This window comes from Pavona decussata, unplaced genomic scaffold, assembly GCF_977016875.1.
Source record: "Pavona decussata unplaced genomic scaffold, jaPavDecu1.1 SCAFFOLD_27, whole genome shotgun sequence".
NCBI lineage: Eukaryota > Metazoa > Cnidaria > Anthozoa > Scleractinia > Agariciidae > Pavona > Pavona decussata.
In genome coordinates, this window is record NW_028145450.1 from 1,437,712 (window position 1) to 1,507,806 (window position 70,095).

Here is a 70,095-nt window from a genome sequence, read left to right on the forward strand (position 1 = left end):
GGCATTCATGAAAAACGGGTTTTAGTTAGATTAGATTAGTTGTAGTTAGGTTTTGAATTTTGTTTAGGAGAGTTAGGTTATTTCTAATTTTTGTACTCCTGATGGATTTTACCGTGTTTAAATAAAGAACTGTTCTTCTAGTGAGCTCACCAAAAAGAGAATTAATTAAGAAAACAGCATAGATTGACGAACTGAAGTTAAAAAAAGCACTGTCTGCTCAGAAGCCAGGTCTGTCATTCTCCTTAGGGGCACAGTGAACAGACCTGGTAGAGAGTTCAAGGAACGCCAAACAACGAAAACCACATGAAGGAAATACGGAAACATCAAAGCGAGGGAGAAAATTTTGAATAAATGCAGGGTGAATCTCGGTACCACACGTTTCAAACTGCGGCACCACAGCTGACCTTCTCTTTAATGGTTGTTTCTTTTTGCATAAAAGAGCCCCTAGATTTCACCAGAGTGCACCAAATTGAATTCAAATTTTCAAAATTTCCTGGGGAGGCCCCCCAGACCCCCCCCCCTAATGGGAGGGGGCGACCCCCTCCCATAACTACCCCTTCCCGTCGGCTACGCCGACGGCAGAAGGCACTTCACGCGTTCTTTAGCCGGCTCAATTTCTCTGCTAACCGGCAGACAAATTTCTTAGCTACAACCCTGAGCGCTTAAAAGCAGCCTTCGAGCTCCTTGCATGGATCAGTAGCACTCGCTGATATTTGCTAGCAGATCACGGCTACAGTTACCACAAGTACACAAACATGGAAAAATAATTTGATCGAAGGTATGTGAGTACTTGGCTATAGTTTTGACAGATGATAATAAGGAACGTGAATATGCAAAATGCAAAAAAGGTGAGAACTTTACCATTTACCAACATGCACTCTATTCTCCAAGCGTTTCGTTAAATCTTTCTCTAGTCGTCGCTGCTTCTCCTGTTCCTTGCGATCTTTTTTAGCCTTTCTTCGTGTTCTATAGGCTCGTCCGCGTACGATTCGAGTATATCATCATCTTCACACGTATTACTTGTTTCGTGGACGCCATATATTGCCTCGTCTTCGTAGCCTGTTCCAGGCTCCTAGAGAGATGCGCGAAGGAGTGTGCAAGATCTCTCTAGGAGCCTAGAACAGGCTACGACTTCCATGCATTCAAATTGTCCTGCCTGCTTTCTTCAGTGGTTTGCTCACTTTTCGTGTCAAATAAGTTTCTGCCGTGAAATATACTTATTTGAAGCTAATTTTTTCCCTCCTACCAGTGAATCTGACGATTTTCTTTCTGCCGCGAACGGACTTTACTGAAGGTCAAGTGAGTGCACAGACACGAGAGTTCCTGAGTCTACGTCACAGACCATGTCACGTGGCCCTATTGTGACCCTGTCGGCATTCTTATCAACTGGGCGGATTGACCGCAATAAAATAGGATTTCAAAGATTTGTAAAATTTATAAAAAAAATTGCATTTAATGCAAATTGAAATTTTGTTTTTGCAGAAGTTCCTCGGGTTATGTTTAAATTCAGATAAGAAAATATAAAAAAAAAAATCGGTTACGGGCACTTTAAAGTGGAATAAATTTCTCACACACCTTATCAGATTCCTCCAACATGTTGTCACCATGCCAGCCAGAGATGGGAACAAAGGCAACAGCTTTAGGATTGTATCCAACTTTTTTCACATAGGCCGTCACTTCTTTCTTAATTTCATTAAACCGAGCCTCGCTGTAGGGTGGTTCTGTGGAGTCCATCTTGTTAACACCAACAATCAGTTGCTTGACCCCCAAGGTGTAAGCCAACAGAGCATGCTCACGAGTTTGTCCATTCTTAGAAATACCAGCTTCAAACTCGCCAGTTCCAGCAGCGACAATCAAAACAGCACAGTCAGCCTACCAGTGATTACAAATACATTAAAAGATGTAGGTTTTTTAGACAAATTCGTCAATATCCTGATAACTGACAAACAAATCTATCATTCTGAAAAGATCCTGGACAATTTATAACAAATCATTTACAGCGGTTACCAATGACACGCGACCTATCGCCTTCAAAAGACTCCGATAAAGTTGCGTTTTGGTGGACGTCAATCATAGAAAAGTCGTTGAAATTATTTTGAATTCTGAGACCATTTCAAGGCAACAGAACCAAGAAATTGACAGTTTTATCCACTGACGGACGGTAAACTTTATGAAAGTTGATTTCCAAGCCATATTATCTAAAAAAAAAAATGGGCATTGTTTAGACGAAGCTGTATTTTTTTATGAAACATTCGAGATCGCTACACCTGATAATAAATCAGCGATGCGTGCAAGTGAGTAAATTATCACGTGCAGTGAAAATTGAAATTTTTAATTCAAAAAAACCTTTTATTTGCGCTTGATCTGGCTCAAGAATCAATTTAAATAAAGTTTACCTTCTCTTAGCGAGGTAAAATTCTTAGTTTCTTGCCGGGTTACCTTGGAATCTTGTCAGAATTCAAAATAATTTCAACGGCTTTTGTTTGATTGACGTCCACCAAAACGCAACTTTATGCGACTCTTTTGAATGCCGTAGGTCGCGTAACCGCTGTAACCCATCGATCACCGTGCTCGCCAAAACCGGCAGCAATTTCACACCAATTGCGTTTGGTTCCTGCCTCCCCTAGACTGGATTTTTGTCCCCTATTATACCCATTGTCTTCAGAAAGGACTAACCAATCAAAATCCACTTTCAGCTCATATATTTATAGCCTTTTGGAGTGGGCTTAACTCTGCACGCACCGTGCCGGCCAAAACCGGCCATGATTTCGGGCATACTCACGCTGGCTTTAGGATTGAGTCCTACCCCTCCCTAGAAGAGATTTTTTGTCCCCTTTTGTTCTCCTTGTCTTTAGAAAGGACTGACCAATCAGAATCCACTTACTGCGCATATATTTTTAGGTCTTTGGGGGACCTAGCCAAAAGAGCTTTCTGTCTATTCTTGGTTTTCACTGTCACGCCATTGAAAAAAAAAATCGAAACCATTCCATGAATGAAGTCAAGAAATTTGACATGGTATAGAGGATAAATAAATAAGGCATCTGTCCAAGTTTCAGGTCTGTGCGGCATTCCGTACTGGAATTATTTGACAAAATGTTCCACATAAATTTATAGAGCTTAGTATGGAGACGCCATGTGTGTGTCCCTCTGAGGGGCACAAACATGGCGGCCAGAAATAGGAAAAAACATCTGGAGTTCACTTTTGCCAGAAAAGAGGTTTGTTTGCCCTTGTGAATTTTCGAAACGTTTAGATTAATATTTCTCCTCAAAATTAAATTGTTTAGAATGCTGAAAATCACCCGAAGAGTCATTTTTAAGATACGGAAAAGCTCTGTCACGGCCGTCCACCTGATGTCACGCACGAGGGAAACTCGGAAATTGAAACAGTTCTATTCAAAAAAAGGAAGCACGACATCAAGCTAAGAAATTGTGAACAGACATATTTTTAGGTAATCTTTCCTTGAATGAAGGTTAAAATTTTGTAGGCCTCCCAGTTTTGAATTCTAGAATTTGGTGACGTCACGTGAAAACCAAGAATAGCAAGTGGAGTCAGATTTCAATTTTTGTTGCTTCGTGGACTGCACGGCTAATTTTTTAGTCACCGGTTTTTGGGTTTTCCAAAGGAAAACACACCTTTTTGAAATGGTAAATCGAAAGAAGAACTACCAAGGAATATTCAACAGTTTCGACGGCAGAAATAGGAGAAATAACGGCAAAGAAATTGTGCTTTGAGTACAAATTGTTGTTTTATCCAAGCAACGAGTGAGCGGACAGCTCAAACCATTATTCAGGCCATCGACTTTCTGCGAAAATTCTTGGGGAATTCAACAGCCCAAAAATTACAGGTTTGATTGTGAATTCGCAGTGAAATACTATTCTAATTGACTGATTCTTTGTATTCTGAACAGTTTTTGCGAAATTTTTGAAAAAACGTGCCTTCGGGTCGATAAATTCGCTTCAAAATGGACTTGTAGTTCCTTCAAATTGCTTGTGCGTCTCTTGTCTTGCATTTAGAATTATACGCGTTTCTTTATTAGGCATACACAAAGACTTTTCTGAATAAATTTTTCATTAAGGAAAGCTTTTTGTGTGTTTTTCTTTTTTATTTTCATTGACAAAACATGACAACTGGGTAATCTTGCGTAAACGAACACATGCTCTCGAGACAGATCAAATTTCACCCATGTGGCATGTGTATCAAATTTCATCGAAATTTCGAAAAATTTTTACCTTGTTTTTTTTGCTCTCATATCATTGTTCAGGCCAAGGACTTTTTTGGTAACTTACGCGTACTTCTGGAAATTCAATCACAAAAATTTTAAAGGTTTGATTGTGAATTTATACTGAAAAACTATTCCAGTTGATCGATTCTTCGTATTCCAAACAGTTTTTGCGAAATTTTTGAAAAATGTGCTCTGCATGAGTCAATTAATTCACTTAAAAATGGACTTGCAGTTCCTTCAAATCGCTTGTACATCTCTCATCTTGAATTAAAAAGTGTACTAAACAAAGACTTAACTGAACAATTTTTTTCATCAAGGAAAGCTTTTGGTCTGTTTTTATTTTCATTGATGAAACATGACAACGTTATCTTGCGTAAGCAAACACCTCCTTGCGAGCAGATCAAATTTGCCTATGTGATGCAAGGATTAAATTTCCTCAAAATTTTGGAAATTTTTACTTTCAAGTTTGTTTTTTGGAAAATTGGCGACTAGTGTATTTTATTCAATAAGCAACTTTTTTACTTTAGACCAGAGGGGTGTTGGTTTTTTACCCTGTAAGTTGTGTATATCCAGCGCACATGGGGTTGTTTATTACCACTTTCCAAAATTGATGAAACTTCTGGCAAGTGTTGGTGATTAAAGGGTTAAGAGAGTGATGCTTTGAAAAGCCATGTGAAAATGGGATCCCCAAGGGTTAACTATTTTCAGAAGATGTAAAATTATGATTTTTTTGAGATGGCGCTCTCAACCATACCACAATCTACCTAAAATGCTTACACCAACTAGCTTTAATGTAGAGGAAATCTCTTCCAAGGAATTTAATATTTTACAGTTAAAAATCTCTGTCACTTTCACACACCTCTGAGAGGTAAAGGGGTTTTGACCTCCAATTGCTTCGATAAATCTTTATCACACGGCAGCCATGCCGAGTCTCGGGAGAATAAAAAGCTTTGTTTTTACAAAGCAAGCCTTGCACTGAATTCGCGTCTAGCCAAGGCTTGCTGGCGAAAACAAAGCTTTTTATTCCCCTGAGAGTCAACATGGCCGCCAAGTGATAAAGGTCTTTTGTCTTCAGAAAGACTGACCAATCAGAATCCTTTGTCTGTGTATATCCTCAAAGATCTTAATGAGGCCTAGAAAAAAAGGCTTTTTGTGCTTTGCACAAAATGGCAGCAGTGTTTCTTACAAGCAAATTTTCAAGACACCAATTTTTCAGACAGAAAAACAAACTTTTGGCCTATTTGTACGGCACGCAGGGTTGTGTGTTATCAATCTGCCGATTTTTTGAATTACTGAAAAACACAGTCATTTTTTGCTCCCAAATCTGAATAGCTACAAGAAAGGAGGCTTACCTGCGATGTTCCAGTGATCATGTTCTTGATAAAGTCACGATGACCAGGTGCATCAATGACTGTGATGTAGAACTTTGTAGTTTCAAATTTCCACAGAGCAATGTCAATGGTGATTCCTCGTTCACGCTCAGCCTTAAGTTTGTCCAAAACCCATGCATATTTGAAGGAACCCTTTCCCATCTGTCAACAAGATTAAGCAAAAAAGCCTTTATGTGTAACTGTGCTGAAAATAGTTGTGAATCCTGGACTGGCCAGATGCCGACTTGTTTTACTCTACACAGTCAGCTGGTTTTTCTTTTAAGAATGATGCCTACTTCTGTTACTGCGCATACATTCTGGGCATCTTGAGATACTCGGGTTTCGTATGGGTGGTGCCTACTAATACAGGAATATTTTTGCGCCATTTAAAACTATACGGAGAAAGCAGAACTTAGCAAATGCTTTTGGTATCTTATAAGAAAATTGGGGGTAACCATGCATTTTTCAGAGATAATTAAGCTTCAATTTAGGAAAAAATCCCATACATTTCTTTATATTTTGGCACTTTTTGGAGATGTTATTGGTAAATTATCTCTGAAAAATGAATGGTTACCACCAATTTTCTTTTTGGATTCCAATAGCCCTTGCTAAGATCTGCTTTTCCCGCATAGTCATAAACCGGACAAAAATACTTCGGTATTAGTAGGCACCATCCTTAAGTTGTGCAAAATGTACTGTGTCGGCAAGAAAACAGTATTCTTAAGGTTGTGGAGAAAAAAAACCTTTTTACCATAATGGTCACTAAGAGTCATCTTTAAATCATCTAGGCTACGTTTTTACATAATTTGTACTCTTTTGTAGACCACAAGTAGTCCCTCAGTTTTCCTAGGGATCGATACTTCAGTCAACAGTTATCTCTGGATTTGTCCGTAACCTTTACTTTTCGCTTTCCTCCACATGTCACATCTTGCGCAAAGCAATTTTTGGGTGTATTCACATGATTTGCTTGCCTTACTATCCCTTCTTCCGTTTTTCAGTTTTGGCATCTGTTGAGGTTTGCAGTTTTTCCCTTTTTTTTTTTGGACATTTGGGTTTTGGGGCCAAAACACAAGCAGTTTTTTGGGGGTATTTGATGCGGTTTTCAGTTTTCCCTATTTAGTTTCCACTTTCCCTTCAGCAATGAGAGCACTTCAACTGCGTGCGTGTACTAAGACTCTGCAGCCAAAGGAATTCTTGAATAACCTACTGCAGATGTTGTTGGTCATATTATTAGGGAGTTTAAGATTCTACTACAATGATTGTAAGGAGAACTTCATAAAACAATAAAATTTAATAAGGAAAAAAAAAGGCCCTGCATGTGCATTTCTTTCCTTTTTTTCCTTTTTCGTTGGTATAATTCTTCAATGTGCTTTGTGTGTCATTGTTCTCCATGTCATGTTTCAGATCTCTCAATCTTAAGTGAATCTAGATACAAATTTTTTGTCCATACTCTGTGGGTTGGGGGTAAATTTTGACTTCACTTGACTCAGGGAATGAACAGGGTTGGGGAGGAGTGGGAAAACCATGAACTGCCCATATTTGACCACTTCACTTTGACCATTTCAATTTACAAAACCCTGCTCACATTAGACTCCCACTGAATACTTTAACATGTTATTTCTACCTTACAAAATAGCGGTCAAGGCAGTGTAAAGTCTGTACAACAAGGAAAACGAAACACAGAAAAAAAGTCTACCTCTGCAGCTTCCTTCTCGAACTTCTCGATGGTTCGTTTGTCGATTCCACCGCATTTGTAGATCAAATGTCCGGTAGTGGTGGACTTGCCAGAATCTACGTGGCCGATAACGACAATGTTGATGTGAACTTTTTCCTTTGGCATTTTGTGCGCGGTGAGATTGTTCTCGACGAGATGTTACTGTAAAATATGAAAGAATGAATCGCACTTCAACAATATTATACAAGATATGATTTAGTTACTAATAAATTTGCGAAAAGAAGTTCTTAACATGAATATTAGGCAAAGCAAACGCTTTCTTCGACATCCTTTAGGATTAAGCGAACTTTTTTTTTCCCTATTCCAGCGTCACGTGCTAGCGAACTTGTCGTCCGCCTCACGATAAAGCGACTTTCAAATTATTTTCCCCCCTCAATTGACCACGGTAAGAGGACAAAACTTTTGTCTAACAAATGCTTTCTTCTTTCACTGGGCAATTTGGTACTGAGCAGACTACAACGAAACAGAAATACCAAAAGTAAGACATCGTGCATCGAGAAGAAATGACCGCCATGATACAAAGAGAAAGACAACTTTTCAACGTTTAAAAAGACAACATACTCTCTAAAATAAGATTTCTGGACAATCAACAAGTGTTGCTAACACATCTGGTAAAAAAACTATGTCCCGATGGCATCGTCTTAAGAACGATTTCGGCAGATAAAACGAAAGAAAAGTCACAGCTTCATACATACCTTCGCCTCACTGAGAGTACACGAATAAAAGAGGCCGGTTCTCATGCGTAGTACACGCTATATAATTACTAGAGGGGGATCATGCCATTGACGTCATTGCACCACAAGAAGGGACCATTGTGCAATCCAGGTTGATGAGTCACACACAGTTGCTTATTTCCGTTATTTTTTTGGTGTTTTTTTCCTTTTTTTTTTTTTTGGTGAAAGCGGAAAAGAAAAAGTTTGAAAATACTTTTGGCTACAAAAGATACTGAGGTAAAGAACTTTAACACGAGGAAATAAAGCAGTACAGAGCCTCCACTGGCTTCAATTATTTCAGCTGGCCATGTGTCTTTCAGTAGAATATAGTATTCAATGACAAACTAGACTTTTAATTCACTTTTTATTGGTTGTTACTTGAAAGGATACTCCAAAACAAAGTTGGAAACCTTGTTATTTTTACACAACAGAAATGTTACTTCAAACGGTATTTAAAAGAAGTTTAAAAAAACAAATTAGTGTACACCTCGAACCCGGGTCGTTTGGTTCATATCTCCTATCACATCCACCAGACCAACGAGGACCATCTAACGTAGATTTTGATTTTTAACTTGATTCAGAGTTAGCCATGACAACAAATGAAAGCTAACTGTTGTTAAAATAGGTGATGAAACCGGTAAAGGGATCTGAGGGATGTTCTCTGTCTAAATGGAGCTCTATTGCCTCAGTTCTCTGCCGCCTTCGTCATGTTCTATTCCATATCAAGGGTGCTTACCATTTGCAGGAAAAATCCGGTTGGTGTAACCGTTGTATAATCAGTAAGGGATTTTCGAATCCGACCGATAAACAGAATGAGATTGCGCTTGCCATTTATCTATCAGACGGTTTCGTCCCGCTCTAGCCGGAAAAGGCCTGGAAACGGAGGATTAATTCAAATGTTAAGGAATTTTCCACCGTTCCGTCGCGGAAAAGAGAGTACCTCTGAGGGGTATACTCCACAATTTCTGAACGGAATTTCCGAAAAATTACCTTTCCATTTTTACCAACGTGCAGTCCAATTTCATTGGAACCGAAATGATTGACCATTTGTTCACTTCAAACCGAAATTCCCGGAAGTTTTGGCAAAATGCTAAGCACCCCAGACCTCAGTATCACGATTAAGAATACTAGTGCATGGATAGTGGAAACACCATAAGGTGTCTAATCAAGGAACAACTCTTTTACACTGAATACCGTGAAAAATGTAAAATATAAAAGAGACCGACTTCACAGCAAGGCAATAATTGAAAGAAGGCTATCAAGATGCTTCCTATATGCACTCCCAGTGCTTCCAACTATAATTATTTTTTCTTGTATCCCATCATACTTGATGCCAGTGTCTGAGTATCGATCCATTTAACTAAAAAATCACTGTAAGTCTAGGCGGACGCGGAACTTCATGTAAGCTGTCGGCGGGCCCGTGGATCCTCCATTGCAATTGCCATTTCAACCTAGCTCGCTTGCGGTAGTGAAAAAGTTGACACATATGACTGAATCCAAACTCGCACCTTTGGCCAAAATGGGCGGGGCCGTAGGACGACGTCCTTTATTTTAATTAAATTTTTTTTTTTTTCACACGGGACAACGTGCAGTCCAATATGGAACCGAAATTATTGGAATTACGATGATATGCGCTTCCCTTAGTGAGATTTTAGGGCAACGATAAAATAGTTGAAACTGAACCTAATTATCTGAAACTTTTCTTGGAAGTTTTGAGCCGGTTTACATCGTAACTCTGTGCGGCGATCCTGACCTTGAACTGACTCATGTCTCGGTTTACGGTACTGGCTAAATTATGTTTTCATACTTCGAATTATCATGGAGATAGCATTTTTTTTTTCTCAAATGACCAAAGGAACGCTAATCATTATCTCTTGATTATCTCCTGATTATGAAAATCCGTGATAAGGGTGGGAAAGAAAGTGGTGTATCCTAGATAGCCCTCGTTTACAACTGTTACTGCACCGCTAGTTAAATCGAAATCACGGCTTCGTTCAGCAGCGCCCGGGTGTTCCAGGAATTCTTCGCTCTGGTCACTTGTTGGATTTGAGTAATTCCATGTTCAAATCCTAGGCCACGCTATGCCATGAAATAGCGTGGCTTTTTTTTCTTTCTTTTCTTTGTGTAACAAGTCTTTGTTTTACCCAATGCATGTTTCTTTACTGTGAATGAAGCCTACGATATGCCGACATCCACTGACTTGAATACATACATTTCTTCATCATGGCCGCCTTTGACAGAGACAGCCGCACAGTGCATTGTTGTCGCTGTTTCATTTTTCTTTCTTACAATACTAAAACAATTGTCCTTAATGAGCGTGTAATGACAGGCAGCTGTCACGGTCAATAAGGAGACGCCAGTTATAATGACTTGTACCCGAAATGCACTGCACGAAAAATTGGATTTTCTTTTTTTTTTTTATTCGTATCAAAGATGAGGTCAAATATAATAACATTTTTGACAACACATTTGATGTGCATCAAAAATACGTCAAATATGTGAGGCCTTTGCATATGCCTTTGACTCGAATCAAAAGTGAGTTCAAATGTATTAACAACTTTGACCCTACCTTTGACGGGCGTCAAATTGAAATCAAACAACTTTGACTCCGCCTATGACGCGCATCAAAGGTGGATCAAATATGTGGTATCTTTACAAATATCTTTGATTCGAATCAAATTTGACTCCACCTTTGACGCACGTGAATCAAATGGGGCCTTTGTCGCCTGTGATTCGAATCAAAGGTAATCAAAGGTGGCCTTTGACATTCTTTGACCAGACATTTGATGTGCGCAAAGGCGTTTTTTCGTGCAGTGATGTTTCTGCCAGTTGCGTGTTCAGATCATGCGCAATTTCCTGTCAATTTCCATGAACCTTAGCTAGTTTAATAGCCTTAGTTCCCACGAGTCTCCTGTAGCTCATGATCAGTGGTAGAGCATCCGAACTAGTAATCGGAAAGTCTAAGGTTCAACTCCTGATGGGAGCACTCGGATCGATTTCGTTTCTCCGAGTATGCCTGTGCCATTCACGAAATAATACATTATCTTTTGAATTTGAGGTTGAGGAAGGGGATGCAGGCAGAGACCACTATCTATTTTGTGGTTTGGTGGGTCCTGTTCTAGTTAAGTAGTTTTGGCCACTTCTGTAACATGAAAAATAATTGAGAGTGAACTGTAAAAATGCTAGATTCTTGTAATACAGGGGCTTCCAACAGTTCATTTCTCTGGATATATCTGTTCGGAAGACCTAAACCACCTCACAAATTCGAATTTCGTTTTGATGAAAATTTAAAGTTTTCTTCAGCAAACTGTCAAAGTTATGTCGGTTCAAAATTTCGTAACCGGCACTGGAAATGAAATTCCTTTCGTTTTCGAAGGGGCAATATAAATTAGGAAACTTAAGCAACGACAACGGCGGTCACGGAAACGAAACATCACTTGAAAATATTACCTTAGCTTCATTTCAATGCATTTGCGCTAAAGCAAACTACACAGGAATCAAACTGCATGGTAGGTCGGGGGTGTTCGAGAATGAAAAAATCACCCGGTCGTGTGCTCACGTCAGGCTCCATGCACAAAACCTTGAATTTGGTTATTTCACGTTATCGTTTTGCCGAGGACGGCAAAGAAAATTTAAAACGCACGTGCAGGGCGATTGTTTTTCCTCATTAAACCGTATTGTTTTGCGGTTTTGTTGTTCATGTTACCGCTGCCGTCGTCGTTGCTAATAAGGTCTCTCACCCCCAGTAGTAATATTAATTCAGTTTCCTTAAATTTTCTGCAACTTCAATTTCCAACGATTAAAGCACCCCAACAGTTCAATCTGTATTAGCTGTCACAAATATGCTGTGAAGATAGGAGCTAGTTGGCTGATGCAGCCATTAACTGGCTTAAATTTTGAGCATTCGGTAGTATTTTTCTGAATAGGTTCTTCAATTGTAATAAACTCCTCGGGGGAAAAAGAGAAGTTGAGGTCGTTTTTAGGGGCGTAAAGGGACTACCCGGTAAGCCGTAGTGGTACATTTTTCTTATTTGTTTTTTACTGTGAAAAGGTAAGTAAGTCATCCATGATTAATTGCGGTTGTACCATCATCAACTATACAGCTGTTTCGACAAAGGTTGTCGAAAAAAAGCACAAAAGCCTACGCGACAATGCCAAAAGGTAATCCGGGAAATACCCCGGCAATAAATTTCAAGAAAAGCTCAGAATCCATAATGCTTCGACCGTACAGCGAAGACTTGAGATGGCGGGCAATATGGATTCTGGGCTTTTCTTGAAATTTATTGGGTATTTCACAGACTACCGTTCGGCATTGTCGCGTACGCTTTGACGCTTTTTTGGACAACCTTTGTGGAAGCAGCTGTATATAGGCAAGGGAACCACAAAACAAAAGGACGGCACAAAACAAAAGCCTTAATGAGCAGAAAACACTGATCGCTCTAAACGTGCGTGCGTTTTAAATTTTGATATATTTCTTTGCCGTCATCTGCAAAACAACTTGAACGTGAAATAACCAAATTAAGGTTTGTGGAGAACGTGAACACACGACGGTGAATCTTAACTTGAACAACTTGGTTCCTGGGCCAGTATAGTTCGCCGTTTCTGTAGCCGAGTCGAATGAGTTGAAATATGGCGAAGAAGTACAAATGAAGTAAAGTAAATTTTCAAGTGACGTTTTCGTTGTCGTCGCCGTCAGCTGTCGTTGCTTAAGTTCCCTTAAGTTCGCGGCAATGCGGACATACATTAATTCCCTTTGGTTTAGCTAGAGCCCATACAGTAGTCAACTCAGTGGGTGTGGCAGCAAGTAATCTCGGTCTGATCAGGAGTACTCCACGCAATTTTTGGTGGAGGCGTGCCGCTTGGTTCTCCAAACTCTAACCCTATTTCAGACCAAAATATGCAATTTTTCGGTACCTCTTTCGAACTGTCCTTTAAAATTCATACCCATTTTCAGACCTAGGCCCGGTTGTTCAAAAAGCGGAGCGGATAACTCTATCCAGTGGATAAATCGCTCTCCTGCGGATAAATTATGTACTCCAACCAATTTATTCGCTGGATAGCAACTTATCCGCTGGATACTGAGTATATCACACACTAAAAATTAAAGTGTTTTATTACAAATGTGGAAATGTAAAATTACACTTCTTTTTAGTGTAAACTGTTACACTAAAATTACAATGTAATGTTACACCAGTTCTTTGGTAATTTTACAGCGCGTTTCAGTGTAAAAAAATATCTATTTTTTTGGGAATAATAATACACAGTGTTAAGTGTATTTTTACACTTTTTTAGATTGTAACACAATACACAAATCTGAAGTTTACTATTACACCAATAGCAGGGTAAATTTACAGTTCTGTGAGGGTAGTTTTATTATCGCAAAGTGTAAAATAACACAGATTCTGACATAATCATTTGAACATGTTATGTCAGTCTTAAAACTGTTAAATAGAACACCAAACCACTGAAGTCTGGTTTACACAAGGGGGAAAATAGCTAGAAGTTTACATTAAACTTTTTTGTTGCAAAACTAACAAGAATAAGAGTAAGCTAAAAACTAAGCAAAAAAACGGGTACACTTGCAGCCTGGCTCAATTTGTTAGATTCTCTTGTTTTCAACATGCGAAAAAAGCCACGTTTCGTAGGGTTTTTTCCTTCCGAGCTTCTTTACGTTTTCCCTCGTCCTCTGACTCGCTTTCACCCGTTGAGCTCAAAGATTCTGGATAGCCAGTGCCATCAGAATCGTCATGTCCAGTGTTGTCATTCTCTGCCTCATCAGTTTCTTCAAGAAGTTCAGGATGGTTTCGGTAAATACGAGATTCAAAACTTGAGAAGAGTTTGTAGGTCTGTAATAACCTGGCCTACCACATGTGACAAGAAAATTTGCATCATGCGAATGAGTTCTTCTGATGTGAGCCACTAGTTTTTTAAAGCTTCTAAAAAGCAAGTGGCTACACTCTGGTTTGTAGCAGGGGTAGACTTCAGCAGCATCCATGTCTAAAGTCCCATGAACTTCAGAAATTTACAACGAAAGCTGGCAACGGGACTCCAATTTTGCAACGCTGTTTAAGTTACGAAAATATTTCTGTAGTCCCAAACAAAGAACAATCAATCAATTTATCATGCAAATGATATCACGTATTTGCGGTTACCTGCACGGGACTCTTTGTTTCATTGTAGTTCTCTTACTTTGCGTTATTGAGTGGGTTGTGTGTACCCAAGAAGGCCTGGAAAGTGCCCAAATCTTGACACATGTTTTATAATTCAAATTTATCAGAATTTCTACAAAGATTTGTTTCAGTGATGGAGATGAAATTCAGGAGCTGCAAAGCAGTGTGCCAAAAAAAAAAAAAAAAACAAAACAAAACAAAACCTCAACTTGATAAGAAAGCCATGAAAACTGTTTGGTTGGTCTTAGGTTAAGTTACCAAAACATTTCCGGCTGTGGTCACAAACAGAGAACAATGAATCCACCGCGTATTTGCGGCTACCTGCACCGTAAATTATGTGCATTCAGTGACCCTTTTGTTTCTTTTTACTTCCCACCCTTTGGTTTACAACAATCGGACCACGTTCCTTCTTATAGTATATGGATGAGCTTGTTTTGCGCTTTGATGTACATTTTTTCTTTTCATAGGAGCGGTCCACGAGTGTTGCGGTTACCGGGTGACGGAAACTAAACTGATAGTGCGAAATTTTTTATCCAATCATTAAGCTTTATTGCAGATAATGAAACTTGACAAATTCTTCGACAATCCTGCGGGATGCCTCTTTCCGTTCGCCTAGTCTTTGAGGGAGGTTGTAAAGTTAAAGCTCCGGGATTATTTTCATCTTTTCGAGTCAGCTACTGAGAATGGAAACAGAAAATGTAGAGGTATGGACTACTCAGGCTGTAAGCCAGTGGCCAACAAGTTTGTGCGAGCCCTACAGCAAATATTCCGAGTCGTGCTTGGGTGAGTATATAATTCGCATGTGTTGCTTTTATGCCAAGTGGCGATCACTGCTGGATCCTTTAAGTTTACAACTGTAATTTAGGCCTTTCTTTCGGATGTTAGTTTATGTTTATTACAACAAACTCAGTGCATGTTTAATACTATTTTCCATGAATTTTGGGCCCGTTAAAGCATTTATTAGCGAGGCGAATGTGTTTTACCGCCAAAATTTCACGTGATCACAGGCGCAACGACGAATTTTTCTTCGAAAATGGCTGCATTGATTCGTTGTTTTCAGAAATGGATATTGATGGGGCAATGCACTACTCGGACTTGTAGAAAAAGGAGGGGATGTTTTGGCAGAACAGCTAATACTGTGTTGGACACCGCCTGAAAATCATCAGAAAAATAAATTACCTCGCGCGGAATCAGGGAAAAGCGTCGGGAGAAGCCCTGAATATGTAAGTGAACACGTGTTTCCTTGAACTAACGTAGGGAAAACTGGGACGAGCTTTAAGTGCCGCTGAAATGCGTCCGCGATTATTTTGCACTTATGCAGTTGGATGCAGTTGTACAAAAATTTACACATACAGTAGGCACTGGCAGAACTGTCTTGTTTGTATCGACTCAGTGTGCAGCTACCATAACTTGACCTGAGCGAGACAAGTTCTTCAAGCGAGCAGTGTGGACATGTTCAACTTTGCTAAGCTCTGAGACTGACAAGCTAAGATACAAAGCTTAATTTCTTAGTTTACTATACTTGCCTTTATGTTGTGTTGTGTTGTCACGTCATTTTAACTTTGCTTTTAGCTTACGTACTTGTATTTCTTTGTTGTTAACTGTGATTTTCGATTTGAAACATTTTAAACCGGTTTTCAGGTGTTAAGACAATTGGGTTTTTTTTGTTTTGGTTTGTTTTTTTCAGCTATTATTATAAGGCTTGATAAGAAATTGAACAGTTTAGAAAATTGAATTGAATTTTAACCATTAGACTTACATTAATTACACAGAAATTACTGTTACAGTGTGACTGCGAAAACCGTGAACACTTGAGAATTTCATGTATTTCTGGAAAGTTCATATTCTTGAGATCAATAAGATGCAAGATTGAACCACAAGAAAAAAAAATAGAATAATACCTTACAGCTTGTGGTTCATTTTTCATGTATCAGGATTGCTTTTCTTTTTCCAAACAAGAAATGTTTGAGATATTATATTTCTAGTGTTATAAACAGTTGGCGTAGTGTCACTGTAAGATGTAAAATTATGGCATTAAAATTGGAAATAAGTTTAAAAATAGGTATCACATATTATAATAATTTTGAAAGTTTCTAACTGATTAAGATTAATTCATCATTTTGTTACGCAGCAACAGTGGTAGTCAGCCGACAACTAGGATGACAAATTTGAAGGGGAAGGCGCATTCAGCAACTCAAGAGTGAGAATTAATTTTTTGTTCCATTTTGTTTTGGTCAGCACCTAGTTAGTTTTCTCAGGAGTCTGCAAATTTCAGTCTAGTACTTGAAGGTGCATGTTTTCTTTAGTTTAGAATATAACACAAACCTGGACTATGCTATAACGCAGCGAGCTAGTAACATGCCAGGGAAAGGCTTTTACGCTTTATACACTTTACACTTTATTAATATTACATGTATTTTCAACAAATATATAACAAAGACAATTTACAGAACCCGCGATACCATGGAAAACTTCCTATGTACAAATTCAGCAAGACTCTGTCCAATTTTTTGGTTGCTTGCAATTGTCAGATGACCAGAGTGCACATTTAATTGATCCTGTTTCTTGTAATTATCTTGAATCTTGACTTCAGGTTGATTGGGTTGTGTTGACTCAAGAATTAAGGCTTGGAAAGAGCCCAAAACTTGACACATGTTTTATAATTCAAATCGATGAGGATTTCTACAATGATTTCTTTCAGTGATGGAGATGAAATCCAGGAGCTGCAAAGCAGTGTGTCAAAGAAAATGACAAAACATCAGCCAGAATAGAAAGCAAGGGTAAGAACAAACATGTGTGGTTTACATTACTTCAATTAAATGAAGTACTTAGTGGATCGGCATGTAATCATAGTATTTATTTTGTTTTCATTCAAACCAGGTACATGTAATTTAATTGTTTTACCATACTTGTAAGACAATCTTCACACTGGTTAAGTTGGGATAACAAACTAAGTAGTTTCCGTTGCGGTAGAAAAATGATATTGTATTTAGGGTGCACCTGAAAACAAATCTGTGGTCTCAGATCATTTGGATCATGCCACATCAAGGAAGCGACGAATCCTTGTCCAGAGTGGATTCATCGGTTCTTTCGATGCGGCATGATCCGAATGATCTGTGATCACAAATCCGGTTTTGGATTCTCCCAAAAAAATGCACCCTTAGTTGATTTGGAATTTTTTGGAGTCCATCTTCCTTTTGTCAAATTGTATTTTTCAACTGTTTTTTTTTTTTTTTTTTTTTTTTTTCACACTACATTTCACACTCCTGGGTTAACTTGAGACCTTATACCCCCCTCCATGCAGCAATTAAACATGAAGATTTTGTTACCTTTAGAGGGATCATAAAGGCCTAATCGTCATTTTTCTTTTATTTATTTCCCATAAATTGAAATTCCTTTTTGCACATCCTTACAGGTTTGTTGACAAAGCTGACATACGTGAAGGAGAGGCTACCACTGCTTCAAATCATAAGGCTTCTACTTCCCAGTATGTAGAGAACTTTTTATTTGCAACTCAGCATTTTGTTATTTCATGCCAGCTTCCAATTGCAATTTTTTATGCTTAGTGAGTAATTCCATTATCCATCACTCTTGCTACATTCCCTTCTTCAGTCTATCTTGTAAACCTTCTCTTAGCCTGCAGCCAGTATATAGGAAGATTTTGTTTTGATATGTTGGCTGAAAAATTGCACACTGTCCTTGATGTTTTATTTATGTTCCATTTGCAATAATTCCTGTCTTATATACCTGTAGGATTGGTGCCAAATCTGATGCTAAAGCAGCCACTGGACCAAGTAATAAGGCATCTACCTGCCAGTATGTACTGTATATTCAAATATCCAGAACTTTTAATTCCGCAACGTTGCAGTAATATATTTTTTATTGCATTTTATTGTTTCCTTTGATTAATGCCTAATGTGTAACAATAGTTATTTGGATTATTTTATTTGTTTTCTGTTATGTTTGTGAATCATTTCGTCATGACTAATTTAAATCAATGCATTGCATCAAAGAATTGTAAAGATATCCTAGAAGGGTGGAACAAAACAGTGCATGGGTTTTCTGGGTCTTTATTTTAAACACCTGTACACCTACTTTTGTATCAGCTTGTTGTCAAATGAGTACACAAAGCTCCCAAAGGAACAATGGTGAAGATGAAGCTTTCGCAAAGTCATGATCAGATATGATTTGTTTTGATTATGGTTATAACTTGCACTGGTTAAAGTTTAAAGCTTTCATAATCAAAGCGTGTTTTGTTTTACTTATGACCCTGGTTCACCAGCCAGGCAGTTAAGTAAGGTGGTGATACCCGCCTTTGACTTACGACCCAGTCAGGTGGTTTTGCCCGCCTGTCACTGGGGGTCATAATTAGAACAAGACACTTTTTATAGAGTTAGGTTACAAGTTTGAGTGAAGCTTTTACCATAAGATCACATCATAACATCTTACCTGTGTTTTGTTTTCATGCCATGACCTTGGTCCGCCGGCCAGGCATTAAGTAAGGTGGTGATACCCGCCTTTGACTTATGACCCAGTCAGGTGGTTTTGCCCGCCTGTTACTGGGGGCCATGAATTGAACCAAAGTACTTAAATCAGTTTCTTTGATGTGGTATCAAATTACAAAATCTTTCCTCTACCAGGTTAATTTGTTTTCCTCATGGTGCTGGCCAGGTCCACAAGACAGGCCATAACTTAAATAAGGTGGTTATTCCCTCCTTTGACCAGTGACTTCATGGACGGAAACTAAGCATGTTTTCATAAGGAGAGTTCTTTTTCCAAAACCTTTTTTTCAGTAGAGAAAGTAAGGTGTCCTTTATTCTTTTGATCATTGACTTTTTTCGTTTTGCTAAGACACCTTTTCACTGTATTAGTTCATAAATTCCTAATGCTAACGGCAGGTATTAATACCTCTTGCAAAAAAATGTTGTGGAAGAAGTAGGGAATTGATGCTGTGGCCTTCAATGTTGCAATCTACTCTCTTGAAGGAAAGATTAGCATACAATGTATTATTATTATTTATGATGTCAGGAGAGGTATAAGAAGCATTTGATACATTAAATTTCCTTGGCTTATGTCTTTTTCTGGTTTCTACTCTTTGTATAGAAGAGAAGTCTATAGTGGCTCTCCTGTGTTTTCCGCTAATTCTGGAAAAGGAGTCAAAGCAAGTGAAGAAGCCACAAGAGTTCTTTGTTAAGGTAAAAAATTGATTTCCTTCCCTAAACAAGTAACTTGTGATCCTTTCGTGGAAGAACAGATGCAATTTTTTGTATTATTTGGCCAACCTTTGCTCAAAGTTGTCCTCTGTACTTCTCGAAAACTTTATGTAAGTTCAGTAAAAGTAAATACTAGCTAGTGCAAGACATTTGCAAATACGTGTAGAAAGAAGGGAAACTCCCTTCTCCACATTCAAAATTATGTTTTCTTTTATGCCAGTTTTATGTTGATCAATCAAGAAAAAGGTTTAGAACATTGTCTATAACAACTCTTTTCTGCAACTTTATTTTTATACAGGTTGTGGAGACAAAAGAAGAGGCACTCCAAGATCTTAGAATAGATGCATCACCTTCTCTCCTTATTGTTGGCAATATGACGAAATTTTAGTTGTAGGCCACCTCTCGGCTCTTAAATGTCTAATTTCTTTGTATTATACTCTGAACTTTTGCTATCCAAAGGCCTGTTCTAACACTTACTGCTTTGTGATTGTCAAGTAAAGGTGAATATAGTACGGCTAATGAGTTGCATGTACTTAATGTTTCAAAATATCTGGTTGAATGTCAACAAGGTTATTTAGCTCTGAAGTGTGCGGCTGCCGCGCGTATAGAAATGTCTTCTATATAAAGAATTTTGAAAATGCCTTATAGATTTGAAAATTTTTAATCATCTTGTTCCTTCGATCTTGTCGTTATTGCTGGAACAATTTTAATCAGTTAAGAGATATATTGAGCCATACCTGTACGCTCAGAAATTAAAGAAGAAAAAAATTTCTGGTGGTTCAAGACCAAGCTTCTGTTGTATTTTTTTCTTTTTCCTTTCTTTTTTGTTTTTGTTTTGTTTTATAGTCCATGAATCAGAGTAATTTTACACAAGGCGTAAGGTGTAAATCAACGCTAAAATACGTCGTAGCCAGCACTGCAAAGGTTTACCAGGCGGTTGTGTAATTTTACACATGATATGGTTGTAAACTGCAATGATTACACTTAATTCAGGGGAAAATTACAATCACTTGAAGTGTAATTTTACATTGTTATTTATGTATAGAATTACGAATCAAAAACGTCTACCGGTGCTGGCAACGTCAGCACACCATTATTTGGTGTAATATTACCCTTCTTTCTCGCTTTCATTACACTACTTCGATGTGTAATTTTACACTTTGCAAAGTAGTATAATACCCTTATTACACCATTTTGCGTGTAATTATACAATCCCTTTGAGTGTTAAACTACACTGTTGGACTGTGTGTAATAATACACACCAAAAAAAGGCTGCCGGGGCCGGCAAGGATTTTACACTTTTTTTGGGTGTAATAATACACTTTAATTTTTAGTGTGCATGAGTAGCTCTTTGGACAACCATGCCTTGATCTCTAGATTACATACCCGTTTTCACACTTTCAAACCTAAATGGTTACAATCTATATGATATACCTATATAGCTGATATAGGAGAGTACCCTAGCTCCCACCTCCCCGAGTTTAATCGCATGAGAACAGCGTTGATAAGTTTCATTTTGCATTGTTGGCCACTAGCTTTTGTTATGCTATTTTAATACTCGAAAATGTGTCGCAGTGCAAATTTTAATCCCTCGAGTCAGTTTTGAGGCGGCGCTTTATTGTTGCTTTTCCCTTTTTGTTTTTTATTCAAAGGCGGCGTTTATCCGGCGGAGGAGGCGCTTATGATTACGTTGAAAGTGAAAATTTAGCCTGTGTGCAAACTATGCCTACTGCACGCAATTTTTGAAATAGGAGACGCCTACGTTCTTGAGCCACGGGCGGCAACTGGAATTTGAATTTTTCCCTTTTTTGGGCGTCTTCACGCCATCGCGTTTTGTAACGTCAAGCCACAGCCATCAACAAGAGCTTTTCTTGTCCGTAGTAAGGAGCAAAACCACGCCGAAAAAGGAAACATTCGACCGGTTGCTGTCAGGTCTGTGCTTAAACTCCCTATTGTCCTTCCTCCAACAACCAGAAACTTAAATTAAAACAGTCAAGTATATAACTTTCTCCTTTTGTAGTTGGTTGAAACAAACCCACACCGCTTGCCAATTTATTTCGAGTAACTCCATATGCCGTTCTACAGCTCAAGTACTTCGGAGCCACTTTAATTGTTATTCAAGGGCGGTGCTTGTAAAGTTTTGGCTTTTAATACCTCGGTGAAATTATGAATGTGTAGAACTCACGTTACACAGTTGACCGAAAACAAAGGAAACAAAAACGTTAAAACAATACAGGCAAGGAAAACAATAACCTATACTATAACACAAAGAAAAACACCGAGGTAAAATCAAACTGTTTTGCGGCGTTTATTTGAGGGAAGCGCTTGTAAGTGTTTATGCTAGTACTCGGTGTTTATCAAAGGGAGCCTTGTTTTGTTGTATGAGTTTACGACATTAAATATACGTATGTATATATAAACAACTGCCCAAATGATTTCTCCCAACCCCAGGCTGTTGAAATTGTAGTTTTTAACTGATAGAGATCTCAGTCATTTTTAACATGCATGTATCATGGAAGTTACCAGACACCATGACGTTACACCGAGTCAAGGCAATTACATGTAGTCATTTGAAGGCAAAATATCCGATCCTTTGAAGGCGTGGTGACTTGCTTGATTTAGCGATGGGAACAATACGGGATAATTAGCTCTGCTTATTCGCCTTTTACAAACACCTGGATGAGGCATGCCGTGCAACAGCATTGAATACGGGAACTGGCTAGTGACAAATGGCCATTATTTTTTGCATTCACTTCCACCAGCTAGCTACAGTCGCCCGAGCAAACAAAGGCCATCTCTCTTATTTTCAGCTAACACGTGAAGTAATTGAAGGATGCTAGGAGACGTCTGTACGCAGGCCAGTTTAAAACGCGCCGTAATTTGGCATGACCATAGCGACAAGACGTTGAGAGATACCGGAGTTTTACAGACCTTTGGATCGGTAAAATACCGTTAAAAGGGTCATAAATTATAGACAGCTATAGACAGCATTGCTGATCCATACGAAGGCAAAACCGTAGGCCAGGAAATATAAACTGGAAAACTGATACATGTATATGTATAAAAACCCCGATATTTCTGTGTGGTGAACCCGCCGTCACCGCTCCATCCAAAATCATCATCAACTTGCCAGCCTCTCCTGTTTCAGTCGTTTCATTTGAAGGAAGGAAGGAAGGAAGGAAGGAAGGAAGGAAGGAAGGAAGGAAGAAAGGAATGAGTGAGTGAGTGAGTGAGTGAGTGAGTGAGTCAGTGAGTGAAAGAATGAATGAATGAATGAATGAATGAATGAATGAATGAATGAATGAATGAATGAATGAATGAATGAATGAATGAATGGATGAATGGATGAATGAATGAATGAGTGAATGAGTGAATGAGTGAATGAGTGAGAAAGAAATGAGTGAGTGAAAGGAATGAGTGAGTGAGTGAGTGAGTGAGTGAGTGAGTCAGTGAGTGAAAGAATGAATGAATGAATGAATGAATGAATGAATGAATGAATGAATGAATGGATGAATGGATGAATGAATGAATGAGTGAATGAGTGAATGAGTGAATGAGTGAATGAGTGAATGAGTGAGTGAGTGAGTGATTGAGTGAGTGAGTGAGTGCATGAGTGAATTCAGCTTCTGATGAATGAATGAACGAATGAATGAAGGATGGATAGAAAGAATTAAGGAAGGAAGGAATGGACGAATGAATAAACTAACTAATAAAGGAATGCCCTAATTTTTCAATTAAATTTAAAATACTTTAAAAAATTTGATAAAATCTGAAAATGACGACTTGTTGCTGCGATGTCGCTCTCTCCGTCACTCAAGCCCGTTTTGAGTAAGCCATGCGCTCAGAAACCAAGGCGAAAACCCGGAACCTTGAAAAACATCTCAGCTTCCCTGACCGTGAAATCAGCCTTGCTCTTTTTTTAGATTATCAGCTTCCAAAACCCGAAAAAACCCACGTGCGAATCCCCCCCCCCCCCACCCCCCCCGACTGAAATTAAAAATAAATCCGAATAAAATGTCCCACCCAGATCAAAATCCCCAACCTCGTTCCCAGGGCTCAATTGTCTCTCCCAATTCCCAACGACACTAAAAAAGTTTTAGCAGTTTACAGGCAGGAAGCTGATATCGGATGCGCTAGCTAAATGTACAACGTTAGCGCTGAGAGAGCTGGGGGCGAGTTGCTCTGTTTATTGTCGCTAGGTAACAGTACGTCACATGACTTCTAAACTTTCCCGAGATGACGGTATTCTAGAACAAAAACATTTGTTCTGTGCGGTTGATTTCGTGGTTGGAGTTGAATTATCTCTCTGGAAACAAGAAAAGAGCAACTTCTAAATACTTTGGTGGCTGTTAAACCCTACAAAACTAGTATAAACATGACAGATAGAGACGCAAGAGGGATTCGAGCGACATCTGCGGGTAGATTTCCCGACTCAACATGGCGTGCTGGAACCCCAAGTCTTTATCACGAAAAATGTGCTCCACAAATCGAAAGAGTGAAATCAGCTCCGCCGAGAACTTACGCTCAAAGAGAATACGCCAAATGCGATGTTGTTCGAAATGACGAGATATGGAAAAATCGTTGTCGCAACGAGGGCAAAATGACAAGAAAATGGTAAGCGTGCTCCTTCGATAAGCTAAAAATTATTCGGCTTTCGTGGTACAAAAACTTAGTGATTACCGGGGAATGGTACCAGTTAAATGGAGTCAAATATAAGGTAGAGTTTAAAAAGAACAAAGGAAAGTGCGCTCAGAAAAATCCATGTATTTGTATTGCTCTTAGAGTCTGTAACTATAAAACAAGCCATTTAGTTCCGGGTTGACACTGCAATATACCGGGTTTGCATCAGTGCCAATACTGTATATGAACTGTATATGACAACGCACTTTTTCTCGTGAATTTGCATTTTGGTCAGTTGCATCGCTTCAATTCACTTGTGAATGTATTCAAGCACACGGTCCTAACTGGGGACATTCTACAGATCAAATTGGAATTGGAAATTCGGTTTTTGAGCTCGAGGGGAAAACTGCAAAATTACATACCTCTAGGAGCGAGGGCGAACTAACAACAAACTCAGCCCATGACGCCAATTCTGGGATTTAAACCTGAGCCACACTGGTGGGAAGCGAGTGCTCTCACCAATGCGCCACTCCTGCTCCCGTGATCTAAATATAAAGACAATATGGAAATGAATGACAAGGAGAGGCTGTAGATTGGTGTCTAAAATGGAATGTTTTGTCAGCAAACCTCTAAACTATTTTACAGTATCCAAGTCGTGTTTCTTTATGATGTGGCCCTGTTCTTCCACTGTACTACCCTCATAAAAATTTTATGAAATTCAATGGACGTCAGAGCTAATCGAATGCTCTTTATAAGCAGGGATGAGCTTTTCAAATGTCATGAAATTCTGGTGACATGGCTGTTCTGTTTAAAATTTGTATTTGGAAGGAAAACTACCTGTGATTCTAAATGTGTTAAGTAAACCCAATGAAATGTCCTTGGAAGTTTATGTTGCAGTCACACTATCCGGGAAGGGGCCAGAGAACTGCAAATGACAGGGAAATGATGGTCATGCCTTGTAGGGGGCAAAATGTCGGATTGGTACTGCTTAGAGTCAGTAAACTGAAATAACCCGTGTGAACAGTTTATTTTCTGGTATCCCTTTGGGTACAGAGTTTTGCAAGACTTTTGATGGTTTTTCTTTTTCGAAAGACCATTTGCCAAGGCACATATATATACAATGTGGACTGGTCACTTAGAACGAAAGTGATAAAATCTAGAAATGTGATGTCATTCACAAGTGAAAACAATGCAGAAAACTTTCTGATTTCACCCACTGGTCGTCCAACCCTTGCTTTTCCAGGCCAGCCTGCAGTTGTACTGTATGCTCTAACTTGTTTGTTGTCAATTAACTTTTCAGGGAAGAGAACTGGGGTTTTCTCAAAGATTATGATCCAAAGGTAAGAACATATTTCTAATGCTATATGCTAAATAAATTCAAGAAAAAAAGCCTATAAAAGTTAGAGCAAAATACTTATATTACACCCATAAGTTTTTCAAACATGATTTTCCAGCTGTGATTCACACTCGTCTGTCATGATTCACCAGCCTGGATTTGCTCATGTTCAGGAGATAATTTTGAGAAAACTACACTGTCTTGTAAATTCAGTCGATTTTTTTGTTATATGAAGAATGTTACTATTTTTCAGGAAGCTGGTATAAATGTGCTATGGACTCAGATTTTATTGTCAAATTTCCATCATAATCAATTTTTCCTCCATCAGTCAAGAGCAAATCACGACAGTCAAATTGATCATACAGCATGGCTGTCAAATCTGTCAAATGTCTGAAAAATCCAATCCTCTACACAGCCCTGAAATCAACTAAAAATGAATTTATTGTGGATCTAGGATGATCAATCTGTTTGTTTGTATCAATTTATTTTAGGGAAGACTCAAGCCCAAGAAAGAACTGCCAGAAAAAGTCAGTGTATATTCAGACAAAGTTCCCAACACTACAAGTCGTCAGTTTGGCCACAGAGTGAAGAGTGCTCCGGCGAGAACTATGCAAAAATTTGAAAGGCTGACAAACTACAGAGTGAAGACAAACAAGGAGTTGCTTTGTTATGACTAAAACTGATCAGTCTTGGAGTTTGGCGTAGAGACAGATAATGATACGAATTTTTGCTTAAAGAAAATATCCATTCCCCATCCTTGGAAGGTTGTTTGGTTTGGATCTTATCACCTAGGCTCCATTAGCAACCACTGTTCGGGAAAATAAGTGTGCACTCTTCTCCTGAAGAGCTCGCTTGGGGAGGAACAAAGACCGGACTCAAGAGAGTGGCAGAAATCAAGCCCTCCCTAGAAGTTCAGTTTAGTATCATATTCTCCTTTAAAAATTTTGGCTTTTGAGAGCGCACCACCCCCTCCCCTTGCCCCTCAGAATTTCCTATGACCTTCCAATGGTGAGGTATGGATATTTTCAGGAACCGCATTGAATAGAGCTTAATGGTGGAGGGCGTTATCAGTTTCAGGAATAAAAAAAAGCAACAAAGTTTTTATAATATTTTAAATTGTTGGCAAATTCAAGGGTTGATTAATATCAAGTTAAAGTACTTCAAAAAACCGTACAAAATGTCATAACATGCTTGTAATCAAGGATATATTTGTAAACAGAGGACAGTTTAGATGTTGACTGACTACTTGGCCATGTGCAAGAAAGGTCAAATGTGCAGTTCCAGAGAATATCCATACCTCCATTCACAGAAGGGATTTACTCTAGGACCCTCCCTCCTCCCATCACCCATCTGGAAATTCCAATGTCCAATGTATCTTCATACATGCCTTTTAACCTTTAACCGCTAATATCAAAGAACAAATTCTCCTATCTTGTCCCCATACTTTTCTTTAAAAAGCACTTTGGAGAAGATATTAAAATATCAAGAAAATTCACCTTGGGTGATCATATCCTTAATTCTTGTGACCTCGAGTTGAATAAGCATTGATATTACAATGAGAAATTTGATGTTGATCACTATTAGGGCTTAAAGGGTTAAATTCTTCAGCCTTTAAGAACCCTAGCCAGAAAAGGTGTCTGCTGTTGCAAGTTATGATAATCCCCACCCCCATGGTATTTCCAATCCCTTCTGTGGGGGAGGGGGGATATGGATATTTTCTACATGATCTGAGGAAAAAATAATGTAATGCTTAGATTTTATAAAGTTTCTTGAAATGGTCATGTATCTGGCATCCAGCCTTGTTATAAATGCATTTATGCACAGTTTAGGACAAAATATTATAAATATTATTATAATAATTATTGTAAATTAACACAGCACAAGCTGAAAAAGAATGTATTTACCAACCTAAAGTTCATTTTAAATGTATTACTATTGGTAGGTTTTGTGTAAATAAAAAAAAGCTAGCAGATAAACTTTAGTCAGTGATTGGGTCCAGTGTGGGCACGTACCTTACCTCAAGTCTGAAATCTCTAACCTCCAAGAAATATGAACTAGGCTTGATTACCAGCATCCTCGTTCCCAGAGCCTACGATCTTTTGGTCAGCGGTTGAATCGTAGGCCCTGGTAACAGCCGTAACATCCGGTAGCGCACGCTCAGTGTGATAAATTACCATTGCGCTTGCTCAGTATTATTATTGCTCAGTACTGCTCAGTATTAAGAAGTAAAGACAAATGCGCAGAAGCGTAGCATTTTTCACCTTATAGCGCATCAGGTTTTCGACAGCCAATGAAAAAAAAGATATTTTTGGATGGACCCAGAGCCACTTGTTCAACAATTTAAAAAAAAAAAACGTTGGGGCTCTGGGGACGAGAATGGATTACCAGTAGACGGCGTGCAGAAGTGCAGACATGTCCCATTTCCACTTCATGCAGTTCATGCGGAAAGAAGAGTTTCTTCTTTCCATGTGAAGCAATGAAAACAGGAGGTAACTACATGCAGCCTACTTGAGTACCAACCACTGTTCAATCTGGGAGGTAGGGGGCTCTTATATAAACGTGATTGGGGCGATCGTCGGAAATTGTGAAAAGAATAAAGTAAAGGGTACCAGAATTCTGTTTTGTGGGCATATTCTAAACAATTTTTTACCCCTAAGAGATACCAAATCATTTCCTTCTTGTCATATTTTTCGGCTCAATCCCATAAAAGGTACTGACAAGGCTCTGACGCCGGGAAGTCATTTTAGATTTTAGCACCCTGTTGGATTCACCTTTTGGATTGTCGCAGCCGTACTCATTGATAAACTTGCTAAAAAAAACAAGCTCTGAAAATCCTGAAGAGGCCATTTATATCCAAGTCTCTTCTGTCAATGTATCTGACTTGTTGTGACACCGAGGGAAGGAACTGCGTAACAACTGACAAGCCCTTTACAGGTGCGTAGGAGGGGGGGAAGGGGGTTCGAGGGGTTCCAACGAACCCCCTTTGAAGATCAATAATGGCGGAAGAAAAACTTTAAAATAAAGTTCCTGTGGTCGAAACACGTCAATCAAAGAAAAATAGAGATATAAACCAGAAAACACCCCCAGGTCAATGTTCAGCAACTCACTGATTTGGTGGATCTCTATCAAGATGACCTACCCTATCCACAACTCTTTTCCTCCGAATTCCAGAGGTGGAAAATTATGGTTCAGGACGGACGAATTGTTGCTGATTCGTGTGCTTCGTCACTTACGGAGCCCATTTAGTGCCATCGAAATTTCACTCCCGAATTTCACACTAAAAGCATGTGATCCCGACGACTTCCCCAACCTGTACATGCTCCTGAAAATTGCTGCCACCCTTCCAGTCACCACTTTATACACTAATATCTGCTCGAGGAATTCAGTTATATTAGACCAGGGACTGTTGAAAATATACAATAAACTGTTGTTCCGAGAGGTGGTGCGTAGCTTTATATAAATCCTCTATATAAATCCCTTCTTTTAGCGATTGTTTCGATTATACCCTTGCTGACATATATTATTTTGGGGCCTACGGCCGTCTGCCTTTGAAACCATTGTGTGGCCTGGACTGAAGCGGTCAGACATGCATTTAGAAATCGCTATCGTTTTGCTTTATAACCCTGCCCGTTTTGTAAATGCCAAAATTCTACCAGTTACATTCTTATATTAGATTACAAAGCTGTATGAAATTTAATTTTAATAGCTTTTAATGCTCGATGGTCACAATAACAATGCACCAATAAACATCATGGGACTATTTTCGAGAACTTCAAGTAGTCACACCTTTGCTACTCGCTCATCAACATCCCAACACTTTTACGCAAAGACTTGATGTGCAAAAAAAAACCCTTTTCACGTGTTGGTGTCAAAACCTGGAGTGAGATATCAAAAACTTTATCAAGGAAATTCTTCAAGAAAGAATTAAAAGAAACATTCTTAGACATTCCGGCTAAAAACCAAAGACTTCGTATATTGAGATTGATGCAATATCTCTAAAACTTAAACACCATAAGATTAAAAAAATATTTTATTAATACATACCATTTCCTTTTACTCTTTTCTACACATTTCTGACAACAATCTACACTTTTTCATTTTACTTTCCCTTCTTTTTATTCCCTTTTCCTCTTTTTATGTTCAAAAACATGACATGTATATATTGTAATAATGTAGGTAAAGGGCTGACCCGCCTCGATTAGCGTTGTCATGATGACTTGCGGGACAGCATAATACGTACCTTCTTTTCTGTAAATAAATATATTGTTGTTGTTGTTCAGCAACGTTTCGTGTCTCCTCGCGGAAGGCAATCCTCGCGCGCGCGCGCGCGTGGCTCATCCGCCTCTATCCCTAAGAAAACTAAAGGTTTGCTCATGTATACTCTATATTTGTAAAACCGTTCCAATTATGGCGGATCGGTCTTTTAAAATTGATTTTGACTGGACCGTTTATGGCCTCCTAGTTGGTAAGAAATTCATCTCATCTCCTTCAATGTTCGCTCCATCTGCGCATATCTCCACCCCGAGAACCGTGGTCAAATGTAAAATAAAAATAATAAGAAAACTAAGTACGTTAAATATAAGGTTTTACTTTGATAGCCGTATAAAGGTGATAATTTTTTTGTGGGTCTGAGTGCTAAATCCAGTATATCGTGAACAATTTACCGTAAAAGCTACAAGTAGTTCTTCCACACGGATGATGCGTCTTGTGCCCGTCTTTCTACTGCAGACGAAAAACAAATGTGGGCCCAAAATCGTCCAGACGGAATGTAGAAACTGGACGGCCCTGTGTGTCGTTCGGAAAACTGAAACTTTTTCAGTAAATCGTATAATGGTTAAGTTAACTGCCACAGACGGCTCAAAAAATTGTCATCTTTAAGTTCTCAAAGTAAAGAAAACATTTACCTTTAGCGGACATTTCCCTTTTTTACGTTTATATATGATTGCGGTTCAAGGCTCAGCTGAAGGCTCTTGGGTCAAGAATGCTGCGCAGAATCTGCTGCGCATAATTTATTACGCTTAGAGTGGTTTCACCAATTGAGTGTCGAAAGTAATTTTTACCATAACTGTCCAAATTCTCGCACGCTGATTGGCTCGTAGCTATTGTCTATAAGAGTACAGACAATAAAAATGACGTCAGATGTAACGCGCGCGCTTTCTCAACGAATAAAATAGTCAATTCCGCTCGTACTTTTTCCATGTTGTTGTAAAAAACAAATCGACGGCAGTTTTCTATGGTCTATACTCTTATAGACAATAAATTGACGCCATAAAATGTCCAAAACTTGGCAGTGAAACCACTCGCCTGCGGCTCGTGGTTCCACTTGAGTTTTGAACATTTTTTGACGTCATTTTATGGTCTATAAGAGTATAGACCATAGAAAATTGCCGTCGATTTGTTAATTCGCGTTTGGTTTGGTTTTGCATTACTACGCTCTGTGATTGGTTAACAAAACTCGTGCCACTTTCTCAACCAATGCGAATCCAAACCAAAACCAATCGTGTTTTGGCCGCACGCGTTTTCCCGCGCTTGGCGCCAGGTACGTACATGTATCTGCTTCGAATTCTGATTGGCTCGTTGTGTTGTTTAATCTGTTGTGATTGGCCAGAGTAATTACTTTGGTTTTGGTTTTACGACACTCAATTGGAGACCGCACAATGCGCGCGCACATTCAAAGCATAGCGGCTCCCATTTTCGACCCCAGAGCCGCACGGCTTTGAATACGTCAGCTCTGGAGTCGAAAATGAGCGGCTAATTACTATTGAAGCTAACTGAGGCTCAGCTCAGTCAACAAACAGAAACTAGCCATTTTGTCCGAGAAAATAGTGATTCATTTATTATTGAGTTATCTTAGGCTAGATGTCCAAGGTGTTTCAGTGAATTCTATTAATACCTTTTCGTTTTCTACACTGACGTAAATTGTGGCGGAAAATATTGTGCAGTGATATTCAGTTGCGGTATGTTTTTTTCCGTATTGCGATAATTGCAAAAGTCAAAAACAACGGATTAACAGCTGATCAAATGTTCAAATAGGAACGCACTGATAAACCCGGCCTTCAGTTTATATACACAACACTCAGCAGTAATTTAAATTCGAGCAGGTCCTTGTTGGCGATCTTTGTACAGCCACCTCATCCACAGTCAATGAGTCATCAAAATCAAGTAAAAACATTTCTGTTTCGTTGTGACCCAAAGAGACGCCATGTATACGCAAGCTTCTGTCATCCTTGAAAGACGTTTTCGTCCCCAGTCCTAATTCATTCTCCACTTTCCTCTTATGACAGGGAACGCAGTAAAAAGGATTCTGAGAATTGTGAAAATCTCTGTGATGCAACGCTTGATAGTAGACGGACTGGAAACGCTGAGGACACTTTCGGTTCTCGTAACAGGGAAGCGGGTAAACGCTGTAAAAGTGATCTAAATATTGCTCGCGTGTCTCGAAATATTGCCCGCAGGAACAGTTGCACTTCTTGTGCGAGTGTTTCATGTGAATCTCTTTTTGATCCCACGAAAGGAATTCTTTCTGTGGACAAAACTGGCATGAAATTCGAATTTTCAACGCAGATTGGACCATCTTTACCTGCTTCAAGGGTTTTGTCTTCGTCTTTTCGGTTTGATTTTTGGGAGAAATTTTATGCACGCTTTTCATGTGTTCTCGTCTTAGTTCTTCGGAACAAAACAGTTCGGCGCAGTTTGGACAGCTTGTCTGCGCCGCTTTATGCTTGGCCAAGGTTTCGTCAGAACGAAATCTTTGCCGATGGCCGTAACACGACAAATTGTCGCAAATATAGTCGTGCTCTTCTGCGTTGTGTTTTTCCGTTTGTTTCGCGCTCGAGAAAACCAGGCGGCAAAAGTGACATGAATCTCCGACAACGCCAAAAATATCATTTTCCATTCCATTGATTTCTTGTACATTTAAATTAGGATTAATCGCTTTCAAAATGGCAATGACCTCTTCATGTTCTCTGTCCCGCTCAGAAATCAAATACACCTTGGTTTGGGGGAACTCTTCGTCTTCGAGGTCTTCAAAATCTCCGTATTTCCTCAGAAGATGGGCGATAAGCCCCGTATTAGACGCATACGGAGATGTAGTCATCGAGTAATGATTCTCGATCCAGCTGTCGCGAGGTGGAAGAGCTTTCTCCGGTGTGTCTTTTCTCAGGAAGACATGAAGCCTCAGCGACGTTTTGGCGTCTGGAGAGGCAAAGTTGACTTCTTCGATAAAGTTCCGACAGCTGCTCTCCCAAATCAAGTAGAATTCGTGGTAATATCGTTTCACGTCCATCACTGTTCTTAGACCACTGAAACAAATGAGGTAGCTGGTGTATTCTTCGCGACGCGATCAAAAATAGCTCTTGATGTACACTAGTTCTTCGGAGCAGGTGCATAAACTTGTTCATAAACAACTGACGGACAACACTGTCAGAAACGGTTTTGTTTCGGCTGAAGAAATCCGACACTATCTTCGATCGAGCTGTCGATCTTTTAAAATAAGGAAGTCCTTGGAAAAAAAAATAATACCAACAGATACCAAGGTATCTGACAGAGTCTGCAAATGGAACAATCGAGTCGACACTTTTCGGCGGAAGGAAAAAAAAAACATGTCATGTCATAGCACTCATTAGAATAACAAAACCTCGTTCGTAATTTTCATAAAGACGAAATTATTTGAGTGTTAACAAGCGTTAACTTGAAGTGGCGATATCGGCCTAGTTCTGCCTAGTTATTGCTTCTTGTCTGAGTAATTACGGGAGGAAAAGTAAAACCGCAATTTATCTCATTAGTGCAGAGGTAATTACGCTTGAGACCAATGGAAAAAATGCACCTAAAGGACAAGTGAGCCACTTGTTTACGGAACAGTCTGTTGAAACAAAGGCCGGTGCATTTCAAAACTGCCTTAATTAAACACAAGTGGATGAAAACGGGCTTTGACAGGCGTTTTATCTGATAAATACTCATTCGTGTTTATACTCCAATACAAAGAACTTCTATATATAGGGGATTTCAATGACCTCAGTTTAATAAGTTTTGAAAAGCGTGTCTTTTTCACTAGAGTATGTCGCGCCAGTGGAGAGATGAGATATGGTTACTGACAGAAACGAAAACAAAGCTAAATTTCATGGCGCTCAGCATATATTAACCGTGGAAAGGCTTGGGACGAGAATCTCACATTGATTAAAAATAAAAATAAAAATAATAACTTTTTAATGAAGTCTTAAAATTACGTCAATAAACGGCAAAAAGAAAAAAAAAAAACAACAACAACAACAAAAAAAAGAGATTTGATTCAACCGCAGAACGCCTGCTACATATACTCTGGAAATGAAATATATGAAATTCTTATATTATGAACTGCGAAAAATAAATAAGTTAATAAATAAACAAATAAATAAGTAAATAAATAAATAAATAAATAAATAAATAAATAAATAAATAAATAAATAAATAAATAAATAAATAAATAAATAAATGGGTGACCCACCCATTAAGCCAAACCTGAAAGCCTGAATAAAAATTCATGCAGCTTGAATTGTATTCGACCCCATGATCTCTGCGATACCAGTACAGGATCGTACTTCAAGCCAGTGCTTCAAGCCAACTCGGAGCTGGTCATAAAAATGAATGAAATTCATATAATTTTATTCATATATCTGCTCTCATACAAAACGTTCTCGAAAACTTGAAATTTTGGTAATTTAAACTTTTCTTAGTATTTCTAGCTCTATCAAATCCCCGAGGGTTTTTTTTATATTTTCACCAGGCCTCAAGAAGTGGGACTTTAATATTAGGGGGTGGGGGGGGGGGTTAGTAGAGAGGAAGGGAGGGGGTAGGGACTTATTTGAACAAAATTAAGATGAGCTTTTCCAAAATTTTACAACACGACCACCTGAAACTTAGCAATAATGTGCTGTGTGAGAATGAAACATCATTCTTATTCATTCACCAGGCTGGAAATATACCATTACGTTTATTTCAACGTACTGTGTATCAGATATAATAAATAAACCTTTTCAAATGTATTTAGTAATCCTTTAATATCAAAAACTCTTCAATGAATGAAAGATAGCTCTCCTCAATGTTTTTTGTTAAACCTTGATGTCTTCAGTTGTCACGGAGTATAGTATTTTCGCATGGAAAGATTTTCGTAATTTTGCGATATTCTCTGACTGAAACCTCCAGGCTAAACAAACAAACCAACCAAACGCATCTCATGGGCTAAGTATGGGTGCATTTCCACCCCATGCCATGTGCGTGCTTAAAGCAGCCACTTTTTCTCTTAATTATGTGCTGACTGTATGACATTCACAAGCCTTTTTTTTTTTCAGGCCTTCGTTGCTGCTTAAGTTGCGTAAATATCTGCGAGGATCTTTCTTCTATTTCTTCTATACAGTCGAACCTCCATTTTATGCGACTACCTATCCAAAAACACTAAATTTTTCCCAGTCAAAGCCCTATTATTGGAACTTCTCGTAAGTGACATTATAATTTTTCATTATTTTCAACTTCTTGTAGGCGATCACTTGACACATGGTCTGATTCCCATTTTCCCTATATGTACTACGCCACTCAGATTTTACGAGGACGTTTAACTTACTGACAACCTAGCACTGCTCGTATTATAATCAGGAAAATGCATGCAATAAATTCTGTTCGAATAGGTAGATGTGTGTGTCAGGCTTGTTCCCAAAAGAGACCGCCTCTGGTTGACCCCTGGTTAGCGACCGAGATAGTTCATAATTTTTGCACGAATTGCGAACCATGATAAGTTTGATGGGAAGACTGGAAACTAGACTTTCCGCAAAAACAGAAAAAAATGGCGGCAGAAGTTGACGACGATCCTCCACTGTCGCAGAACTCTGAATTAACATCTTTTCGCTTCTTCAGACAGGCTGGTTTGGATAGAAGAAGACCTTCGTAAGTTTGCGTATTACTTTTGCGTTGTTTAGATTAAAGATTGATTTGTTTCAGCCTTTCAGAAATGGCGGGAAATGTTTGACAATTGAAATGAACAAACAAACCCTTATCATAGCATATTAAACAAGTTATGGTAAGGTTTGCGATTTTTCAGGATTGGAAGAATGGATAGTTACCGTGATACTGCGAGCATCTGCGATTATATCTAAACTACCCTTGTTTGTGACTAGATTAGTTATGTAATAAACGAAAAGCAAGCTATTATATTTTGAATCGTGTAATGAGGTGGAAGCGCTTAAGATTATTACGGACCGATTACACGCACGATTTTTTTCGTAATTTTTGTAATACAACTTTTAATGCGTTTTTCAATGTAACTAAAGTTGTAGAATTTTGCAGAAATCATAAACTGTGATATGCTGAAATCGCAGCTTGTTTGCATGTGTGATTTGGAGAAAAAGTTCAGTAGAGTGTGACGAATGTGTAAATGGGCCTTAATCTTTAGATTAAGGCCCATTTACGCATGCAATTGCACGAGATATATAGGCCTTACAGCACCAGTAAAACCCTCGGGTATATTACAAACTCACAAATTAGTTCCCAGTTGGCTTGATAGCTCAGTTGGTAGAGTACTGCACTCCTGGTTGGGGGAGTGCGGGGGGGGGGGAGGCTTCCCATATAAAAGTGACGGGGTGATCATCGCAAATTTTGAAAGAAACTCTAAAAGGTACCAGAATTCTGTTTTGAGTGCATGATCCGAACAATTTACATATACTATGGAAGGTACCATCATACCTCTGATGGTAGTCATTTTAGATTTTAGCACCCTAAAGGGTACCAAACCATCAATTGTAATCCATAAAAGGTACGATGATCACCCTTGTCACTTTTATATGGAAGTTCTCCCTCGCCCACCCCCCCCCCCCCCCTTCTCCTCCCTGGGACTGCACTGTCAATGTAGAGGTCATGAGTTTCCATTCAAGCCTGAAATTTTCAGACTTTCTTTTCGCAGCTGCATAAATAACTGCAAGGGTCTTTCTCCTATTTAAAATCACTTATCATGCACCTTTGTAAGTTGCAGAGATGTCAGCCTCTATAGATCTAAAATCTGGAGATTTAAATTGGCCTTGTCCCTGCCAATTTCTAACAAAATTGACCTGCTTTCTTTAGTAAATCCAAGAAGGCTGCCACTTGGAAATGGTCACAAGATTCCCATATCATATGAAGTCATCACTTTCCATTGCCAATTTCAAAGGAAATATATTTGGGTATACTATTATTACAATTCTTCACTGAAATAAAATGTTGGAAGGGAGGGAAGGAAGGCCAGATGACACCCTATCCCCCTAAGGTCATAGTCTCTTTATTGCATACCTAGTTTAAGGACCGTGCCTACTAATACCGAAGTATTTTTGTGCAGTTTATGACTATGCGGGAAAAGCAGATCTTAGCAAGGGCTATTAGAAACCAGAAAGAAAATTGGGGATAACCATGCATTTTTCAGAGATAACTAAGCAATAATATCTCTAAAGAGCGCCAAAATTTAAAGCAATGTATGGGATTTTTTCCTAAATTGAAGCTTAATTATTTCTGAAAAATGCATGGTTACCCCCAATTTTCCTTTGAGATACCAAAAGCATTTGCTAAGTTCTGCTTTCTCCGTACACTTTTCAACTGTGCAAAAATATCCTTGTATTAGTAGGCACCGCCGAAAGGAAACCCGAATATCTTGAGATGCGCAGAACGTATGCACAGTAACAAAAGTAGGCACCGTCCTTAATAACTGATTTTCTGATTAGATGTAAACATTTTTTTGCCCTGATTGTTCTTCAACAGAAAACGTCAGACTACTGTGAGAAGTTTTAAGATTAAAACAAACTGGAACAAAGATGGATCACCCCAAGCCTTCGCTGCTTCTTCAAGTCAAGTAAATAATGTACACACTATTACTTGTAAAACGTATTGATCATTTATTTTCAGGGCTGTGGTGTTTTTGTTTTTGTAGCCCACCTGACATGATGAAATAAGGACCAGGCCCAAGTTGTTCAAAGAGCGGATAACTTTATTCACTGGATAGGTCGCAATCCGGCAGATAAAATGTGTGCAAGATTTTCCTCATAGCCCTATAATTTGTGGACAGGGTAAAAGCATATATCAAATTTAAGTATGGGATTGTGTGGAAACCTTACCTAAAGCACTAGGTGGAGTATATTTCTCCACTGGATTGTGACTTATCCAGTGGATAAAGTTATCCGCTCTTTGAACAACTGGGGCCAGTGTGGTTCATTTAGATTTTTAAAGCTGTGGGTTTGAAAAGACAGGCGAGAGATTAGATCTAACACGTAGGAAAGACTTGGATGTGCTTTTTTCAGGAAAATGTCAGTTGAGATTGTTAAAGGCAGCCAGGCAAAGTCGTGTTTCAAAAACATTACCACCAATTGATCAAAGACGGATTTGAAAAACACTTCTCAAACTCATTAATAATTCATCAAGAGAAACAAAGAAAGTCACTACCGTGACCGTGGTTTGGATATGTGTTCCTAATTTCCTTAAAATGTTGCCCACTTTAGGCTTGAATTTCTCTAAGAATTATTGATCATTTGAGAAGCCATATCAAACCCCTGAAAGTGTGTTTCATCAGATATCCAAACACCTTGAAGTTGTTTAAAATAACTTGGCTGTGCCTAGTTTATTCAACCTACTTCTCAGTGTTTGGACATCTGATAAAACATGCTTTCTTGTGTTTGATATATTACTTCTTGAGCCTGAAGTTTCAAGGTGTACGAGGCATACATGGATGTATCCTCTGTCGTGCTTTGGTTTACTTAATATACAACAAACTGTTCTCTATCAGGGCAGAAAACTTTTTTTTTTATTCCACTTGTCCATTGGACGAGTAACGTTCAGATTCTGGTTGTCCGAAAGTTAAATTCACCAGTCCGAATAACAAAATATCATTAAAAAACATAGAAATTGTATAATCTGTTTTGTATTAAATCTCGAGCATTTATTTTAACAGTTATTTTAATTTATGTTGTTCTTTGCACTTTTTAATACAACACCATTTCATACAGATACATCGGGGATCACTCACATTCTTTATACACGACTTGAGAAAATGCAGCACATCTATGAGGCATTAAAACTGTGATCTAAGATGAAACATTTTCAAAGCATCGGCGCCTTTTATATAGCAGAATGGCTTGGAGCGTTTTACGTCATTTAAATTACACTATTAGACTGACAGTAAAGACATTAATTCATCACAAAACTTGCCACAACGGTAATCGCCTCGTTCAAGTGTAACGAGGTCGTCATTTCCATATGTGGTATGTGGATCCCAGTCTTCATCGAGACAACAGAACCAGATATTCTCGGAAAACAGAAGCGAAAATGGGTAAGTTGCCCTGAAAAGAAACCAAACTTCGCGAAACTCAGGCTAGTTTACAATGTCCAAAATGCTTGGGAACTCAGACCTCAGTTAAGAAAAGAACATTTTTTTTAAGCAAACTCTACTCATCCCGTAGGACAAGTGCTTTCGGAAATCCACTCATCCGAGATATGAGAGTACTCATCTCGGACGGGCGGACGAGCGGAAGTTTTTTGCCCTGTCTATGGATACCAGCAACATACTGCTGGGGGTGATGCTACGATAGACTAGCATCCCCTCCAGGTACAGAATTTAACTGGGATAACCTCTTTCACTGTTGCATCACTTGACCCTTATCCACCCATGGGACACATGCAAAGGTGAACTTAGGCAAGTGCTCGAAGTGCCAAAAAGGGCTTGTTGAAATTCCCAGCACTTTTGAGGCAAGCTTCTAGTAGATTTTTATAGCCATTGAACTACGAGAGATCATATGCACTTTAATCAGGAAGTTCCGGTATAAAAGGGGCCTGGCCTGGCCATTCTCACCTTCAGTTGTCAATCAACCATCAGAGCGTAAACAGCTGACAAACAACATGTGCCTTTTTCTTCGGCTTTTATGTACTGACAAAATCTACTTAGTTTTCAGAATAGCCCTTGTTAAACATATTAGAGCCTGATACTCGTTATATTGCCATAGTGATATTATAATTATTTTGAGGCATATTTTTCAGAGGACTTTTGAGTCAACAACTTGCCGTGACTGAACAGCGTCTAAATTTGCATCTCACGTCCACAAAGGTGTGAAATGAAGGAGGGGCTTGCCCTTTTATAGCAGAACTTCTTGTTTAAGCACTGTTTTTTTTTTAACAGGTATCTTCAAGCAATCTCCTGATTACTCAGGAAGTTTGTGCAATACCACCAACACCAGAACAGCTCCATGATGACACATCTGCAGCATCAAACTCTAAATCTCCCGAGTATGAACCACCGTCAATTTCTTCATCAGACACAGCCCACCAACCAATAAATCCACAAGACAGTTCTCTTCACCTTGTGGCAGGGTCTGAGCATGTTTTCTCTGATCCTGTTCAGTTGGGGCCAGTCACGCGGTCGAGGTCACTTGAGGAAAGTCCAAATTCCATTGTATTAGAGAGTCCAAAGGCCCAGCTTCAAACAGGTTTGGATGTTGAGACACATTTTTGACATTTACCTATTTATTAACAAGTTGATGGTAGTTTTATTTTCTATGGTCTGTACTCTGGACTATTCATGCTTTTTTGTTTCAATCTAGAATGGTTGTAATTTAATAGTGGCTTCTCTATGATATTATTGAACATAGCAGTAAAAAGTTAACCTTTTTTGACAGATAAAGCCACAGATGTTGAAAGAACGCCAAGTCCATCATTACAAAAGGTATTTATGTTTTATCTGAGTCTCAGGGAACTGGTCATAACAAGTTTGTTTGAAGAGGACCCACCTTGTCTGGGGTAGGGGGGGTTATCGAAGACACCACCTATCTTGTGAACATTACCGACAAAATTTTATTGGCTTTAAAATTTGAGTTGACACAAAAATATTCAGCTATGAGCTAGCAAGAGTCAGCATTGCTAGATAGACAAGAAAAGTGAGGTTTGAATAATTTCACTGTCATTTTTTATTGCTGGATAGAGGGGTGGCTATGCAATAAAGACACCATCTTTTGTGGTTGAGGAAGGGTGGTGCTGGCAGAGGTCACCATCTATTTTGGGGCTTGGTGGGTCCTGCTCGAGTATAGTAGTTTTGACCACTTCCCTAAAAAGACTTGTCGAATGAATAGAAAGTTCTGTGAACCTCCTATTACCACAATTTGTTGAATCTTCACCTATGATGATTAATTCTTTAGCACTAGCTGAGATTTGGATTACAGTGAAATCCTGGTTAATGATACACCAAGGGAAAGTTAATTAAACTGGGATATCGTTGTAGCCAAATTCCCGGTATAACGATATTGTGGGAAAATTTCTAAAAATTGCGTTATGCCGGGATAAAGCTGATAATCGCCTTTTTACTGCACATTATCTAATAAATTTGTAATTGATCATTAAATGAATTACAACATCCAGAGTATTCTTCAATGTCCTTATAAAAACATGTCAAAAACAGTTTGTACAGCTCATAAGGTGTTTGTTACCAAAAATACAGGTCACTGTGGTCTGTGATATTGATTTTATCGTTATAACTGGAAATATTTTGCGCTCGGTCAACAACATTCCCATTGTTAAACCGGGAATATCGTAATAATAATAAATGAAAAATAACTTTTATTTACCCTCGGCAGTGTTTATAGCACAAGTGCTAGTGGGGCCGAGCATTAAACTTCATAAAGAAATAATACAAATTGAAAATAACATGGTTAAAAATCCCAACTGGCAGGAGGCAGACCAGCTTGCTATTTACAAGCATGGCCGAGGAGTTGAACTTGGGGCTACCAAGAAACAACTCCAGCAAGTGGTCAGAGCGAGACTTGAACCCGGGACCTCCGGATTTCAAGTCCGGCGCCCTAACCACTCGACCACACTGCCTCCTTGTTAAGATCGTTATTGACTGAGGTTCTGCCCCATACTATAACTTTTGCTGGGCAAACGAATGTTGATCGTTATACCGGGAATATCGTTATACCAAAGATCATTAAACTGTGGTTCCACCGTATATAGTTGTTGTGCTCCCAGCACCACTTCAGGAAAGTGCTGAAATTGTCCAAAACATAATCATTAATAATAAAACCAATATAAGACACAAACTAAAAACATAAACGTTTCGGGAAGAAAAGTGATTTTTCTTCAGTTTAAAAAGGAATTTTCTATTTTCTAAAAAAAAAAAATTATCGCCTGTCTAAAATTGGTTGACATGGCAACACCAAAATCAGCCAGCACTAAGCGACCTCATTAAATTATTCCCAGATAAATTTCTGATAAAGTCCTGAAGTGTCAGAAGTTTGCTTTGAAATATTAAAAAGTTATTCAGGTTCAAAGTCACAGTGGATAGTTTCTGCTCCCCCCCCCCCCACCCCTGGTCTAGATAGGGGAAAGGGTTTCTAAAGTTCTTTCAATAGTTATTACTGCCTGGAATGTGACAATAGTTTTTTATTGATTTTACAGCCACTGATAGAAAAGACGCCTCTCTCAGGACCTGGTGTGTTAAAGACAAAAAGAGGAAGAAAGAGAAGAAAGGATGCCACTGAATCAACGGCAGACGAGGAAAAAGACTCTTTAGAAAATGAGTATCAAGGTAAGTGGGAAAAGAAAATACAGCATACATGTAGGTATGAATATTGGAGGTTTTGGAAACTTGGTGTATTGGGTAATCACTTGGACAGATGATTTTGAGTGGAAGTAGTTATTATTAAATGGAATATATGAGCAATTAAAGGCAAATAAATTTTGTTAAGACTAAAAAAATGTGCTTGACTGTTCAATTAAAGGGGTGCCTGGAAAAAAGCCCAAAGTGACTTCTGATAAACTGCTAGAATCTCCTTCAAAATTTTCTTGTTTTTGCTTATGAAACAGAAGGAGAATTTGACCTTACATCAAAAGTCACTTAGGGCCTTATTCCACGCACCCCTTCAATTTGTGGTCTTTAGGAAATTTACAGTCAATATATTTATTGAAGGGTTTCCTGGAAAAAAGCTCCAAGTGACTTCTAATAAAAGGCTAGATTCTCCTTCCAAATTGCCTTGTTTTCGCTTGTGAAACATAAGGAGAATTTGACCTTACATAAAAAGTCACTTAGGGACTTCTTCCAAGCACCCCTTCAATTAAACCTGCTCTTTTATTCCAAATATTATTTCAACTTTTTGCACTCAATTTCAGTTTTTTTTTTCACTATTTTGGATTAATTGACATGCTCTCCTCCAATAAGAAATATATACAGAATTAATGTGTGCATACATGTATATTAATTTTATTATTTATAATTCTGAAACAATCTCGTTCTAAATTTAATCTGCTATAATTTTTTTGGTGACATCAAATGTTCATGTGCATAATGAGGTTTAAACACAAATGGAATGTTAAGCTTTTTTGTCTCAAAATTTTTATGTTAATAAATGTCTCAATGAGTTTATCAGATTAATTAAATATTGCTGTTTCATTTCTTCCAACCAGAAAATAATTTTGTGAGGTTGTTTAATGCAAACCATGGACGAAAGAGCAGTATGTCAGAAATAACAGACCTTGATGTTATCCTAACAGCCATAGAGGAAGAAGCCCTTGACATAAGGTGTGCTATAAGACTAAATGATAATCTTTTTTAGGACGATGCCTACTTTTGTTACTGTGCCTACTAATACAGGGATATTTTTGCTCAGTTTAAAACTATGCAGAGAAAGCAGAACTTAGCAAGTGCTCTTGGCATCCAAAAAGAAAATTGGCCCGTGACTATGCATTTTTCAGAGATAATAAAGCTTCAGTTTGAAAATAAAATGCCATACATTGCTTTGTATGATCTCTAAAAAAATGCGTGGTTAACCCCTTTTTGGATTTCAATAGGTCTAGCTAAGATCTGCTTTCCCTGCACAGTCAAAAACCACACAAAAATACTTCCTCCTTAGTAGGCACCATCCTTAAAGGGGCACGGTCATGACCTTTGATCATTTCCTGTGTACTCTTAGCTGTCAAAATTTTACTGTTTTCTTTCAAATGAGGCATGTGCAATCGCCGCATTAGGCTCGCTGGAGTTATCGTAAAAACTGTCTAGGTTGTATCACTGGTAGTAAGTATTTTTAAGTTTATTTTGTCAGCGTGATTGTCATAATCCAGTGTGAAATTTTTAGGGAAAGCAAGGGTACCAGTAAACATGCTCAACTTGATCCCACAGAAAATTCTTAATGCACAACGAAAGGTTAGATTCATGTAAACTGCTAGATGCACTCTAAGATTGAAAAAATACGAGCGAATTGAAATGTTCAAAGTTCTTACATCCTCCAAAAATATTCTGAGACATTTCCTCAAAGAAAGCTTGCATGAAGCTGATCTTAGTCTCTTCTCAGGCAATCAAATGTGTGAAATTCCGACCAAACATATGCCAGTTTACAAAATACAACTTTAAAGCACGCTGCTCCAATTTTCCAGCTATAAAATGAACCCTCTACTCCTTGAAGTCAGCAAAGAAAAGTGTAAAATATAGTCAAGCCAAGTCCGTCAACGTTCACATTGCCAGATACGTTCATATCTTCCAAATCCTGTTTTCAACCTTGGTGATTCTGAAAATAGAATTTTTTGGTGCCCAAGTAGAGGTACTACCTCAGGCACCGGTCCTAATGACACAGGCACTGGTCTGAAGAGGATTTTGTCAGTTCCTGCATTTATTCCCCGCCTGGGGGGGGGGGGGGGGGACTCCCATTTAAAAATGACAGGGGTGATCGTCGGAAATTTTGAAAAGAACCCCTGAAAAGTATGAGAATTCTGTTTTGTGGGTGTGGTCTGAACACCCTAAAAGGTCCCACCATACCGCGACGGACATTATTTTAGGTTTTAGCAGCCTAAGGCGGGTACCAAACCATGAATTAAAACCCCTAAAAGGGGTTTTACGATCATCCCCGTCACTTTTATATGGAAGTCCCCCCTCTTCCCCTGCCTGGATTATCCATGCCTCCCTGCAATATATTAAACAAAATAGCGGGCGCTAAATTGATGAACAACGAAATGATTGCTCCTTGGAGTCTGAACAACATCCTTTTCAGTGCTCAGGTGCATCGTCTGAATAGGGCCAAAGTTTCTGAATTTAATTTTGAGGATGAAGTCCTTAAGGTGCAACTTTTTAAATGAAAGCTATAGTAATTTTACAGAGTGCTCAGTACATTCCACGGGTGGTGCTGTTTATTATGCTGTTCATTGTGGTACAAAATGTCAAGTCTGAAGAAGTTACAACATTAATGTCAACTGAAAGTCTGAAAGGATTTATTCTGACTAGGTGTTTTCAGTTTCACTTTTAATTTGTGCTTTCCAACAGGAATGAAATGCAGTCGTCCGCTGGCAGGCAAGCTATAAAGGAATTCTTCATTCAAATGAGAAAATCTTTTAGTGAAACTGTAAGTTAATTTTCATTCAGACTGTTCGTCAGTCCCCTATTTTGCTGGAGGATTTTCGAGACTTGTACGCTTTGATCAAACTGCTGACATCTTAGTTTGTAATGGCGAGCACAACCTGGAGAGAGTTTCCCTGACTAGGGGCCCCCTTGGTAGTTTAGACACACTCCAGCTAGGTTGCGTTCACCATTACAAATCAAGATGGCAGAAGTTCGATCAAAGCGTACCAGTCTTGAAAATCGTACTGAAAAATAGGGGGACTGTGAACAGTCTAATTTTCATTTTTTAAAAGCACTTAAAGCGTGACCATTACCAAAGTGTATTGCATGGTGCTAAATTATTCCCTAGTAATACCATTTTTTGCATTCATTTGGTAATACACAGATGGTGGGGACGACAGCTGGTGGCAACTGATTTCTTTGGGCATCTGAAAATCATACAAATTTGAACAGCAAAAAAAAGAAATAATAATAAACTGAATTATAATACTAGCAGCAAATATTATTACTAATGTAAAGATTCCATATCCATAATTTACATGTATATGGATTAAGGTGGCCTAATACAGTTTTTTGGTGTACAGGTGTTAGAAGACGTTATTTGAAAACTATGTATTTCTGGAAGCCCAAAATTGGTATGGTGTAAGACCAACTAAGAAAGAATGTATTTTCATACGTCTTGTTGAGCTAAGTACCGTTTCCATGGCAACGCAGCAAACTATTAAACGTCCATAAATAGTAGGTTTCCTTTATTTTTAGAAAATGTACTCATTAGATTTTTTCCATTTTTTGTATCCAGAACAACTCACAAAACGCTGACACAGTTGCACTATTTTCATGTAATTTTGACAGAGAGATCTCCTGCAAATATTGATTTTGCATTTTAATGTTTTGTGAAGATACCCTCTGTTAGATTTAGGTTTCTCTTTGTGGGCGAGTTAGGCTTTTAGGGAACTATTTTTATGCCAAATTTCAGGGACTTCTAATGAGCTGTTCCTCAGAAAACAATTCATTTCCACGAAAACAACCAGTCGCAATTTTTTGGTCAAATGCGCATGCGTGGTTTTATTTGGGTTTCATGGCAAAGATGAAAAGCATGCGAAAGGTCTTGGTCAATGTTTTTTTTTTGCTCAGAAAGAAAAGAAAAAGAGTCCAGAAATGAGAAACTTAGTTGTTTAGGATCAAAACTAAACTTTATTATCCATTTCATGTGAAATTAAGGGATCACTTTATCGACCACCGTATTTGCGTACCTTAACCCTAGCAGGCGCTTAATAGCATCACTTACAGAATCTGTAAAGCGCGTGCAAACTGTGTTCAGCCACCTTAACTTATTCCTTGTGCACTTGCTTGCAGATTGATGTCTATAAAGAGAACAGCATGCTGAAATCTGACCTCCGGAGGGTAAGTGTAAATTTTTGAATGGTAGAAAAGAAAAGCTCCCTCTCCTTCCTCTCCCCCTCCCCCCTAAAAAAAAGCACACCTAATCTGAGATGCAAATATATCCTTCTGTTATCCATAGACCTCCCCCTGGGGAGGATTGTACTCTCAGATAATTGCATCCTATCTGGGAATATGCCACTATGTAGGGTATGGTTAAATTCAAGCCGTTTAGTCTGGGATAGGGGTAATTTAGAAATCAGAGAGTTTTGTTCTAGAAAAGTATGAAGCTAAACTGGAATTTGCCAAGGGGATGAGGAGGGGTTGTGGGGGGGTGGGGTGGGGTTCAAGTCCCCCCAAAAAAACCTTCTTTGCCAGGGTGAGTAGGAATTGTTTTTGGATAACACAATTTATTCTATATTTTAAAATTCTCCTTCAACTATATGCTCTCGCAAAGATTTGCGATCATTAAAATGGTCCATGTTAATTATTAATTTAATACTAGGTGCCATGATATGCTTCATACCTCTTTTTGGTAGCCCGTTTCAAGATCAGTTGTAAGGATCGTGTGTTGGAAAAAGATGTACTGTTTGAAATGACACAGGATCGTTATTAATTACCTGCATCGGTAACTGGCTTTTATCTTGCAGGCGAAAGCAAGAATCAACAAACTTCGTAAGGCTCTCCTGGGTGTACAACAAAAAAGATCAAGGTATATTTTATGTAATATTATATATTACCACATGTGGACATGTCCTGCATTACATTTAGCAGCCATTTGACTATTTTATAAACTAGCCACAAGTGTTAACACATAATGTTATACCAAACTTGAAACACACTCATCTCTAAATATATAATCATTTCTTGGTCCAAGGGTCCTTTCTCTATCACGTTGCTAAATGTTGGAATGAGTTAGCTAATAGGCACCGAGATAAGAATTCCGCTTTGTTAGACCTGTTCATGAAGGCCATTTCCATCGTGATGATCAGTTTCATTTTTGTTTCATTATTTTAATTCAGGATCTAATCTTTTGTTAATACATTGTTGAAATTTTAATTGTTAGTTAGTTATTGATTTTGGTAAACTAATTCTTAAAAAAACATTTGGAGGTAACTATTAATAAATTAAATAAAATTAAAATATTATTGTATTGTACACATTTTGTTGAATTTTTTAAGGACAAATTTGTTTTACTGGACATTTCAATTTTTTGTACCTGTCAGGATGTCAGCAACGCTTGAGAAAGAAAAAACTAAACAAGAAGAAAACAATGATTATAGAGAAAAGGTAAATACTTTATTCATTTTATTTGGCTCTAAGCCGATCCCAACTATAAGCCAAGATCCAAAACTTTTGACTTGTAAACTAAGCTCAATCATCATGAAAATTAAAACCAAAAATATGGTATTTGGCTGTAATTTGAGACCAATTTCATAGCAAAAGGTTTATAAAAGATTTTTATGTTTTTCACACAAAAACCCATGGACATATAATGAATATTAAAGTAGGAAACAAGCTCACCTCTCAGGAAACAAGTAATTCTGACTTATTCATTAAGTCACATTAATAATCAGTCATTGACTAGTCAACTGAAAACAACAAATCATGTTGGAGATGAATTTAATGTGAACCTACCGAACAAATAAAAGGCTCTCTTGATCATGAGGTTTTTCGCAAACACTTTGTTTTCTCCAAATAATTGAGCTACCTGTCTGACGAAATAATTTAATAAACACTTAACCCTTTAAGCCCCAGTGGTGACCAAGATCTAGTTTTCCTTACGATGTTGCTGCATGATTAAACATTTCAGTCAGGAGAGTAAAGGAAATAATCACCAAAGATGGAATGCCTTGATTTTCATTCAAAATCTCCCAACTAGTGGTAGAAGAAATATATGGAGGACAGTGAGGAGAATATACATGTTGATAGATGGGGATGAAAGGGTTAATGATTGGTCTCAAGGGAAACAATTAGTTTTGTTTCCCAAGAATCTCATTGTTTCCTGAGACGAAATCAAAGCAAACATTGAGATTCTTGGGGAGCAAAATTAACTGGTTTCCCAAAGGACCAGTCTTTATTAAAGTGATTTGTTATGTACATTAGCACAACAAAGATGTGTAAAAAACAAAAGAGGTCAACATGCCCGGGTAACAGTTCACTGAGTGTTACCCTCTGAATTCATAGTTTTCGCAATGTTACATATTCATGAACTTTTGGCAGCAAACAGTTCTATTGTTGGATGTCATACAACTTGGTAGGTAGGCATCCTTCAGTCTCGGGAGACAATGGTGTGCGCCCTTTTGGATCAGTCTTTCTGTTGAGAGCAGCGCCGGATGTGGCTCAGCAGTCCAATCCTAGCATCCTCTGCCACAATTGTTGCATGCAAAGTTGGACTATGATCTACGACTATGAACTAGCCAATGAATGCATGAAAACATAATCAATTGAAGTCCTATTCTTATCAGCTATTGAGTGTATATAATTTAAATTGGTATTATTCAAGTTTTAATTCTTAATTTAAATTTTTGAAATTCATAGGTGCTTGAGGATTTTAGCTTATTTTTGGTCAAACTTGAAGCTCTCCAGGATGAATTAGGAAAAGATGTATCATCAAAGGAAGCATCCAAGCTTGTAAGAACAAGTATGCATGCAAGCACATAATATAAATATAAGTATTTAGGACTGAACTGCTAATTGGGAACACTATAAATCAATGAAATAAATATGCAAACCGAACATAACATTTGTTAAAAATACCCTTGCTCAATGTAATGAGCCAGTTTCCCTGGAACCTTGGTTAAATAGACCCTTTCCCAAAATGGCGGCAACAGATTTGAATGAGTTAAAATTGAACTGAATGAAAAACTGATACCATTACTGGAAAGAGCACCTTTAATTTAGTAACCTTGCAAAGTTTCAGCATATTAGGTGTTATATCATCTTAGGAAATGTAAGATGAGATTTGACAAATTGACAGACGTTTGTATGAGTGGGGGTATACGTCATACCCCCAGTCATTCAAACGTCTGTAAAGTTTTCATTTTTCAACTTACATTTTCTCAGCTGATATTACACCTGATATGCTGAAACTTTGCAGGGTTACTAATAAAAGTAAAAGTGTTCTTTCTAGTGTTGGTATACATTTTTGATTTAAACTTATTTGAATTTTTGGCTGCCATTTTGGAGAAGGGTCTATTGGGGTTCCACTGTAAAAGTAACAAAAAGTCATGTGTATGGTGAATGGAACTGGTCACGGGTCAGACTTCTTTTCAGGAGCTTAGATTTCATGTGCAATATTCCCCCGTGTTTGTGACATACTGTATACTACACTTTTCTATAAACCAACAATAACAATTTTTTAATTGGTTTGTTATTTATTTCAGGACTATGGGTCTTTCAACAACCTTCCCAGTTTACTAATGAAAGGACATGGCTTATTGACAGCTGCCAATCAGCTCAAATATATTAATGACACATTGCAAAAGAAACAGTAGCCTTGACCTTGATCTAGAGTTTGGCAGAGTTGAACAATAAATTTAACAAGTCAATATTCTTTGACTGTGTAAAATATTTGTTAAAAAATGGTAAATACCAGATAAGATGGTTGAGATGTTACTAATATTGCAGCATAACTATTTCCATTTTTATACATGTAATTTCATATTTTCCTGCTGTAAATTAAACTACCATCTTCATGCCACTTAATTAATAAAACTTAATAAATTTAATGTCTCATTTTAAATCTTAGTGACCCATACAGCTGCAGTGTAGTCAACCCTTTAATCCCTAACAGCGATCAGCATCAACTTTCTCCTTGTATTTATCACAATGCTTATTCAAACTCTGAGGTCATGAGAATTGAGGATGTGAAAAGAAAAGTATGGGGACAAGATAGGAGAATTTGTTCTTTGATATTAGGGGTTAAAGGGTTAACACTGTTTAGTACCATGAATGCTCTGCTTGAGTAACTGCAATCAGGCATTCTTTTTTTCGGGGAGCGCGAAAGTGTGGCAGCTTCTTCCCTTCTCCAGATTCCTGACTCTCGAGCTGCCACACTTTCGCGCTCCCCCGAAAAAAAGAACGCCTGATTGCAGGTTACTGCTTGAGTTGGTGCAGTTTTGTACACAAAGAAATTAATCAAGTGTTGTCTCACCTCTTGTTTGTAGGTTGCTTGTGTTTTTAAGAAAAGTAATTAGCTATTCTTTTTACAGGGTTCGTGCTACTCCTTGAAGTCCTTGAAAAGCTCTGGAATTTTTGCCGAAAGTGCTTGAAAATAGTGAAAAATCCTTGAATTTTTGTTTGGATGGGAAATAATGTGGGATTGTATCAAAGTAATTCAGGAATTGAGCGCAGATTTCAAAATTGGAGACAGATTATATCCGGGGAAGCTTTTTTAAACTTGATATTCATGACCAATGAAAACATTTTGAAACAGTGCAAGACAAAGAAAACTTGCTTTGAGTACCCCTTGAAAACTCAGTTTTTAGTGCTTGAATAATCCTTGAATTTATGTCCAAAAACCAGCACGGACTATGTTTTTAGCATGTTGGTCAAAAACTAAATGTGCAACTAAGTTTCTTACTCTGCCTTATGCGCCTACTGGCGCGCAGAGATTTGATGATGATGATGAAGTTTCATGCATAATAGCGGCAATCTCTGTGCCAAAAAATATAGGGCTTATTTGGAGCAATTTCGATTTCAGGGCAAAATGTCACTTATGATGGTACAGTCGACTCCCGATAACTCGAACCCTCGCTAACTCGAACCTCGGGCTAACTCGAACCAATTTTCCTTTCCTTTCAGGTTATTTTCTATATATTTTTACCCTCGATAACTCGAACTCCCGATAACTCGAACCTTTTTCAATTCCCCTTGAAGGTTCGAGTTATTGGGAGTCGACTGTACATATTATGCAGTTCCCATAAGGTCATCGGAAGTTCCTCGGGGGAGGGGGGTCTTAAAAGTCGAAATTTTTTAAGCAAAGTATGAAGCTAAACTGGAATTTCCTAGGGGAAGGGGGTGCAAAACAAAAAAACTTAGATCTGTGGGGGAGTATGGACATTTTCTGGGACTGCACATTGCATAGTAATAATTATTTAACCCTTCAATTAAATTTGACTGAAATTTAGTCAGCCCGTTATGGAGAGTCATATTGACTCTCCATGATATATACCAATGCATCCTTCATTTCAAATGAAACTGGTCTGAAAAATCATCTCAAAATGAATACTTCAGTCCAGCCTGGACTATGTTTGTGTAATTTACATTGGTTCCTGGGTTTGACTGCTACAAACCACTGTCTCTGAGTTACTTGTGTTGGTACAAGGCCAGCCTGCAAGCAAGCCACCCACCCCCAAGAGAGCTTGCTTGCAGGCTAGTTCAAGGGAGACCATGTCTGAGCTGATTTTTTTTTTTTTACTGACTCCTGTTGGATTTATACTCTCTAACAGGACCAGTATGAGTATATGGCGCTTAATGAGGTCATCATTTTTTTCTCCATCAAGAATTGGGTACACACCTAATTGCAATAATGATGTCATATAAAAAATACAAAAAGTCGAATAGAATTAATTAGTTTAAACATCTCAGCTTTGTAGCACTCAATTTCATGTTGATTGTGATAACTGAAGAAACGGCCTCAAATCACCGCAAAGTGCAAGCAATGCAGATCGATATACCTTAATTACACATTAAAGTAATATACGGGAAATTGAGTGGTGCAGCTATGACAATGAAGATAATAAAAATTGACTTTTTTTAAATTTTTATATGACAACGTTATTGCAGTTAGGTGTAGATCAGCTGCAATTTCAACTTGCTCTTGTCAAATCATTAATAATTAATAAAGAGAAAACAAAAAAATCATTTCTATGAACTGAAGGAAGTTGCTTACATAATGAATTAAAGCTAAAATAATCAGAAGTATTGAATTACTGCTGTTTCATTTTCAGGGAATTTTTGTTTTATAGTTTCAGATCAACTTCAATCTATTCCAATATCCTTGCTAAAAGGCTTGACATTTGCCTTCCCTTGTATTCATGCACTGTTGGTTTTGAGTATTGCCTGGGTTCAAAACCAAAAAAACGAAGCTAAGTTGAACTTTAGATCCCATATATACAGTGTATGTAGCATATTTATTTTTGAAAAATGAAATAGAAAAGAAGGCAAGAGGCTAAAACTTGTCTTTGACCAAATCTACAGCACTGTTCTTACTTTTAATATTCTTCATTTGCGATTGAGCAAGAAAAATTTTAGTATCCTGTATTTTTTCTTGTCGCCATAACTGGGTGTTCCTGTGGCTCGACATATTGCACATGTTTCAATTTTTTTTTTACGTGCTTCATTTGAACACCTGAGGTCGATGAAAGCAACTCAGCTGCCTTTTTACTCATTAGTAATTTAGCCCTCCTGTGCCAAATAATTATTGCACAAACTTTTTGTCAAAGAAAATCAAACTCTAATCGCCCAATTTTATTTCTTTGTTCAAAACTGACGCCACGCGCTCACCCAGAGAGACGCTGTTCCAAATATGGAAGCGGCACTTATCAGGCTTCCAGTTGCCTTTCCTGCTTTTGATTGGTCAATTCTCGGCTTGAGGGACAACGGGGACACTGCACGCTTACTTTCCCTGCGCGAGCTCTGTGCGAGTGAGTGTGTGTGTCAACGGAGTTCAACTCGGATAAAATCAAGATGTCTGGACGAGGTGGAAAGGCAGCAAAAAGAGCTAAAGCAATTTCTCGCTCGGCGAAAGCTGGCCTTCAGTTTCCAGTCAGTCGGGTTCATCGATACCTGAGGCAGGCAACGCACCACTATCGCATCGCATCGGGAGCTCCTGTTTATCAAGCCGCGGTCATGGAATACTTGACGGCGGAGATTTTGGAACTCGCAGGAAACGCCGCTCGCGACAATAAGAAGGCACGGATAATTCCCCGACATATTTTGCTTGCTGTGGCTAACGACGAAGAATTACACCAGGTAGATATTTGCTTCTCCGGTTGGTTTTAAGAATGATTGCTAGCGATCGCATACAAACCGATCATTGTCAGTAGTGACTTGAAACCAGATGGTTTTTCACGGTCGGGCCTTCCTGCACAAAGGCCTTGAAAGCCGTGTCTGAATATATTGTATACTTTCAAGGCACTGGGTTGCGTTCTGTGATATTCCTTGGAAGGATTTGACGGTAATCAGAGCATTGGACAATCGCTAAAATAGTGAGCTAGTACCGCATTTTAGTCCATTTTGCACATGTAGTGAAAGGAGCTACGGTAAAAAAAACTCAGCTGATTTTATTACAGATATTTTTTGCTAATATTTCAAGTATCTTTTATTAACTTCTTGCGCTGTAGGTATTAACTACTCAAAGGTTAAATTGAGTAAGTTTTTCCGCTCTAGCATAACTTTCATTTTCGCGATCGCGATTTCAAACAAATGGCGTTTTTCCACGCGCCCTTTGCGAGAGAGCAGACGGGTGTTTTATACATTTCTCTTCCACGCTTTGATTGGCGTTCACCTAGAATAGTTGAGATCGTTATCAATATCCCCTGACTTTGAGTAAAGGTCCATGGAGTAAACCACCAAATAGTCTAGGGTTTGTCGCATTGACACGGCTGTTTTCCTCTCCATGCTTTTTTGGCCAAAGGTTTGTTACGCTTTCGTGTTATAAATTCATGTTTATATTTCCTTCCCATTGTCTGTTTAGTTTCCGGTTGAGTTGTTGTGCTAGCTAAGGGGGTATATCATAAAAGAATCATATTCAAATGCCCTTATGAACCAGAGGAATGACCTTTTCTAATGAGTTGCCTTCATCATGCTTAGACCAAATAAATATGAATTATTATAATTTTTGCTTTCTCTTTAAAAAAAATCGAGCCTCGGTACAAATTTTGCTAAATTACTGAATACAGGACACTTTTGAAGAAGTGTTACTCAAGTGGCTAGGTGGCTAGCTAGTCAATTTGAAGAAGCATGATAATTGAGTGGCTCGGAAGTCACTATATACCTTACTCATTCTTTAAACACGGACAAGCACCGACCTGCTCAGATAATATAGTTACGTAGCTCGTTCTTTGAACACTGAACTCCACTAATGAGCTGTAGAGCCACTCAAATATGCACCTTACACTGTACTTATTCTTCATACAAATCACAAGTTTTTCAACATTTCTACACATAATGATTAATCTTTTTCCTTCACTGCTGAGCTGCTGAGCCACTTCAGTACAACTGCTTCCGATGTGGCCCTGCATAAATATTTTTGAGGCAATACATGACCCATTTAAAGTGCCTGTTACCTATTACATGAACTGGACTGGCCCAGAGAGTTTTAAGTAAAATAATTACTGAATTGGCAAAGCCGAACACTTGTAGCACTATCTATGTAAGCATATTGTAATGTACAAGGTGGCCTCAACTATAAGCCTGGTGGTTTCTAGAGGTCCCCTTGCCATACATTAAACTATGGATAAATTGTCAATATATTGGGAAAAAAGGCAAATAAAAAAAAAATGTCAATGTCAGTTAGATGGGCTAGACCTAGTGTTGCATGATGTATTTCAAAGGTTCCCAGTACTGGCTTAATTTGGAATTTGGTCATTTTAAAAATCTGACAAAGAAATTGCCGATTTTTGTTTCCAAAATACACTAGATCAGATTACAAGTTGTTCCTTTCAAGAATTGAGTTGATTTCTTTCCTCTCGTTGTTCTAGAATTGCTTTGTAGCTATGTGAAGGTATGTGCTACACATAGAGTCTATGTATGGCACATTAAGGTTTCACCAGATCAGACATACAGGTGTAGAGGGAATATTTATCAACAGTGGCCCTCTTGGAGTTAGGTCAATCTTTAGATGCTATTCTCATATTTCTGTTCCCCAGTTGTTGAAAGGAGTAACAATTGCGTCAGGTGGCGTTCTCCCCAACATACACCCAGATCTCTTGAAGAAGAGGAAAGGAGGAAAACTTGTACCACCTGAGGAGTTGAAACCAAAGAAACCGAAGACGAATGTTCGGTCAAAACCAGTGACATCAGGGAAGAAGATATCCACTCCAGCAAAGAAGCCCGCATCTCCTGCCAAAAAAGCTCCAATTTCTGCTGGTAAAGGAAAGAAGAAGGGGGTAGGTTTTCAAGCTTTAGGTATATGACACTGTGAGGGCTTACATTAAAGTGCAACTAAGTGCAATTTTTTTTCTTTTGTTCAATGTAAACTACCAATTTGACTGATTTCTTGTGCGAAAAAATTTTCTTTTGCAATTTTCTTTTTATTAGTTTTTATGGCCTGTGAAAGTTTCAAATTTTCATGGTTTTTTGTTTCACCAATGTGTGAGAGAGGGTCTTAGTTTTACTGCGAGGTCATCAAAGCAACCCATCTGTTATAGTCCTTTGATGACGTCATGTGAAACTAAGACCCATTCTCTTTCTTGCACTCCAGTGAACTTATTACAGTTATGATCTTATTGAAACAGTTTATGTCTAAACAAAGATCAACTGATTGTGTGTTACGGTTTATTGAACTTGAAACTAACGAACTTATTAATACTTTCTGCGTTGGATTTTACATTCGTTTCAGTGAAAGCAACATAAACTAAATATCTATAAACCCTCTTGTCGCCCTGCATTCTGGGTTGATTTTCAAATTTAGATTTTGATTTATTTGATTTGTTCTTAGCCTGCTGCCAAGAAGGGAGCGGACAGCATGGGGCCAGGAGCTGGGCTATCTATCCTTTCCGAGAAAACTCTCTTTTTGGGACAAAAGGTAAGAATGAAGACTTAAAATCTTGAAACTTTGGGGATTTGTTGAAATTAATCAGGGTTTTCAGGAGAACGGAATTGCCACAGAGTTTTTCCAGGTCAGGAATAAGTCAGCGAATTCTGTATATTAATCAAGTTTTAGCTTTAGGTTTGGGAATGGGTTTCGTCACTGGTGTTAAAAGGTGATGTTGTTTCAAAAGACTTTTATGAAGGAATTGATTCTGTGACTTTATCACTGGTTTTACTGGCAAAGAGTTTTTCTTCTATGGACCTTGAAAACTGGTTTGTGGTCAGTGATAAGTCTGGGAATTTTTATAATCCTGGCGTTTGGCAATCCTTTAGAGGTTGGGTTCCATGTACCAGCACCTTAGTGCATACTCTGAACATAATGTCTGCATTAAAACAGATCAAAAGCCAGTTTCAACAAAACAAATTAAAGAGAAGGAAGGGGTATGGGAAGCGGGGGAGGTTGTCTACTATTATGAACCTTACCTTACATCTTCAAAAAGTAATAAACCTCAACTCTTCCTGCTTTGTTAGTTGACAGTTATACAAGGAGACATATCAGTGGTGGAAGCTGATGCCGTTGTACATCCGACTAATGCTACATTTTATCTTGGTGGTGAAGTAGGTATGTATCAAACCTCATGTTTCCTTGTTACAGTACAGTGGAACAATGATGTAACAAAATGTCAAGGGTCTGTACCTTGGGAAAATCTGTTTGCGATAACAGTGCTTCATGTAAACCTAATAGGTTTCCTGTGGTGTACAATATGAGGTTAGTGTACTACAGTAACTTTCAACCAGCAAGAATTGAGTATTTTCTTTGAGGCTGGACACTATAACTGAGGAAACCAAAGGTTTTGTTTTGTTAGGGTTTTGCTAGCAATACTCTAAAATTCAACAATTTTCCATCGCTCCATCCTGACAAGTTTCAGTTGATTAACTTATACATAAGAGACAAAACAAAGCATAGTTCCCTGTGGCAGTATGTAGTGAACTGTTTACAAGAAACATACAGTACTTGTAGGCTGGAATAAAGCAGATTTAAATTTCTTTTGATCTGTTTTGCATTCAGCTTAAGTCACGTGGTGACATTGGTTATGTCAGGGTATATTTTCAAAGTTTGGGTTTCTCGGTTGTGTTCTATTTTACAGGGATTGTGTTATACCATGGTTCAAGTGAGTTTCTAACTTTTAATTCAAAAGAGTGAACATTGTCCAGAATCCTGATAGCAATATGAAACTTTGGAACAGGCAATTCCCCTCTTTCACCAAGAAATGCTGGCCAGTGTTTTTTTTTTATGTTATCTTTTTAATATGTAACTTATCAAGCTATCTTGTAGGCCAATCTTTTTTCTATCACTGTGTGCATTTGAAAAGTATTTTCAGCTGCAGAAAACTTTGACAGGGTCTCATTGGCAGTATTAAATATCCTGCTTTTATTTTCATTTCCCAGGATCAGCTCTCGAGAAAGCAGGTGGTGGAGAATTCAAAGATGAAGTCAAGAAACTGTCAGAATCCCATGGGCCATTAGAACTAGCAACAGGTGAACTTGAATTAAAAATCAAGGTTCTTGCTACTGTACTAAAAGATAATGGCATGTTGAGCTCAGGGTTTATTGTGGAAATGAGGAACTTAAGCAACGATGATGTTTTTGTACATTTCTTTGGAAATGAGGAACTTAAGCAACGATGATGTTTTTGTACATTTCTTTGCCGTCATCAGCCAAAAAACAACTTGAAATTGCCAAATTCAAGGTTCATGGAAAATGTATGCACATGACGGTAAATTTTTCGTTTTTCTTCTCTTCCTTACTTGAATGCCAATCCTATCAATTTAGTTCCTTGGTACTTCGCCCACTTTGTACAAGCTGAACGAGTGGAATAATTGCGAAGTAGTAGAAGTAACGTGAAGTTATATTTTCAACTCGTCTGATGTTTTCGTTGTCGTTTCTGTTGTTGTTGCTTAAGTTTCCTATTGGCTTATGCTGGGCTCATCAGACCCCTTTCAGAAATTTTATAGGCTGTTTTCTTGTGAAACGACGCCCAAGATATTTTGCAATATGGTCTGAAACTCTTAGAAGTTGCTTGGGTAGCAGATTAAGCTTAAATTGTGGTATTGTCAGCTGTGTAGTGGAGAACAATTTCAGTACAATATATTAACCACACCGGTGTAAGATATTCATTTGTCAAATCTCTTTGTAATAACAACAGAGCCTTCTTTGAATTTAATATATATCTGTTAATTATCTTGATAAGGACTGTGCCTACTTTATTTGTTAAGGGGCATACGTTCTGCACATCTCGAGATACTCGGGTTACTGATGGGTGGTGCTTACTAATACAGGGATATTATTGCGCGGTTTGAAACTATGTGGAGAAAGCAGAACTTAGCAAGTGCTCTTGGTATCGAAGAAGAAATTTGGGGGTAACCATACATTTTTCAGAGATACAGTAATAAAGCTTCAATTTGGAAAAAACACCATACATCGCTTTGTATTTTACTGTTTTTTAGAATAATTGTTGCTTAATTATCTCAAAAAAAATGCGTGGTTACCCCCAATTTTATTTTTCAATTTCAATAGCCCTTGATAAGATCTGCTTTTCTCGCATAGTCATAAACCACACAAAAACATTTCTTTATTAGTAGGCACCGTCCTTAAATGCGAATTGTGCTCCTGGTAATCAAAAGGTTGGATTTTGAACCAAGCCTTCTGGTTTTCTTAGCTGCCATTTCTGATGCCCCTAACTTGGCTGCGCAGTATGTGATTCATGTTCACAGCCCGACCTGGGGAACTGATCAATCTACCGAGATGCTGGAGAAAGCTGTCAAGAACGTGTTGACGTTAGCTGACGAGAAAAACATCAAAACAATTGCCATCCCATCTATCGGAAGTGGCGCGTGAGTATAATAATATTATTAATAGCATTTTTGGCACATTGTTAGGTAAACATTCGTTTGACAAATGTTAAAAACTGAGACAACAGGGAATAACGGAGCTAATATCTCGCCCCCAAATTGCAATAAGATGCTGATTTTTGGCAAGTAGGCATTTTTCATCAAGCTCTTTCCGAATATACTAACAAATCCCATAATTTAAAAAAATTCAAATATTTGTGACGTCACACTTTAGAGCTCTATTGACACTCCCCCGGTGGGGCTTTTCTCCGTACCAAGTGGCTGATCAGCGCAGTGCTGATTATCCAAATGTTAACTTTTTGATTCTCTTTTCTCTGTTCTGACAGCAGCAACAGCTTCCCCAAGCAGATAGCAGCCCAGGCCATTCTTAAGGCGATCTCCAACTACTTTGTGTCCATAATGGCGTCGTCCCTGAGGGTTATCTACTTTGTTCTGAATGACATGGAATCCATAGGTGTCTACACTTCGGAACTAGCGCGTCTTGACTCTTAGGAGCTTCTGGCAATTTCTGTCCAGTGTGAATTTTTTGTTTGTCGTGAAGATGACCTGTTATACTGTGAAGGCTGAACTCGTGGATTGTGTTCCTGGCTAAGTGAGCTTGCAAGTTGACATTTTTAATTTAGTTATTCTGATCACCTTCAAGAGTGTTAACTTTTAAAGTAAAAAAAAAAAACAACTCTAATGCATTTCCACTAAGATTTTTAAAAATGAATTGCTCCACGGAAAAGTAAAGGTTACTGATCAGCAGATTTGTTGTGGTCAAAGCTTAGGATTTCAGGCAGAGACTCAAAAATTAGATGAACATTACACAGTTGAAAAAGCAACATCACCACATGAAAGTACTGCTCAGTAGCTTTCATTTGAATGGGCACACTTTAGAATTTCATCCACAGACTCAACAGTTAGAACCACCTTGTGCAGCATAATAAACGGCACCATAGGAAAGTACTGCTCAGTAGCTTTCATTTGAAAGGTCACACTTTAGAATTTCATCCACAGACTCATCAGCTAGAACCACTTTGAACAGCATAATAAATGTCACCACAGGAAAGTACTGCTCAGTAGCTTTTATTTGAATTGTAACACTTTAGAATTTTGTTTACAGACACTTAGCTCAGGTGAATCACAAGACTTGGTACTTTAAAGTTAAAAGGTTACTGCTTTTCCACAGACCCAATTTCGCAGGCTGGTTTTCAAAGCTTGGACACTAGTGTTTGGAACACTCTTTATTTCCCCGACTTGTTGTCTTGTAAGCCCGTTTGGCCAGGGTTATTCACATACACTAAAGAAGCTCTAGTTAGCTACTCACTGTTTAATTTCAGCAAACATTTCAGCGGCACCGACAGTTCTTTTCGATCTTTTCAGAAGGACATCACCCACCTTTCGCAAAACGTCACCTCAAACTTTCACAACATTGAAAAGCTAATCCCTTTTGTAGAAAAAGGCCAGCAAGCATTTTCGGAAAATCAACATCAGCTCACAAATTTGGGGAATAAAATTTTATTCCCTAAAATTTTTGGCAATCGAAATTTTCAGTTAAAGAATCCGAACATATTCAAACTGTGTCAACTTACAGAAATTTTTCCTTTTAAATGGCCATAAACTGATGTGGAAACTTGTTACCCCATTAGTCTGCTTTGCAGTACTGTTTAGGTACATCAGGCATTGCTTCTCCTCACAAAGTGGAGAGAAGTGTTGCATTGCAACCATGTAATGTCTGCAAATGGAACTTCACCGTAAGATGGCTCAAGAACGAAAGCTAAGCCAAGGTTGGGGGGTGTGTCATTTGTTGGAAAGTTCAACACAGCAGTCCAAAGTATAGTAAGTTCGGAGAGACTACAACTTTTGATGAATGCCATTTTAAGGCAATCAGCTAAAATTACAGCGTTTGAGTTTAAGACACGATAAAACACTATCAAGAATGTATTGATCTTCGTCACACGGCGGCCATACTGAGTCTCAGATAATAGGCCATTTCCGAGTTGCTTTGAACCTCATGATGAAAGCGAGGCTAAGTGCAAAGTTTTTATTATGAAAATTAGTTTTGATTCATATGTAAACAAAACGAATTTTCATATGAAAAACTTTGCACTTAGCCTCGCTTTCATAACGAGATTCACAGCAACTCGGAAATAGCCTATTTAAAGCTTTGGTTTTACACAGCAAGCCTCGCACTGAATTCGCGTCTGCGTCGGGGCGAGGCTAGGCTCGATTTCCGCCGCTCTCTCGAGTCCTCGTTTCCCGAACAGCGGCTGGAAATCGAGCCTAGGGCGAGGCTTGCCGTGCGAAAGCAAAACTTTTTATTCCTCTGAGACTCAACATGGCCCCGCATGACAAAGGTCTATTGAGTTCAAATGGCTCATACTATCACGGTACAGCTCTGTTGCAATAATTTAAAAGCTGGGATCCAATCATTAATGGTGTTGAAAAGGAAAACAACAATATACAGCCCTCAACAACTACATTTCATCTGAAATGTTGTCCATCAGTTGCTTATTGGTAGTATTAAAAAGTCTTCTAGACATTTGTAAGTTAGCCATAAGCCTGCTAAGTTGGCGTGTCAATTAAGAATTTCTTTTCCTTGTTCACGTGTTAGAAAGAGTTTTCTAAGTTATGTAGTTATGCTATAAGTGGTTTGTTGACAAGGAGGCATATATATGCCTCGTCCATCAAGTTTCTGTGGAAGTAAAGTCATTTTTATAAATGATGAAATGTCATTTTCATTTTTCGATTGTAGAAATGTTGTCATGTTAAACGTCGTCGTGATGTTTTAGCTGTAAAATTCTTTGGAATTGTTACCAAGTCGTTTTCTTTGTTCACCAGCAAAGTATTGGAAGTCTAAGTTAACGGTTTTTTAACGATATTATTTTTTATTTTCTTCCCCCAAATCCAAACATCTATCGTAGTCATAGCGAAACGTAATTAGAACAGTTAGAAGAAGAAAATAAATGCTCTTTGTTCACGTTTAACGTTGACTGCATTGTCGTCAATTTGTTGGGGCCTTATTGACCGTTGTCACTCAGCGGCCATATTGAGTCTAAAGAGAATCAAAAGGTTTGTCTTTGCACTGCAAGCCTCGCACTGAATTCGCGTCAGTGCGAGGCTTGCCGTGCGAAAACAAAGCTCTTTATTGTCCTGAGACTCAACATGGCCGCCAAGTGACAAAGCTTCGCGCCTTTTTCATCTCGGCAACCGGGCTGAAATTTCGCGTATGAACAGGCGGCAAAATTAGTCCCGCAAACTGGGCCTGGTCTGGGGGAGACCCGTTACTCGAACTTCCCGATAAATTGCTGGCCCGGAAAGTATTTTATGTGCACTGCGTTTCTCAACAGACTCAATTTTTATTGAACAGCCAACCACTACGATCGCATTCTTGTCGAACAAATCTTAAGCAATTTACAGCCCTTTACCAAGGTCTCAAAATCTGGAACTCTCTCCCAATATCAATTACTTCTTCATCTAGTTTTTTCACCTTAAAGAAAAAAATGTGGCAGTTTTTATCTATAAAATCATGAATTGACCAAGCTGCACTTACGCAGCACCATATTTTCTATTTACTAATGAGAGTCGAGGTGGTCTCTCTTATAAGCCTGGTGGTTTCTTGAGGTCTCCTCGCCATTATTGTAAATTCTATCATTTCTTCTTTTTTTTAGTAAGGCAAATAAATAAGTAAATGATGATGATGACTTTGAGAGCTTAATTCTGAAGTCTTTATAGCTCTTTAAACACTTAAGGCAAGTTTGCGCTGAAAAATTACCACCAATGAAATATTAAAAAATGTTTATCGAGACCAGCAAGTTACAGAGACTTTCGAGAAACCGGCCGATCAGCCTGGTTGGCGGTTTCATGTGAAGAGGCTCTGAATTCAGTCAAATAAAGCGTTAGGGGGTGATCTGCCGTAAATCCTCGAATTTGCGCCCCTTGAGGCTTCAAATAGGCGCTCCCCCACCCATCCCCAAGGGGGAAAACAATATATGGCATGCAGTAAAATAATCCATTTGAGGACATTACTTTGCCAGACGTCGAGGACAGGGCTCCTCTGGCAACGATGTTATCAATGCTTGATGAGGATAGCAAAGTAGAATGGAAGGATTTTGAAACCAGAACTTAGAGGCAACAAGACCTTGAAAGTGACCACACACAGATTTGTGTTTCTCCTTACAGATTCGTTTCAGTTTTCTTACTTTTTGTGGCAGTTCGTGTTTACTTGAAATAGAGGCAACATTAGTCTGAGGCCGAAATTTGAACCGAAATAAGCGCCCCGCTTCGAATTAGCCCTCCCCCCCTCCCCCTTTGCTTCTCGATCCAGAAAATTAAATAACCCAGCGCTAATTCGAACAATTACGATACTTTAATTTTAGCAAAAACGGATATGGCCTAAGAAATAAAAAGAAAATTTCTTTTAACTCACCATCGGTGGTTTTCAATTCTGATTTTAATTTTCAATCGTCTTTTAAAAGAATGTGAGCGAGCGACCACAAAAGCTAATTAATATTACGCCTGATCGCATTTGAGTTACCTCTCGTATTACTTTAAAAATCCCGCAAGGGATTTAATGTAAGCAAGAGTATTGATTCAGTTTTGTTTTAAATTGGTACTATTGGTACTATAAATGATTATTTTCTTGTTTGTCAGCCCAGTTTTGACAAAAACTTTTTGATTCATCGGTACCCGGCTAAATGCTTTTCTCTCCTTTATCCTGACATTCTGAAAATCATCAAAAAAATCTGAAACATTTTTGAGGCTGCTTATTACAAAGCTACGATGGCTACGAACGGAAAACGTAAATTTCATGTGCATTCCTTTAAAAGAGGAAAAAGTTTCCTGTGTCTTTTTAGAGTTAAGTTAAACATGGCTGTAGGAGTTTGAAAGAATTGTTGTGAAAACAGGAGCATGCGCAGTAGGGGATTTTCCCACCACTGCTTAGAGTTGAACGCAAGTTCTGTGAGGTTTTCTGTAACTTTTGGCTACTAGTGTTGTAACACGTGTGTTGCGGTAACCAGTGATTTCGACCATGTGCTAACTCGCCCACAACAAATTCGCCCAACCCTGCATGCCGCAAATTGTAACTGAAAGAAAGCGTCTCTACAAGTATGACTGTTTCTCGTTTTTTAAGTGTGTGGCAACAAAATGTCATGTTCGCTGTTGGCGAGTTCGCTTGTGGGCGAAATTACTATCCTATTCTGCCAAGTTTTCGCGCCTATGCAAACGAGAACTCCGGCTCACAGTGACCTTCGAGCTTACCGTGGAACAACAACTCGTTTTCACTTTCAAAGCATTTCACTTTCAACATCTTATAACACACGATACAGAAATACGGTTTTTGGCATCCGTGCTGAGTCACGTGATGATGCGCCTGCTCTTGAATCGTGCGAAAGGTGCGTGCGCACCCAGTTAGCGCCAAACATGGCAGCGCGTCGTAACCATAGAAAAAATGCGCGCTAAACTCATTCGTGTCGTGTTTGCTCCAACACGGATGTGTCTTGCCGACGTATGTTGTCTTGTGGACTATTTTCATATCTTCCTTTCTGCTCCTATGCGGACAGTAAGTTAGAACACAGTTGGTTGTGCAAAGACTACATTTGTCCCCGTCTGTGATACGTTCTTCAAACTCCGACTCCTCACTTGAAAATCCCACCTCTCGTTTATGTTTCTGTGTAAGGCAGCCTTCGAAGTTTCCGCAAAATCTCTCATCGTGTTTCTTCAGCTCTTTTTTGTCACGGAATACCATCCGGCATTTAACGCATTTGGATTTAAATTCATCCATGAAAGTTAATTCCTTCGTAACTACGGTCTTGTAACCAACTTTCTCTTCGCTCAAGATCTCTATCAACGGAGCAAAAACCTCGTCCGGCTCGGTAGAAACCAGAATAATATCTCTTTTTTCTTGGACGCGAACACGAGGATTCTTAGCAATAAGCGTCACCGATAAAGCTTTCCAATTCATTGCACCATAAGGCGAAATAATTGTCTTCTTGGGCACATGAAGAAATCGAAATTGAGGCAATAATTTAGCCGGTAGCTCTTTGCTTCGGTAAAACACATAAAAGTGAAGATAACATTGTGTTTGAGGAGATATTGAGATGCCCTCTAAATACTGCTCTCCATTAGTCTCCCAATCCACCAGGAAATATTTCGCACGCATAATTACTCGACTACGTTGCCGGCAGCGAGTCAAGTTTGCTCGGCCCCGACACAGTTTGTTAATAAACTAAATAAATGTGAGTGTTAATGACCATAGCCGATTTGTATAAAATCTAATTAAAATGCAATGCTTTTATGTTTATTTTCTATTTAAAGCACAATAGCAAATTTGATTAGCTCATAACTTTCTCGTCAAGGAGACCTACCGGTAAAAAATGACAGCACAGCACAGTGCTCGAGTACAATTCTCGCTGGGGACTAATGTGAATGCACCCTTTTAGCAAGTATGCAAGCCAGAATTCGGGGACGGTGTCCGTGCCCGACCTTGTATTCAGGCACTGAAGTAGGAACCGATTCCCTGTGTGCGTGCGTTTCTATTTTGTGCCCGATGCCCAGACAGTAGTGCTCGGGCACCAAGTGCGAACATAACCTCATGCCTCCCTGCGACACAGTAATCTCACCAATTGACGATCGATAACACGATTGCTTTTGGGGCTTCAGGGAGTTTGAACAACGTCCTTTCAGTGCCAGGGAACAGGGCCGTGCCACAGGACCCCTAGTCTGGACAGACGTCTTCTAGGCGACTCTTGCACAGTTTGGCAGTAGTTCGATCAAAGTCACTGCATGGGTCGAAACATACTATCTCAATAATCACACGGTAAAATATTGGACTACAAAGTCTAAAAAATGATTTACGATTTTTGAAACAAAACTTCGTGATTGTTGCTAACAGTTTTAATCAACTGGTTGCTTGGTGGTTGCCTTTAATGCCCACATGCACAGAAGTTGCGTTAACTGAAGATGTCAAAGCTGTACGAAATTAAGCATAAAAATAAATGGATGTTGTCATCGAGAAACTTGACGGCTATCTTACTCCATTATTCTCTTCACGAGTGTGGGGTATAAGGTTGTCAGTAGAGAAAACGGTACAGAAACCTTCCGCTCAGTAACTCTTTGGTGTAGCGTTTAACTTTTTAAAATTTGTAAATTTGTATACATGTAGCGCATAATTCCATGACGGGCTGATCAAATGCTCTTTACAGTAGAGGGACACTCTTCAGATCGAATTGGAATATGGATGATGTTGGGTAAGAGGAGACGGAAAAACTGGAGTACCCGGAGAAAAACCCCTCAGATCAAGGACGAGAACCAACAACAAATTTTGAGTCTGTCAGGATGGTATCTTCAGATGAAAGCTATTAATTGATCATTACTCTTCTATGCAGCCGAGCAGTACAGTTTCCTCTGCTGTCGAGTGTAACATTTCCTAACATCATATGCTAGTAAATCAAAACAACGAGACTCTTTTCAAAACTTTTGCTACTGTCAGAAGATCCATAAATCTTGTGTCAAGAGCTCGCACTTAACGAATTTATAAGTGAAACTTTTGATTGCATAAAGAGAAGTTAGATTTAATTCGGTTGTTACCAGTGAGTAGTTTTTTGTGGTATTACTGTTTTCCGCTCAAGGTGGCTCCAATTTCCTAACTTTCGCAGAATTTCTGTCCGTTTTTGAATATGAAGACCTCTGAGCGCTACTTTCCCCGGGGTACTCGCTTATAGAAAATATCGGAGGTGTGTGCGGCGCCAAAGGGCTTGGGTTTTGAGCCGTTTTGAGGTCTGAAATAGGGTATGATCATGAATTTTAAACATTTTGCAGTGAAAGTCGAAAAACGGGTATGAATTCTAGAAACCTGGGGCCCGTTTCTTGAAAGTCCCGGTAACTTATCGGGCCCGATAAGTGTCTTTGGTGATAAATGTTTCTTAGCAGAAGTCAATTTTTGTTAAGCTTTGAATAGTAAATTTTAAAATCTTATAATTCTATGTAAACATTGGCCAAGTACCATGTCTGTAATCACTGAATAATCGGCGAAAAAGCATTTCAAAATATACTTATCGGAACCGGTAAGTTAGCGGGACAATCTAGAATTAACGGGCCCCTGGTCTGAAAATGGGTAAGAATTCTAGAGGCCAGGGGCCCATTTCTCAAAAGTCCCGGTAACTTACCGGGGCCGATAAGTGTCTTTGGCGATAAATGTTTAACAACGGAAGTCAATTTTTGTTATCTTTGAATACTAAATTTTAAAATCTTACAATTCTATGAAAACATTGGCCAAAACCATGGCTGTAATCACTGTGTGATCGGCGAAAAAACGTTTAAAAATATACTTATCGGGCCCGGTAAGTTACCAGGACTTTCGAGAAACGGGCTCCAGATTTAAGAAAAGAGTACCGGGAAATTATATATTTTCGCCTGAATTATCAGGGTTTAGAGAACCGAGTCAGGCACCCCACCAAAATTTTCTTGAGTCTGCCGATGAAATCCTAAAGGCTTGAACGTTGATTGGTAGAGTACTGCACCGCAGAGGTCATGGGTTCGAATCCCGTTCAAGCCTGAATACTTTCAGGCTTTCTTTTCGCAACTGCTTTTGCGCCTATAACGCATTCTGTGTTTCGCAGTTCAAATATATGAATTTTCATATGTTCACTTTCATCACGATTCTTTATTTTTGCTCTTCAAACAAAAGCTACTGAGCAGAACTTTCATGTGGTGCTTTTTATTATCCTGTACGAGGTGGTTCTAACTTTTGAGTCTGTAGAGGAAATCCTAAAGCCGGTGTAAGCATTCAAATGAAAGCTATCGAGCAGTTATTTCGTGTGGTGCTGTTTATTATGCTGTACAAGGTGGTTCTACCTTTTGAGTCTGTGGATGAAATCCTAAAGCCGGTGTAAGCATTCAAATGAAAGCTACTGAGTAGTACTTTCCTGTGGTGCTGTTCATTATACTGTGTAAGGTGGTTCTACCTTTTGAGTCTGTGGAGTGAATCCTAAAGTGTGACCATTCAAATGAAAGCTACTGAGCAATACTTTCCTGTTGTGCTGTTTATTATGCTTTACAAGGTGTTCTAACTTTTGAGTCTGTGGATTAAATCATAGAGTGTAACTATTCAAATGAAAGCTCCTGAGCAGTACTTTCCTGCGGTACTGTTAATTCGTATACTGTAGAAGGTGATTTTCTAAGTAAACTTTAGAGTCTGGCTATGGATTCAATCCTAAAGTGTGACCATTCAAATGAAAGCTTCTAAGCAGAACTTTCCTCTGGTGTTGTTTATTTATACTGTAGAAGGTGATTTCTAACTTTTCAGTCTGTGGATGCAATCCTAAAGTGTGACCATTCAAATAAAAGCTACTGAGCAGTACTTTCCTGTGGTGCTGTTTATTCAGTGCTTTTCAAATTGATACTAAATTTTGATTCTGTATATGAAATCTTCATACGAAAGCAATTAATTGAGCATTACTTTATGTGGTACTGTTTATTATACTATTTAAGGTGGTTCCAGTGGGTAAAATTCTAAACTGTGACCATTCAAATGAAAGCTTCTCAGAGCAGTACTTTCCCGTATCATTGTTTGTTATGCTGTGCAAATTTGATATACAAGATCAATGGATCTAACTTTTAATCCTGTGGATGACTCTGAGATGTCACCATTCCAACGACAGTCCGATTGTGCGTTTGTGTTCAATTCCGCACAAAAAGGAATTTTAAACCATTTAAAGAAGCAGCTTGCTTAGCCAAACTTGTAGCCAAAAAACACATTCATGTATGGTTGTAAACGTTCAAATAATGTTTCAGGTTTGTTAACAATTACCCCACTAGTGCGGCACAGAAACAACTATCACTCATTCTTGGCTGTGGATGGCTAGGATTAACACGAATTGCAACTTAAAAAAATTGGCGAATTTTTTCAAGTTCTTTCTGAGTCATTTTGGAAAAATTGCTAAAAATGAATTATAGTTTTTTCTTCCTCAGAGAAATCATTTTATATTTCCACCACAGTGTTGTAAGAGCAATTTTATGGTAGAAAAGAGGTTCTTAATCAAACATTTGAGTAGTTTTAATTAACATGCAGCAAAATCTCCTTGACAGGGTCTTTTTAAATTTCGCTTTTACACGAAGCTTGAAAAATAGACGACATAGAATAACTAGAAACAGCCGCGTGGGTCCAAAGTTGAGTAGGTATCGGGTTTCTCTCGTCAAACGTCCTGTTTACTCCAAAGGCCATTAAAGGATATTTACACACCTTTGCAAACTGAAAAAACACACTTAAGTAATGCAAAAGGAACTCACTTTCGAGGAGACAGTACGTGAGCGGGGAAAAGCTTTCTCGTTAGAGGAGGCGGGTTAATTTTTATACTAACATACTTAAAGGTTGATTTAAGTGGTATAAATACTCATCAAGGAGTCGTAAAAATGCCGTGGGTGGAAAATAGTATCATGTAAACTTAATCTTTCTTCGTGTTTCTCGCAAAAATGTGCTAAATATCTTGAGAACAACTCCAGCTGACGGGGATATCGAATTTCTAATTTTCACAAGCTCAGAACAAATAAACATGTTCGGCGGCCATGCTTGAGTAAACTCATTACGAGAACACAACAAAGTGTAATGTAGTCAGTAAGTAGATGACGTTGTCAGGTCCAAATCAGTGTGAACAGGCCGTTGAACTCTCCTACCACTGCTTACAGCTCTCCCAAGGAAAAAAAAAATTCAAATTCTAGTCTTCAAGAAGTTGAAAACTCTTGATAAATACGATCACAGAGGGGTTGTCTGCACGATAACTCAGTTTCATCGGAACTGTTAAACTTAACCATTTTATTCACATCTAATCCTTCAAGGTTGAAAATGAATCATCTTGAACAGTAAACAGCATGCTAAACAAGACTATAGAAGACGGCCTTGCTGTCAGATGGCTTTCGATAACTTTTTAAACTAGACTGGAAGGCGCTCGATAACTTTCACCGAACGGACACACTTCGCCGTTTTTTTTCACATCTCAGTGATCCCTCAAGGTTAGAAATGAATCATCTTGTACAGTAAATAACAGGCTAAACAAGGTTACGATGGAGCCGCTTTCCTTTTGATCCTTTTAATCCGAAAGTTAACATTTTAGAAACCCTTGTTCGAGTTAGCACATGCATTTACAGAACCAGAGGAAAAAAGCGCTCAATAACTTTGACCGATCGCTGAAACGCTTACTCTAGTTCGTTTTCAAAGACTGTCGATTTCTCGTGCGCTCCCTCTCCTCCCTCTTAAGGACCAACGACTTTTATCAAAACTAGAGCGCGCCGAAGCGGAAAACAATTCAAATTGTAGAAAAAAGACTCCCTTCCCTC

The 70,095-nt window shown here is 38.6% G+C and overlaps 6 protein-coding genes and 1 long non-coding RNA gene across 11 annotated transcripts in view; 4 read left to right on the forward strand and 3 right to left on the reverse strand.

Annotated features, from left to right (window-relative positions):
• The window catches only part of LOC146485255 (elongation factor 1-alpha), a 13,154-nt gene extending 5,080 nt beyond the window's left edge, over nucleotides 1-8,074 (reverse strand). Inside the window, exons 1-4 of the mRNA XM_085103670.1 lie at nucleotides 8,024-8,074; nucleotides 7,290-7,469; nucleotides 5,576-5,755; nucleotides 1,576-1,872 (exon numbers count right to left, since the gene is read on the reverse strand). Coding sequence (XP_084959796.1) covers nucleotides 1,576-1,872; nucleotides 5,576-5,755; nucleotides 7,290-7,433 — 621 coding nt within the window. The 5' untranslated portion in view covers nucleotides 7,434-7,469; nucleotides 8,024-8,074. The remainder of the gene's footprint in view (nucleotides 1-1,575; nucleotides 1,873-5,575; nucleotides 5,756-7,289; nucleotides 7,470-8,023) is intronic.
• A 7,438-nt stretch (nucleotides 8,075-15,512) lies between these two features.
• On the forward strand, nucleotides 15,513-20,213 carry LOC146485256 (uncharacterized). Of its 2 annotated transcripts, XR_014863451.1 has the most exons (6): nucleotides 15,513-16,411; nucleotides 16,913-16,991; nucleotides 17,627-17,698; nucleotides 17,965-18,027; nucleotides 19,315-19,406; nucleotides 19,723-20,213. It is a non-coding gene; the product is annotated as an uncharacterized LOC146485256 (long non-coding RNA). The 2 variants fall into 2 exon arrangements; XR_014863452.1 differs by lacking the exon at nucleotides 17,627-17,698.
• A 3,441-nt stretch (nucleotides 20,214-23,654) lies between these two features.
• Nucleotides 23,655-27,356, forward strand: LOC146485257 (ciliary microtubule inner protein 5-like). The gene is made up of 3 exons (XM_085103709.1): nucleotides 23,655-24,038; nucleotides 25,345-25,384; nucleotides 25,872-27,356. The coding sequence occupies exons 1-3, from the start codon at nucleotides 23,800-23,802 to the stop codon at nucleotides 26,055-26,057; spliced, it is 465 nt and encodes a 154-aa protein (XP_084959835.1). The 5' UTR covers nucleotides 23,655-23,799; the 3' UTR covers nucleotides 26,058-27,356.
• Nucleotides 27,357-30,783: 3,427 nt separating this feature from the next.
• Nucleotides 30,784-33,109, reverse strand: LOC146485258 (uncharacterized). Its single transcript, XM_085103681.1, has one exon. The coding sequence runs from the start codon at nucleotides 32,663-32,665 to the stop codon at nucleotides 31,457-31,459; it is 1,209 nt and encodes a 402-aa protein (XP_084959807.1). The 5' UTR covers nucleotides 32,666-33,109; the 3' UTR covers nucleotides 30,784-31,456.
• Nucleotides 33,110-35,181: 2,072 nt separating this feature from the next.
• LOC146485259 (centromere protein U-like) lies at nucleotides 35,182-49,839 on the forward strand. 2 transcript variants are annotated; one of them, XM_085103679.1, is made up of 12 exons: nucleotides 35,182-35,295; nucleotides 37,132-37,231; nucleotides 39,536-39,842; nucleotides 40,032-40,078; nucleotides 41,803-41,932; nucleotides 42,808-42,922; nucleotides 44,654-44,732; nucleotides 46,085-46,132; nucleotides 46,759-46,820; nucleotides 47,335-47,398; nucleotides 48,650-48,742; nucleotides 49,495-49,839. In XM_085103679.1, exons 1-12 carry the CDS (start codon nucleotides 35,195-35,197, stop codon nucleotides 49,603-49,605), a joined length of 1,257 nt encoding a protein of 418 aa, XP_084959805.1. In that variant the 5' UTR covers nucleotides 35,182-35,194; the 3' UTR covers nucleotides 49,606-49,839. The 2 variants fall into 2 exon arrangements, with proteins under 2 accessions (XP_084959805.1, XP_084959806.1); XM_085103680.1 differs by having other exon boundaries at nucleotides 35,185-35,295; nucleotides 37,132-37,222.
• Nucleotides 49,840-52,699: 2,860 nt separating this feature from the next.
• Nucleotides 52,700-61,748, forward strand: LOC146485260 (core histone macro-H2A.1-like). 3 transcript variants are annotated; one of them, XR_014863445.1, is made up of 8 exons: nucleotides 52,702-53,086; nucleotides 54,985-55,224; nucleotides 55,776-55,862; nucleotides 56,399-56,489; nucleotides 57,317-57,406; nucleotides 58,587-58,761; nucleotides 59,106-60,969; nucleotides 61,044-61,748. XR_014863445.1 is itself a non-coding variant. In XM_085103686.1 (7 exons), exons 1-7 carry the CDS (start codon nucleotides 52,802-52,804, stop codon nucleotides 59,269-59,271), a joined length of 1,131 nt encoding a protein of 376 aa, XP_084959812.1. In that variant the 5' UTR covers nucleotides 52,700-52,801; the 3' UTR covers nucleotides 59,272-61,748. The 3 variants fall into 3 exon arrangements, 2 of the variants coding, with proteins under 2 accessions (XP_084959812.1, XP_084959811.1); XM_085103686.1 differs by having other exon boundaries at nucleotides 52,700-53,086; nucleotides 59,109-61,748; XM_085103685.1 differs by having other exon boundaries at nucleotides 59,106-61,748.
• Nucleotides 61,749-63,842: 2,094 nt separating this feature from the next.
• Nucleotides 63,843-64,975, reverse strand: LOC146485261 (uncharacterized). The gene has a single exon (XM_085103691.1). The coding sequence runs from the start codon at nucleotides 64,922-64,924 to the stop codon at nucleotides 63,980-63,982; it is 945 nt and encodes a 314-aa protein (XP_084959817.1). The 5' UTR covers nucleotides 64,925-64,975; the 3' UTR covers nucleotides 63,843-63,979.
• Between the last annotated feature and the right edge of the window lie 5,120 nt (nucleotides 64,976-70,095).

What these genes read in the sequence shown, in the direction of transcription:
- LOC146485257 (XM_085103709.1), top strand. Translation starts at nt 23,800, where the DNA reads ATGACAGATAGAGACGCAAGAGGGATTCGAGCGACATCTGCGGGTAGA. An exon ending in GGCAAAATGACAAGAAAATG is followed by an intron (nt 24,039 to 25,344) that starts GTAAGCGTGCTC and finishes TTAACTTTTCAG; the next exon opens with GGAAGAGAACTGGGGTTTTC. An exon ending in TCAAAGATTATGATCCAAAG is followed by an intron (nt 25,385 to 25,871) that starts GTAAGAACATAT and finishes AATTTATTTTAG; the next exon opens with GGAAGACTCAAGCCCAAGAA.
- LOC146485258 (XM_085103681.1), bottom strand. Translation starts at nt 32,665, where the DNA reads ATGGACGTGAAACGATATTACCACGAATTCTACTTGATTTGGGAGAGC.
- LOC146485259 (XM_085103679.1), top strand. Translation starts at nt 35,195, where the DNA reads ATGGCGGCAGAAGTTGACGACGATCCTCCACTGTCGCAGAACTCTGAA. An exon ending in CAAGTCCATCATTACAAAAG is followed by an intron (nt 40,079 to 41,802) that starts GTATTTATGTTT and finishes TTGATTTTACAG; the next exon opens with CCACTGATAGAAAAGACGCC. An exon ending in ACAATGATTATAGAGAAAAG is followed by an intron (nt 47,399 to 48,649) that starts GTAAATACTTTA and finishes TGAAATTCATAG; the next exon opens with GTGCTTGAGGATTTTAGCTT.
- LOC146485260 (XM_085103685.1), top strand. Translation starts at nt 52,802, where the DNA reads ATGTCTGGACGAGGTGGAAAGGCAGCAAAAAGAGCTAAAGCAATTTCT. An exon ending in GTAAAGGAAAGAAGAAGGGG is followed by an intron (nt 55,225 to 55,775) that starts GTAGGTTTTCAA and finishes ATTTGTTCTTAG; the next exon opens with CCTGCTGCCAAGAAGGGAGC. An exon ending in CCATCTATCGGAAGTGGCGC is followed by an intron (nt 58,762 to 59,105) that starts GTGAGTATAATA and finishes CTGTTCTGACAG; the next exon opens with CAGCAACAGCTTCCCCAAGC.
- LOC146485261 (XM_085103691.1), bottom strand. Translation starts at nt 64,924, where the DNA reads ATGCGTGCGAAATATTTCCTGGTGGATTGGGAGACTAATGGAGAGCAG.